At 48.3% G+C, this 71,735-nt stretch overlaps 5 long non-coding RNA genes across 7 annotated transcripts; all 5 read right to left on the reverse strand.

Moving 5' to 3' along the window:
* Positions 1-9,796: 9,796 nt before the first annotated feature.
* On the reverse strand, positions 9,797-13,121 carry LOC311428911. Its single transcript, XR_014687943.1, has 4 exons — positions 13,058-13,121; positions 11,399-11,439; positions 11,075-11,128; positions 9,797-10,974 (listed from the first exon to the last, which is right to left on the reverse strand). It is a non-coding gene; the product is annotated as an uncharacterized lncRNA (long non-coding RNA).
* Positions 13,122-16,450: 3,329 nt separating this feature from the next.
* On the reverse strand, positions 16,451-18,047 carry LOC311428915. Its single transcript, XR_014687949.1, has 2 exons — positions 17,254-18,047; positions 16,451-16,766 (listed from the first exon to the last, which is right to left on the reverse strand). It is a non-coding gene; the product is annotated as an uncharacterized lncRNA (long non-coding RNA).
* Positions 18,048-27,535: 9,488 nt separating this feature from the next.
* LOC311428912 lies at positions 27,536-30,859 on the reverse strand. Its single transcript, XR_014687944.1, has 4 exons — positions 30,796-30,859; positions 29,138-29,178; positions 28,814-28,867; positions 27,536-28,713 (listed from the first exon to the last, which is right to left on the reverse strand). It is a non-coding gene; the product is annotated as an uncharacterized lncRNA (long non-coding RNA).
* Positions 30,860-44,561: 13,702 nt separating this feature from the next.
* On the reverse strand, positions 44,562-47,885 carry LOC311428913. Its single transcript, XR_014687945.1, has 4 exons — positions 47,822-47,885; positions 46,164-46,204; positions 45,840-45,893; positions 44,562-45,739 (listed from the first exon to the last, which is right to left on the reverse strand). It is a non-coding gene; the product is annotated as an uncharacterized lncRNA (long non-coding RNA).
* A 14,320-nt stretch (positions 47,886-62,205) lies between these two features.
* LOC311428914 lies at positions 62,206-65,530 on the reverse strand. 3 transcript variants are annotated; one of them, XR_014687946.1, is made up of 4 exons: positions 65,467-65,530; positions 63,808-63,848; positions 63,484-63,537; positions 62,206-63,383 (listed from the first exon to the last, which is right to left on the reverse strand). It is a non-coding gene; the product is annotated as an uncharacterized lncRNA (long non-coding RNA). The 3 variants fall into 3 exon arrangements; XR_014687947.1 differs by having other exon boundaries at positions 62,206-63,409; positions 65,467-65,529; XR_014687948.1 differs by lacking the exon at positions 65,467-65,530 and adding an exon at positions 63,953-64,259.
* Positions 65,531-71,735: the final 6,205 nt, after the last annotated feature.

The following is a 71,735-nucleotide window of genomic DNA, read 5'->3' on the forward strand; positions in this document are numbered from 1 at the left end:
GTCTTTCTTCCATAACCACCCGTATCTTTCTATTTCACACTTCAGCTCTAGGTAACGACCATTTACTTCAGAAAATACAACGGCAGTTTGACCGCTGAAACTGTAATAATTTAAGTATGTCAAAACAAAACACTTGTTTTGGAAAAGACTGAGATTTGCTATCATGAACAACGTTAGCGTTTAACTCCGAATCATTCGTATCTATACAAACCTTGCTCCTTCCCTTATAGCAAATTCAATGAAATACTTCTGAGTTTCCATCCGTCCTTGTACGTACCTCCTCAAGAAGAGAGAAGATTTTTTTCACGATCTTAAACAAGAGATCCAAACAGATATTAGAAACAGATCTTGTAAATGCATTTTCAGTAAATCTCAACAGCCAAAGGAAAAACAACAAAGCCTAGAGTTTCCCATTTCTGCATACAGTAATGCACGTAAGAAAAAAAAGCCAGCATACCAATAATTTGAAGTGATATCGATTAGCTGATATTCAAATGTAACGCTGAATTTTCTTCTCTTAAAAGAGCAGTATCTAGAAACACCTGCCCTTGGAAAATGCAGACTAGGTTTAATCAGCAGAGAAGCCTTGTATCTCCACGAACACGCTGCCATGATCAGCAGTTAATAGAAACAAAGGGATACCGAGCCATGTTTCAACCTAGAGCTGTCATTTTTGAAAGCAGAGGTTTAAGATAACTACTCTTTACAAGATGACCGATCTATGTGGAGCATGAGCACGATTGTCTCGTATAAAGTTTAACAAAAAAAAAAAAAAAAAGTAGCGCAAAAGAATGAACCGGACACCTTAGATGTGAAACAACAGTATTTTTTCATTGGTTTCTGTGTTTTCTTCTCTGAAGCAACTATGAAAACACGAATGGTGCTGTGACTAAGCCTGCTTAAGAGTACTGCAGTAAGGACGGTGAGGATATAAAGTTGGACTGTGAATACATGTACTTACTTTCTTGTTCTTCCACTACTTGTACACGAGTAATCAAAAATCATTCCAAATCTGAGGTTTTATTTTCAAAATAGATCCTCATTTCAAGAAAAAGTCTTCTGTACCCCTAGCCTATTTTTAATACACTAATAAAGAACTTACTTCTTCCACGTTTGCAAACCTCTTTCACCACTCTGATTTTAATACCAGCATCGCTTCCCTCCAACATTGTAGGTGTTATTTTAAATCAATTTGGCACAGATTCAGAAGTAGACTCCATCACTCGTTTTTGGTCATCTCCAGCCACGCTGTAATTTAGAGGCCCTCGAACAAGTGCATTGGTACCAGGTTTACGATCCAAGCCATCTTTGCATCATTTAAGCAATTGAACTCATCATGTAGAGAGTCTAAGTCACCAGGTGACATTTCATCCTCTCCCTTAACAGCTGGAACCGAAGAAGCCATTTGCACAGACAAGCCATCAATTTGCTCTTCCAGCAACTGACAGTTTTCTGCTTTCTTCTCTCCATTACCATCTTGGACAGTACTGATACCAGTGTCTGAAAATTAAGAAGGAGCTTAGTAGTGCATATAACTGCAGGATCAAAAAACACAGAAGGACATTATTCTGCATCCCTTCTTGTTGAAAGTACTGTGGAGAGAGTTACTCAGCACTGTCAGATCACTTCAGTAGTTTTATTCACCCTTTGACGCAACCACAGGAATACCTCCTTTTGGGCTGCTACCGTCTCATATGACTGTCGTGAAGTTATTTGCTGTATTCCCATTTCAGTGACTAAAGCAAACTAAAGTTTCCCCTCCTTCCCCCAGTTCCAGCAAATTTTTCTTTCGACTCTGCTGCAACAGGTGGGTAAATTACTATTTGTGAGAAATTTAAATTTTTTTTTTTTTTTTTTTTTTTACACACTTTCCTTCCCCACTTCTCCCTTCCCCACTATAGAATACACAAATGAGAATTAAAAGCTGAAATGAAATCCTTGCTACCGCCAAACCATCGTGGTGAAAGGTTTCAGCACTTTTTAGAAACAGTTCCAAATTATTGCTCATTCAGGACTTCGTTACCTATAGCAACAGCCTGTTTGTCTAAGCCGACCAAAGAAATTCAGTCCCAATTAACTCTAAAACTTACGTGTCCTTTTGAATTAACACGGAAAGCACGGAGACCTTTTTTTTTTTTTTCCTGCACACTATGTCCATTTATGACCACACAAGTTCCTGTACTACAACAACTCCAACACACCTTTATTTGTTGGCATGCCTTTGAGGTTCAGATATGGTGACGGAGATCCAGCAGCACAGGGTGGCCCTTTCCCACCAACATGGTTTGTCACAACAGTGACTGTGGCCGTCGCAATAGCGGCGACGTGCTACGCCTTCTCTCTTTAGTGATGCTGGAGTATTGGGCTCTCCAGGACGCTTGATCTTATTCTGAGGCCCAGCAACAAATTTATCTGCTTCATCTATCATCGTACCCTGAAAAGACTTTTTTTTTTTTTTTTTAATATAAGTAAAAAACAATTGCTTCGTCAATTCACTACCAGAGTATTTGCCTCCGTGTTACAATTCAGTTACTTTTCAAATAATGATACAGCAGATAGCAAGACTTCTCCTACCTTCTCATCCTGTTTGAACAGACTGCCAAGTGTATGAAGAAGCCTTTTTGGTTGATCTGGATCAATCTCCCGAAGGGGTGAAGGCATCATTTTCAACTACTCCTGATGATTTCCCCTTTGAGCAACAGGAACGCCGTGAAGGCAGTCTGCAGCAGAACAAGGTATCTAAATTTAGTCTACCTTAAGACTAAGGAAATACAAGCCTCGCATGCTTCCATTTCCAGTGTTAGCATTTAAGATCTAGAAATCACTATTTCCTCCCTCTACAAAACAAAGGAAAAGCAAAAGGCAAATAAAGCCCCTCTTTCCTTTCACCATCACTATAAGAACATCTACTGCATCCTGTTGCACAGGAAAGCTCACCCATGAAACTGAATTTTCAAATTCCAAGCACGCACAACATGTTTTGTGACAGAAGGCAGAAATTTCATTCTTTTCCTTCGGAATCTAGGGAAGGACGACTGACCCAAGAAACGATGCAAAGTCTACTTCCTCTCCCACACCGAGGACAGAAACACTACTTAGGTGAATTAAATAGCTGTACCAGAATATTAATAAATAATTGTGTCCATTTACCTTCATCCTGCCCCACGATATCCCTGTGTGTTTTCAGAAGATTGGTTCTCATTCCGGTTAGCTGATCTAGAAGATTGTGACAAGACATATCATATGCATTTCTGAATGCCCGTGGCTTCAAATCCTAGTTTTATAATAAAACAAGTAACTTTCAGTTAACCCGCGAGTTCTCACGCACAAAGAAATTGCTCTGTGGGCTGTACTACCGTTAACTACTAAAAAAAAAAAACAAAACAAAAAAAAATTCCAAAACAACTTCAGACATTCTGAACGTATTCTGAAACAACTTTCTTTCCATCTCTCCGGAAAGAGCTTTCCTCCTATCTGTGACAAAGGAAAAAAAAAAAAAAAAAAAGTTGTGATCGCGGGAGTCGTTACACAAAGCCACACTCTGTGAATTCACTACTACAGTTAAGATCATTTTTAGTCAAAAATACCTCGGCAGCAATGCTATCACTGCAAACATAGCGTTGCCAAAAAAAAAAAAAAAAAAAAGAAATTCAACTCAAGATATAGGAGAGGGCGAGCTAAAAGCACAAATAACATGACCGATGGAGGCTGCAACAACCACCTGGTAGATGGTTGTCCACAGCCCTCGGATTGCATGGTCGTCTTTCCTGACAAACGAATACTGGAAGAACAGAAAAGATACACCGTGTGTCCGCAAAAGCCTTCGGGGAGACTACTGAAAGGAAAACCAAACCAAAAAACTAGGAACAGCAAGTGGCGTATACGTCAGTTTTGTTAACAGAGCACCACTAATGTACCAGGAATTTCCACATTCTTCGCCCCTCCTCTACCTTGAAAATGTCACCCAATTCTGTCAGTGTCTTCACCATCAGCATTTATTTATTTATTTCGTTTTTCACGTGGACATCCGAGGAAAACATTGAGTACCCTGTCATCGAGGAAGAAGAGAGGGGGGGGGAAAAAAAAAAAAAAAAAAAAAGAGAGATGAGGGGGGAAGAAGCACTGCCATTCCTTTCCTCGGTAATGCGAGCAAAAAGCTCAGGCGCTCAGCAACAATGTGCTTTGAAAGATAAAACACAGAAGAAACTGCACGTTATTTAGTCTCAGCTACAGAGTCACGTGTATTTGTACCTGCTCATTTATTCATCTGCCAGTGTATTTTAGTACAAACGCTACAGAACATAGAAACCGCAAGGTTACTACTACCTTTTGTGACCGACGCGATCTTTGGCAGGAACAGCTATCGAAAAAGAACCAACAAAATCCCCTTCGTCGACAGCCATCCGAACCTTTATCGTCTAACAGCAGTCCTACAAACATCCCCTGGGATGCTCAACTCCTGAAACTTTCTGTTCAACTTGAGGCAGAACAAGCCCTTACCCTGGGCACCTTCACCCAGCTCTCCACTGCTAGCAGAGTAGCACCCTGATACTGTCCAGGACGCGCTGCAGCAGCCTACTCGCTTACGCGTATTTACTGCAGCCTGGTTCGAGACGCGCACAGAGGGACCCACGAAAAATCCACCCTTTCCTTCAGAGAAGTAAATACATACATACATACGGACGACACGGTAAGGAAGAAAAGCTGAACACACAGCATGCGGTCCTTTACCGTGGGGCAGATCCAGCATCAGCACAAGGAGCTTTGGGGCACGTGAGCGATCATCTACACCGGCCATCGCGACAAGCCAAACTCACGCACACGAGCCTCGACCTAAAAACACAGAACACATTAAGTTCCTTTATAGCTTATGGAAGTAACAACCAGCATCTTAGATGCAGTTGGATAGTTGGATTGCATCAGCTTAGGGACTGCCTCCTTCAAAACGCACAGGGGGGTGGGGAAACCAGTCTTGGAAACCTGTTGCCTAACAGGAAGGAGACTGTTGTCTTCTCCTCCATAGGTGACGTTCTTCCAAGCATCGTCCTGCTCCTGGATTTTACCAGCCGCGACGGGATGGTCCTACCGGCGTGAGTCGGGAACGCTTCCCACGGGGTTTCTGTGACACTGAAGTAAGTTTTCCGCAGGTACAAGTAACGCAGCACGAGACGGCAAGGAAGCTAAGGCACCGTCTGCAGCACAGCACGTGTGCGATATTGGGCCTGAGGGGACCAGTCAAAGCCTGCAGTAATCGCTGAACAGGTGGGCAAGCAGGGAGCCCTACGGGAAACAAAGCTCACGTTCTGCAAAGCTCTTTTCCCGTCAAGAAGACGGCCTTTTCTATTCAGCGCATTTACTGAACTTTAGGCTACTTCCCATTCGCTTTGGCAAGTTAGCCTTTGCGTAAGCCAAGAGGTTTTAAACTGCCAAGCACCACTGATGGTTCTTGTTCTCCAACAACAGGGAATTTCAATCAGGGCACTCGTTAACAGGAAAGCCTGGCTCTGTTTCACACAAATCACGTACCTAAACCACGGAGACAGGAGTCTGCAGGAAGAACTCTTTAAAAGGTGAACTTAAAGAGAAGGATACTACTCATTTTTCCACAACTTCTGCAAGGACTGCGGCAAAAAAAGGCTGAACCAGGGACGTCTCTATCATCATCCCCTCTAGAATTCAGCAACTCCATACAGTTATGGGGCAAATACCACAGCTGCAGCGCAAGACAAACAAAGACCTCGAAGGTCACGTTTCTGCCTGCGTACCGAGTTCCGCTGGGAAGACCCCCCACCTCTGGAAAGACCCCCAGCCGCTCAACTCCCAAGCAACGTTGCCACGGCCAGTGCTTACGCAGAGTTTTGCTCTCTCTCGCTGCTCAGTACAGGCCCAAGGCCTCCTTTATTGCACACAGTTCAAGCAAAACTCTTGGGACATAACCAAGAGACAGACAGACAGACAGACAGAAATTGCCTCTCACGTCTGTCCTCACTGACCGCAACCAGCGTCCTGGAAAGCCCCGCAAGCACCGGTCTATTCCTAGGACAACTCCGAAAGCTGAGGCGGGACAAAGTTTAGCCTCTCGTACCAAAGACTGAGCAACAGACAGAGCCTGACAGGCCAGTTCATTCTAGGTCTAAGAGGCTACTACGACTCGGCAGGCACTACGTGCCTTCCTTCCCTTTGCGCTTCCCAGCGCCGAGCAGCTCGCGCTTCCGCAAATTCAATGAAGCCTTTGAGCCGGGGCTGCAGGAAGCTTACGAGCACGCCTTGATTCCACCCCGAGGTCGCTGCGACTTACCTGGGCAGTCGGGACGGACGGGCTGCTCTCTCTCCTGAGAACCCTGCGACCGCAGCACGCCAGCTGCGGCTTTCCTCGCTTTACCCGGTGCGCCACCTTCGCTCGGCAACAAACCCCGCAGGGGTCCTAGCGGCGGGGAGCTGCTTCTGCCCCGGTGAACCGCAGCACAAGGAGAGAGCCGGCTGTCAGGACGCAGGGAGAGGAAAGCCTCCGAGGCGCGGCGCGGCGCAGCCCAACGATCAAGCGCAGCGAGGACCCGCGCCCGGCCTCAACACCCCCCGCCCCTCCCGGCCCGACGCTCCGAGGAGGCACCCCCGGAGGCTCTCGCTCGCCTCACCGCCGGCAACCGCGCTCGCCGCCAGCGGCAACCTGCGCCTCCCGGCGCGCACGGCCCGGCCCCGGCCCGGCCCCGGCCCGGCCGCGCAGCCCGGAGCCCACGTGGCCGCCCGGCAGCGCAGAACTACAGCTCCCAGCATGCCTCGGGACGGAGCACTCCAGCCAATCCAGAGGGGCGTCGGCCACGCGCACGCAACGGCACCTCCTCCTGCTGCCCTCTCTGCCCCCCCCCGCCGCCGCAGCCGCCCCCCTCTCCCCTGTCCCCTCTCCCCCAGCCCCCCGAAGCCGCCCCAGCTCCTCTCGTGCTCCGAGCATCTCCAGCATTTCAGGAACTGGAACCCTGGAACCGCTGACGTCTGGCACGTGTCAGAAACGTGGCAGGAGACGTACTCTGCTGTCGCAAGGCACTTGCAAAGCCGGCCCGACAGCTGAAGCAGACTCACACAGTCCACCGAGCAACTCGGGGCCCCCACTGCTGTCCACTCACCCTCATGCTTCGTTCAAGCTTCCGTGCCTACGCCCTGAGCTACAAGAAACAAAGAGAGAAGGTCACATCCACAATGGATACGCAAACAGTGCGGCACATGCAGAGGACTCAAACACAGAGACCAGAGCCAGACAAATAAAACAAACAAACAAACAAACAAACAAACTGAAGTCCACAAATGCCACAAGGCCATGAATGCATAGCAGCCCCGGCAGGGGTAATGGCAGACATACCCTTTGCAGATGAAAAAGGTGACCCCGCTCAGTCTCTTGGTAATACTGCACCAACACGGTCAAGCCTCTTGTAGCATGTCATCAAGCTGGTTTTAGTCCTCTGGAGAGTTACACAAGTGGGTTGATTCATCTAGAGATTAAAATACAGATCAAACACAGGAGCGTATCCCACCATCCCAAAAAAAAAGTGAGCCAGCAACCTCTGCTACATATCCCTCTATGAAGTGAATTCCAAGCCCTTAGAATTCCAGAAATCCATAGACTCCAGCCTGCCTAGAGAACCCGGCAACTGACTGAAGGAAAAACAAAGCACTTACCCCCAAAGAGCAGCCCAGGCAGAAGGAGCTCTCTGACGGCATACTTGGGGCTCATATACCTTTTGGTCCCACCCAGCACCCAAACCCAATCACCTGGGAAAGGGGAGGGGCAAAGCACATGAAAGTAGAAAGAGGAGGAGCAGCAGCTGTGGTTTATTTACTTATTTATAAGGCTTAGCTCAACAGCATGCAGAGGGCAGACAGGAGAACTGGGGTGTTTCTAGAAGCAACAATCCCCATGCTTTCGCTGCAGCTTTGAATATTGAAAGGACAACACAACCAAGCAAGTAACTGAAGCTTTTTCAGCTCGAATTAGCTCAAACTTTTATTTACGCAGAAAGAAAAATCTAGGAGCAGAACAGATTATACGCCAACAAAATCAATTCCGTTCCACTCGCAGCAAAAATCACTTCCTTCAGCAGGCTATCTGAGAACCAAAAGGCTATGCTGATGGGTCAAAACACACTACAGGACACTGGGGCCGGGCCCTCCGCTGCACCCACTTAAAACCCATCCCTACACTCACCAAGGTGCAACCCCAACCCGAACACAGACGCAGCATTTCAGCCTCAACACAGTTTCCAGAACTGCTGGAAAGCAAGCTTCATCCTCAGCGAGGCGTGCTCAGGCTGCACAGGAGGGGGCTTCGGGCACCTCTTTGCCTACCGAAGAAGACCGCCATCAGCACCTGCTTTGTTCCGATCCTAAAGGCTAACATCACAGCCCACGTCGCCTGGGACACCTGATAAACAGAAGAGAAAGCAGCCATACCGTTTTCAAGCCGTCCCTGCACGTGTCGCTCCTCGATGATCTGCAACCTCCTCTCAAATCCTCAACCGCTTCTGTGGAGAGCCTGCCATGGCACCTGCAAAGCAAGACCCTTCGCAGTCACCTCGTGCTACTTGGCAGTTCTGCTCCAATCCAGCTCACAAACAGCCCGCCCTTCCCGTGCTGCTCTTCAGAGTGCAGCTTGGCCCCTCTGAGCCTGTGCGACACACCTGTGAAACAAAAAGAAAAGCATAGGCTGAAGCAGCATCCAAAGCCACAGCACAGCTGGGACAGTTACTCTCATCTGCTCCCTAACCTCTGCTCCCTCACCTGCCCTCGAGGCAGATGCTTCCATCTGCTCTCTTAGGCCAGCTACAACACCCCTGAAATATCAACAGGATTTTTACTGTACTTTGTGCAGTTAAGTAACTGCAGTGACAACTGCACCCCTAAAGTACCTGCTACATCTGTTCATCGCTCACCTTGCCAAAAGCAGCTCCGGTCAAGTCCCGCGTTGTACACTGTGTTTCAGCTTTAACAAATGAAAACGGTCACAAGATAATCATTCAGCTGCCAGCATTAGCACCCATCCCTCAACAACACAAAGGGACCCCGCTTACAATATTATCATTTCAAAACAGCAGCCCCCATACCTCAGCACACCTCAGAAGTAGACCAAGCCAGTCACCGAGCTGCCTACGGAGCGCTGAACAGTTCCGGAAGGAGCTCTTTCCTGTGACAGGTTCCTCCAAAGGTTTACGCTCTACTGGGGACAGGAGAGAAATAAAAATAAAAGTTTCAAAAACCCCTTATCTGTAAGCTTTCAAGATTCCACAGACCTCCTCCTCAAGCACACCGTTCAAGCACTATGCGAGCAGCTGCTCACAAGCAGCTCAACTCTTCCCCCCCACACGCACATCTGACAAACACCACAGAGATGACTGTGCCTGCTGCCCTTCAGTACGTGCCCAGAGGCAGACCAGATGTCTTCGCCAACACAGTCCGGACAATGTATTAGCACACCCATGCACTGCCACGTTAGCTGTCATCACTAACTGCCAGGCAGGACAGCTCCAGACCAAACACATACACACACAGCCACGCCACAAACACTACAAACAAAACACACAACACAAGGCGCAAGAAAAAGTGACCCCCGGAGGGAAGCCCTATGGCAACAGCAAGTCACAACAGGTGCTCTGCACCAGACCCAAGGAGAGACTCAAATGTCACGACACGCGACTGGAAGACACTGCCAGAACTGGGGTGATGGAGGCCTAAAAAGCCTTCCTTCAAGACAAGAGACCAGAAGGATGGGGACTGAAAAACCCATATGATTCAAAGATCGAAGCCGAAATTCCTTTAAGCGGTATATTCTTTATTGCAGCGCTGGATGCACGGGGGGATCTCTCCACCTATCGTGCATACCCAAAGCAGAAAGCAGTCTTGAATTTATACAATCAATCTATCAATATTCTACCGGCGTCTATACATATTCATTGCCTACCCCCGCCTTCCCTCGCTTCTCATGCTAATTAGCCTTTTGGCACCTTGCGCCTGAGTAGAGCCTCCCAAGAACTGTGGGCAGGGGCCTTTGGGACGTGGGCAGGGGTCTTTGGGAGGAAGACCCCGAGTCTTCCTCACATTGTACTTTTCACCTTTGGTCAGGAATCCGCTGAGTTGGCATGTTTCTTAATCGCAAGAGCTGGCTGTTGCTAATTCTTCCCTTTGTTGTGTCTTTATAATGAATTCCAACGTCCAGTTTTGAGATTTATAGTCCTTACATTTGTTTCTCTGTCCGTCTGCCGCTTCCTTATCGTGAGTTCCGGTGTCTTGTTTCGAGATATACAGTCCTTGTCTGGGGACTGTCCTTGCCTCCCCAATACCTCCTTAATCACATAAGACGACGCTTAGGAAATCAATTCCCAAGCAAGAGCTCCTGATGCGGCCCAGATGACTTCCACAAGAGCGAGGATGGAAACAGATGCGATCTCAAACCGAATATGATGCACGAGACCTGAAACAGAACTGCACTTCAAGCAGCGACTGCAAGACAAGAAGTGCTCGGATCAGAGCCACGATGACAAAACAAGCACTGAGGCCCTTCAGCACCGCTACCAAGTCGCCTGTCTGGTCTGTCCAGTGTAAAAAGCTAGAAGGATATCAAGACCCGAGAAGCACAGAACAGACATTGCAGAAGCAACACTACAGGACAGACGAACAGAAGGAAACTGTCCTGCCTGGCGCACGCACTCACGCTACAAAATAATCCCGCTGCTTCTATTAGCCTGGTGACCCAGCCACAAGCAGCCTGAACGTGACCCAGCCTGAACCACCCTCGCAGCGGCACCAAGTATTTTCAGCCAGCTGGCTCCACGCTGCTCTGGCTCCCAGCTCCCATTAGCCACCCCAGATATGCAAATACCAGGTGCCCCCCAACTTAGCTCTCAGGTTGCTGCATGGTAAATTCCCTCCGCCTCAAGAAATACACAGGCACTGGTCGTCATCTTAGTCAATTGCCAGGCTCATCATCAGCTGCAAAAACAGAGTACCAGCATTCACTAGCATGCCGGTCATGATGCCCACCTTCTCCACAACACTGACTACTGCTGATGCAACATACAACTATGCTCACCTGTTCCTCTCCAAATCCAAGCTCCAACAGTGCAACCAGTATCATCCACACCACCTGGGAAAACAAAGGGATTAAATGATCGTTGCGTTCACAACACATCACCCAATGGTGTGTTTTTTTTGTTGTTGTTGTTTTTGTTATTGTTGGTTTTTGTGTGTGTGTTTCCTGTATTTATTTATTTTTTAGTCTGCTTTAGCTCAACGGCATGCAGAGTGCAGACAAGAAAACTGGGGTGTTTCTAGAAGCAACAATCCCCACGCTTTTGCTGTAGCTTTGAATATTAAAAGGACAATACGACCCAGCAAGTAACTGGAACTTTCTTACCTGGAATTAGCTCAAACTTTTCTTCACATTGAAAGAAAAATCTAGGAGCAGAACAGATTATACACCAACAAAATTGAGTCCATTTCATCCCCAGAAAAAAAATCACATGCTCTCATCCCCTCCTGTACCTCAGCCGCTTGCCTACCCCACGTGGCACACGCTTCCATCTGTTCTCTTTACCCACTTATAGCACCTCTAAAAGGCAAACTGGAATTTTACTCTATTGGCTGTAGGAAAATAACTGCAGTGACAACCGCGCCCCAAACTGAGCCAGCAGCCCCTACTAAACATCCCTCTACTAAGTGAATTCCAAGCACTTAAAATCCAGAAATCCATAGACTCCAGCCTGCCTAAACAACCCTGCAACGGACAGAAGGAAAAACAAAGCACTGTCCCCAAAAGAGCAGCCCAGGCAGAAGGAGCTCTCTGATGGCATGCCTGGGGCTCATATAGCATTTAGCCCCGCCCAGCACCCAAACCCAATCACCTGGGAAAGGGGAGGGGCAAAGCACATGAAAGTAGGAAGAGAGCAAAAGGAGCAGCTGTGTTTTGTTTTGTTTTCCTTTCCTTTCCTTTCCTTTGTTTTTTAAAATCTGTTTTATCTCAAAAACATTCAGAGAGCAGACAAGAGACCTGTGGTGTTTCTAGAAGCAAAAATCCCCTTTTGCTTTTGCTGCAGCTTTTAATGTTGAACTGATAACGGCACCAAGCAAGTAACTGAAACTTCTTCAACTGGAATTAGTTTAAACACGCTCACCGTCATCTGCAAACACAGAGAACCAGCATTCACTAGCCCTAACCCTAACCCCAACCCTCACCCTAAACTCTAACCCTAGCCCCAGCCCTAGTCCCTAAGCCCAACCCTGGTTCCCGAGAACTTCATTTCCAGGCATGCTCTGGGCGCTCAACATGGCCTCCCGGAGGTCCGGAGGCCCAGAACTACATTGCCCGGCATGCTCCGGGCACCCAACATGGCCTCCCGGAAGTTCGGAGTCCCAGAACTACATCTCCCGGCATGCTCCGGGCAGTCAACACGGCCTACCGGAAGCCTGGTGCCGGAAAACTACACCTACCAGAATTCCCTGGACAGCCAGCACGGCCAATCAGAGGCCGAGTTTTCGAGAACTACATTTAACAGCACTCACTGTAACCCTAGCCCTTCCCGCCCTTACACAAAAAAGCCTCAAGCCCTATCCCTAAACATCCTCGAAACCCCTACGGACCTAACCCAAACTATTTACCACACTAAACCCCTGAAGTCCTATGCCTAAAACCCCTAACCCAATAAATTAAGACGCTCAAATCCCAAACCCGCAAAATTGAGATGCTCAAATCCCAAACCCCCTTCCAAAAAAGAAAAAGAAAAATCAAGAAGAAAAAAAAATCAAACAAAACAAAAACAACAAAAGGGGTAGATCTGGTGGCATCTGCCCTGTAACCCTGCAAAAATCACGAGGGACCTAGAACAACAAAGCAAACGCACAAAATAACATTGACATCCTATCCATAAATGTGCTATAACAATTAATCACCTCCAAAGAGCTTCAAGCAATAAATGCACATACTACTAGATCGGTTTCCTCTAAAAGATCGTACCAGACCCTGACCCACCAAAAGAACCCTGCATGTAGCTAACAGAAGCATCAACAAAGCACTGACCCCAAAGAGCAGCCCGGGCAGAAGGAGCTCTCTGATGCCGTGCCTGGGGCTCCTATACCATTTGGCCCCGCCCAGCACCCAAACCCAATCACCTGGGAAAGAGGAGGGGGCAAACCACAAGAAAGAGAGCAGGAGCAGCAGCAGCTGTGTTCTTTTATTTATTTATTTATTTGTTTTTTTTTGTGCCTATCCCTAGTTTACAGCATGCAGAGTGCAGACAAAAGAACTGGGGTGTTTCTAGAAGCAAAATTTACCGTATTTATGCCTCAGCTTTGAACATAGAAAGGACAATACAACCAAGAAAGTAAATGAAATATTTTCCACGGGAATTAGCTCAAACGTTAGTGTTAGGTCAGAGGTTGGACTCAATGATCTTGAGGTCTCTTCCAACCTAGAAGATCTGTGATTCTGTGTGATTTACATATGAAGAAAAATCTAGGAGCGTAGGAAATTACACAGCAAAAAAAACAACGACGTAATAAGCAACGCGCATGCACGGCCCCACGGCCGCCTGCAGTACTCGTTTTCCACCAGCAGGAGGCGGCAGAGGGCGCCCCCGGGCCCCACCGCGCATGCGCCCCCCTCGGCCGCCTGCAGTACTCGTTTTCCACCAGCAGGAGGCGGCAGAGGGCGCCCCCGGGCCTCACCGCGCATGCGCCCCCCTCGGCCGCCTGCAGTACTAGTTCTCCACCAGCAGGTGGCGGCAGAGGGCGCCCGCGGGCGTCACCGCGCATGCGCGCCCCCCGGACGCCTGCAATACCCGATTAAAACCAGCAGGTGGCGGCAGAGGGCGCCCCCGGGGCCCCACCGCGCATGCGCGCCCCCCGGCCGCCTGCAGTACCCGATTAAAACCAGCAGGTGGCGGCAGAGGGCGCCCGCGGGCGTCACCGCGCATGCGCGCCCCTCGGCCGCCTGCAGTACCCGATTAAAACCAGCAGGTGGCGGCAGAGGGCGTCCGCGGGCGTCACCGCGCATGCGCGCCCCCCGGCCGCCTGCAGTACCCGATTAAAACCAGCAGGTGGCGGCAGAGGGCGCCCGCGGGCGTCACCGCGCATGCGCGCCCCCCGGCCGCCTGCAGTACTCGCTTCCCACCAGCAGGTGGCGGTAGAGGGCGCACGCGGGCGTCACCGCGCATGCGCGCCCCCCGGCCGCCTGCAGTACTCGCTTCCCACCAGCAGGTGGCGGCAGAGGGCGCCCGCGGGTGCCAACGCGCATGCGCGTCCCCCGGCCGCCTGCAGTATTCGTTTTGCACCAGCAGGTGGCGGCAGAGGGCGCCACCGGACCCCACGGCGCATGCGCGTCCCCCGGCCGCCTGCAGTACTTGCTTCCCACCAGCAGGTGGCGGCAGAGGGCGCCCGCGGGCGTCACCGCGCGTTGCGCGCCCCCCGGCCGCCTGCAGTACTCGTTTTCCACCAGCAGATGGCGGCAGAGGGTGCCCACGGGCGTCATGCGGCATTCGTGGCGCCCGGCAGCCTGCAGTACTCGCTTCCCACCAGCAGGTGGCGGCAGAGGGCGCCCCCCGGCTGCCTGCAGTACCCCTTCACCACCAGCAGGTGGCGGCAGGGGGCGCCACCGGACCCCCACCGCGCATGCGCGCCCCTCGGCCGCCTGCAGTACCCGAGTAACAGCAGCAGGTGGCGGCAGAGGGCGCCCGCCGGTGCCACCACGCATGCGCGCCCCTCGGCCGCCTGCAGTACTCGTTTTCCACCAGCAGGTGGCGGCAGAGGGCGCCCGCGGGAGGCCTTGTCGGGCGGATCACAGCTCGCCTACTGTGCCATTCGGAGCTTGTGGCTGTATTTTTTCCAACGTATTTGCTACCCACACCCCGCGGGGCAGCTTGTCTTACAAAGAATTCTCTCTGTTAATATTCTCTTTAAGGCGGGCACGAAGCATCCACTGCTCTTCTAAGCAAGCAACCTTCCTTCTGTGCTCCCTTCGGGATGCAGGACTATGTGCACTCAGATTTATTCCACTCATTTTTCTTCCCCTTTTCATTGGCACAGTCTCCAAGGACGCCTGGCTTTCTTCTCACAGACTCGCGTCCGTTTCAGTGTAAGGCATCTTTTCCCTCCGCTGCTCTAATCCAAATTCAAATTATCCAGATAAAACAATAGAGAGGTAAGAGAGAACTGTCTGAGTTAAAGTCACCATCTTTCTGTAACTAATTTAGCAGACAGCTGTACCACATCAGAGGAGGAGGTTTAGATGCTAACCAGGTCAGGCACATCACGGTCAAGTGAGCGCCCCCGGAATCACTAAAGAAACTTAAGGAAGAATCTACTAGAAGAAAGCTGTCTCCTCTTACCACCACCTATTTAAAAGATAGTGTAGTACAGGCAGTTCTACGTGCATAAAACCACATACACACAGTATACCTGACCCAAGTAAATTCCCTCTGAGAAGTCCACCATTAAGCAAAAGAGGTGTATTGTGGTGACATACAGCTGCCGTGTAATGATCCTGAAGGGATGAATCGCCCTATGTATTCCAAGGTACTCCTGTGGTTCGTTTGTTTTTTTTTTCAAGTACGTTCCCGCTAAGAAAAGAGTTCAGAATTGTTTATAACGAGTTCGTTCCAAGTGTCACTTTCTCACTTAACGTAGTAATAAAGATACGCTGCTGCTTTTGGATTTTATTTCCTTCTTGAATCTCACTGGTGTAATTCCAATGGTCAAACAACCTCTTCCAGAAAGACCAGCCCACTGCTTCACAGGAGAAGGAAAAGATGTCTCACACACGCTGGCTAGTACTAAAAAGAGTAATAGGAAGAGAAGTTCAGGCCATCAATGTAAGTATGTTTCCCTGCCTCTTCTGCTGGCTGGTCAAGTGGAATCCTCAGGACAGCCCCAGTACCTTGTGAAGAGCTTCTTAACGCCAGCACAACTTCAACCTGTCTTTTAAAAGAAAGCTGTTAAAGGAGCAGGAGACTGTTTTTAAATGAGAACAACCGAAAATAAAATTATCTGAAGAGCCACTTACTACTGGCATATTACCGTTTAAAAGGAAAATATTAATTACGTGCAGGTGCTCCAGTCTTCGTTGCATTTTCTGTGATTCACAACATTACCTTTGAACAAAAGAGTAAGAGGAACGGAAGGGAGGATATTAACTCGGGTAACCAAGGATTTGGTAAGCTGGAACTTGGTGTCTTTAACACTTTAGCCTTGGAGCAAAAATGTACACCCTGTACAGGCTGAGCTGACTGATGAGGCAGGTGCTCCAGGGTACGTGCTACCGGGAGGTAAGTAACAAACACATTCCGCAGCTATTACCAGAAGTGGGGTTTCAGGATATGCAGACTGGTTTCACAAAAAATATTAGCGGTCTGTTGGTGACAGACAATTTGAGGAATTCAGCGCTGCCCATTACAGACTCCTCAGATCGGCACTTAACGAGAATTAATAAAACGTTTTTTTTTTTTTATATATATATATATATACACACACACACACACACACACACCTATGTTCAAAAAAATGCATACAGTTAAAATATCAAATTAGTGATCCGGTAACAACACTGTTCAAAACCAATCTCTTTTGTATGAACATTAAAATAAATGCACACTTTTAAAAGCATTTCTTTTTAGTGCTTCCAAAGCACAGCGTGTGCCAAGGCAAGGCCACCTGAAGAATCTCCGTCCTCCTCACGGGATGAAAGAGAACTGAAGTCAGGGACCTGGGAAGCCTCAGGTGCGCTTTCATAATGTCTGCAGATAAAAACAGAAGAGAGTCTGAGGTAGATTGTTTAGTAACCACCAAGTGGTAACAGTCACAGGGCTGTCTTTAGCTTTCATTAACACAACAGCAGTTTCTTTACTCTCGATCTATGCTGAATCTCAAGTTTAAAGGCATGGCTAGCAGTTCTCGGGAACAAGGCCCTCGTCTCTGTGCTGGCAACATGCAGTATTACCAGTGCAGGTGTTTCTGGGAGTTTTGGTTGGTTGGTTGGTTTTTTATTGGGGGGGGGGGGGGGGGGGGACGGGGACGACACAACAGATGGGATCTCTCCACAATGCAGACACTGTGTGCATTTGACAGTGCCCCATTTTAGTGCGATCCACTGCCTATTGCACGTAAAACGGCTAATGACAGTATTCAAGTGAGTAAATTCTCACCACCTGCAGGAGGGGCAGCAATGGTTATTTTTTTCAGCCTGTTGAGCAAAGAGCACCCTCCACAGGAAAAAAGCCACACCTTTCGTAGCACGTCCTTAAGGTTACAGCCCAGCTTCTGCCGATAGAGGTTCGTAAAGTTAAAGCTCTGCTGCTTCTTCTCGGACTCTGACAGTAAGATCACTTGACCGCCAGGATGGCGAGGGCAACAGCTACGTCCTCTTCCACTCTTCTGCGGCACAGCAAACTCATTCCCGGTCCGTATTCCTCTGGCTGGTACACTATTATCTACCGTTCACCTGATTAACTCTGTTGGGTAGGCTGTTGAACTCTAGCTCCTCTAGCGTTCTCTCTAAGTGCTGTATTAAGACACGATTTTTAAACCTAGGGAAGTAATTTCATTTCTTCTTCCAAAAACAGCAGTTAAATAACTCAGTATTATTTGGCCACGACAAACAGTATTAGCGGAGGCTCTCTGTTTCCAGCATGGAAGAGCTTCCCTCATTTCTGACATCAGAATGGCAAATTTAATTTGATACAGCCATCTTTCCCCAACCCACGCAAATTCTGGGTCTTTCTTCCATAACCACCCGTATCTTTCTATTTCACACTTCAGCTCTAGGTAACGACCATTTACTTCAGAAAATACAACGGCAGTTTGACCGCTGAAACTGTAATAATTTAAGTATGTCAAAACAAAACACTTGTTTTGGAAAAGACTGAGATTTGCTATCATGAACAACGTTAGCGTTTAACTCCGAATCATTCGTATCTATACAAACCTTGCTCCTTCCCTTATAGCAAATTCAATGAAATACTTCTGAGTTTCCATCCGTCCTTGTACGTACCTCCTCAAGAAGAGAGAAGATTTTTTTCACGATCTTAAACAAGAGATCCAAACAGATATTAGAAACAGATCTTGTAAATGCATTTTCAGTAAATCTCAACAGCCAAAGGAAAAACAACAAAGCCTAGAGTTTCCCATTTCTGCATACAGTAATGCACGTAAGAAAAAAAAGCCAGCATACCAATAATTTGAAGTGATATCGATTAGCTGATATTCAAATGTAACGCTGAATTTTCTTCTCTTAAAAGAGCAGTATCTAGAAACACCTGCCCTTGGAAAATGCAGACTAGGTTTAATCAGCAGAGAAGCCTTGTATCTCCACGAACACGCTGCCATGATCAGCAGTTAATAGAAACAAAGGGATACCGAGCCATGTTTCAACCTAGAGCTGTCATTTTTGAAAGCAGAGGTTTAAGATAACTACTCTTTACAAGATGACCGATCTATGTGGAGCATGAGCACGATTGTCTCGTATAAAGTTTAACAAAAAAAAAAAAAAAAAGTAGCGCAAAAGAATGAACCGGACACCTTAGATGTGAAACAACAGTATTTTTTCATTGGTTTCTGTGTTTTCTTCTCTGAAGCAACTATGAAAACACGAATGGTGCTGTGACTAAGCCTGCTTAAGAGTACTGCAGTAAGGACGGTGAGGATATAAAGTTGGACTGTGAATACATGTACTTACTTTCTTGTTCTTCCACTACTTGTACACGAGTAATCAAAAATCATTCCAAATCTGAGGTTTTATTTTCAAAATAGATCCTCATTTCAAGAAAAAGTCTTCTGTACCCCTAGCCTATTTTTAATACACTAATAAAGAACTTACTTCTTCCACGTTTGCAAACCTCTTTCACCACTCTGATTTTAATACCAGCATCGCTTCCCTCCAACATTGTAGGTGTTATTTTAAATCAATTTGGCACAGATTCAGAAGTAGACTCCATCACTCGTTTTTGGTCATCTCCAGCCACGCTGTAATTTAGAGGCCCTCGAACAAGTGCATTGGTACCAGGTTTACGATCCAAGCCATCTTTGCATCATTTAAGCAATTGAACTCATCATGTAGAGAGTCTAAGTCACCAGGTGACATTTCATCCTCTCCCTTAACAGCTGGAACCGAAGAAGCCATTTGCACAGACAAGCCATCAATTTGCTCTTCCAGCAACTGACAGTTTTCTGCTTTCTTCTCTCCATTACCATCTTGGACAGTACTGATACCAGTGTCTGAAAATTAAGAAGGAGCTTAGTAGTGCATATAACTGCAGGATCAAAAAACACAGAAGGACATTATTCTGCATCCCTTCTTGTTGAAAGTACTGTGGAGAGAGTTACTCAGCACTGTCAGATCACTTCAGTAGTTTTATTCACCCTTTGACGCAACCACAGGAATACCTCCTTTTGGGCTGCTACCGTCTCATATGACTGTCGTGAAGTTATTTGCTGTATTCCCATTTCAGTGACTAAAGCAAACTAAAGTTTCCCCTCCTTCCCCCAGTTCCAGCAAATTTTTCTTTCGACTCTGCTGCAACAGGTGGGTAAATTACTATTTGTGAGAAATTTAAATTTTTTTTTTTTTTTTTTTTTTTACACACTTTCCTTCCCCACTTCTCCCTTCCCCACTATAGAATACACAAATGAGAATTAAAAGCTGAAATGAAATCCTTGCTACCGCCAAACCATCGTGGTGAAAGGTTTCAGCACTTTTTAGAAACAGTTCCAAATTATTGCTCATTCAGGACTTCGTTACCTATAGCAACAGCCTGTTTGTCTAAGCCGACCAAAGAAATTCAGTCCCAATTAACTCTAAAACTTACGTGTCCTTTTGAATTAACACGGAAAGCACGGAGACCTTTTTTTTTTTTTTCCTGCACACTATGTCCATTTATGACCACACAAGTTCCTGTACTACAACAACTCCAACACACCTTTATTTGTTGGCATGCCTTTGAGGTTCAGATATGGTGACGGAGATCCAGCAGCACAGGGTGGCCCTTTCCCACCAACATGGTTTGTCACAACAGTGACTGTGGCCGTCGCAATAGCGGCGACGTGCTACGCCTTCTCTCTTTAGTGATGCTGGAGTATTGGGCTCTCCAGGACGCTTGATCTTATTCTGAGGCCCAGCAACAAATTTATCTGCTTCATCTATCATCGTACCCTGAAAAGACTTTTTTTTTTTTTTTTTAATATAAGTAAAAAACAATTGCTTCGTCAATTCACTACCAGAGTATTTGCCTCCGTGTTACAATTCAGTTACTTTTCAAATAATGATACAGCAGATAGCAAGACTTCTCCTACCTTCTCATCCTGTTTGAACAGACTGCCAAGTGTATGAAGAAGCCTTTTTGGTTGATCTGGATCAATCTCCCGAAGGGGTGAAGGCATCATTTTCAACTACTCCTGATGATTTCCCCTTTGAGCAACAGGAACGCCGTGAAGGCAGTCTGCAGCAGAACAAGGTATCTAAATTTAGTCTACCTTAAGACTAAGGAAATACAAGCCTCGCATGCTTCCATTTCCAGTGTTAGCATTTAAGATCTAGAAATCACTATTTCCTCCCTCTACAAAACAAAGGAAAAGCAAAAGGCAAATAAAGCCCCTCTTTCCTTTCACCATCACTATAAGAACATCTACTGCATCCTGTTGCACAGGAAAGCTCACCCATGAAACTGAATTTTCAAATTCCAAGCACGCACAACATGTTTTGTGACAGAAGGCAGAAATTTCATTCTTTTCCTTCGGAATCTAGGGAAGGACGACTGACCCAAGAAACGATGCAAAGTCTACTTCCTCTCCCACACCGAGGACAGAAACACTACTTAGGTGAATTAAATAGCTGTACCAGAATATTAATAAATAATTGTGTCCATTTACCTTCATCCTGCCCCACGATATCCCTGTGTGTTTTCAGAAGATTGGTTCTCATTCCGGTTAGCTGATCTAGAAGATTGTGACAAGACATATCATATGCATTTCTGAATGCCCGTGGCTTCAAATCCTAGTTTTATAATAAAACAAGTAACTTTCAGTTAACCCGCGAGTTCTCACGCACAAAGAAATTGCTCTGTGGGCTGTACTACCGTTAACTACTAAAAAAAAAAAACAAAACAAAAAAAAATTCCAAAACAACTTCAGACATTCTGAACGTATTCTGAAACAACTTTCTTTCCATCTCTCCGGAAAGAGCTTTCCTCCTATCTGTGACAAAGGAAAAAAAAAAAAAAAAAAAGTTGTGATCGCGGGAGTCGTTACACAAAGCCACACTCTGTGAATTCACTACTACAGTTAAGATCATTTTTAGTCAAAAATACCTCGGCAGCAATGCTATCACTGCAAACATAGCGTTGCCAAAAAAAAAAAAAAAAAAAAGAAATTCAACTCAAGATATAGGAGAGGGCGAGCTAAAAGCACAAATAACATGACCGATGGAGGCTGCAACAACCACCTGGTAGATGGTTGTCCACAGCCCTCGGATTGCATGGTCGTCTTTCCTGACAAACGAATACTGGAAGAACAGAAAAGATACACCGTGTGTCCGCAAAAGCCTTCGGGGAGACTACTGAAAGGAAAACCAAACCAAAAAACTAGGAACAGCAAGTGGCGTATACGTCAGTTTTGTTAACAGAGCACCACTAATGTACCAGGAATTTCCACATTCTTCGCCCCTCCTCTACCTTGAAAATGTCACCCAATTCTGTCAGTGTCTTCACCATCAGCATTTATTTATTTATTTCGTTTTTCACGTGGACATCCGAGGAAAACATTGAGTACCCTGTCATCGAGGAAGAAGAGAGGGGGGGGGAAAAAAAAAAAAAAAAAAAAAAGAGAGATGAGGGGGGAAGAAGCACTGCCATTCCTTTCCTCGGTAATGCGAGCAAAAAGCTCAGGCGCTCAGCAACAATGTGCTTTGAAAGATAAAACACAGAAGAAACTGCACGTTATTTAGTCTCAGCTACAGAGTCACGTGTATTTGTACCTGCTCATTTATTCATCTGCCAGTGTATTTTAGTACAAACGCTACAGAACATAGAAACCGCAAGGTTACTACTACCTTTTGTGACCGACGCGATCTTTGGCAGGAACAGCTATCGAAAAAGAACCAACAAAATCCCCTTCGTCGACAGCCATCCGAACCTTTATCGTCTAACAGCAGTCCTACAAACATCCCCTGGGATGCTCAACTCCTGAAACTTTCTGTTCAACTTGAGGCAGAACAAGCCCTTACCCTGGGCACCTTCACCCAGCTCTCCACTGCTAGCAGAGTAGCACCCTGATACTGTCCAGGACGCGCTGCAGCAGCCTACTCGCTTACGCGTATTTACTGCAGCCTGGTTCGAGACGCGCACAGAGGGACCCACGAAAAATCCACCCTTTCCTTCAGAGAAGTAAATACATACATACATACGGACGACACGGTAAGGAAGAAAAGCTGAACACACAGCATGCGGTCCTTTACCGTGGGGCAGATCCAGCATCAGCACAAGGAGCTTTGGGGCACGTGAGCGATCATCTACACCGGCCATCGCGACAAGCCAAACTCACGCACACGAGCCTCGACCTAAAAACACAGAACACATTAAGTTCCTTTATAGCTTATGGAAGTAACAACCAGCATCTTAGATGCAGTTGGATAGTTGGATTGCATCAGCTTAGGGACTGCCTCCTTCAAAACGCACAGGGGGGTGGGGAAACCAGTCTTGGAAACCTGTTGCCTAACAGGAAGGAGACTGTTGTCTTCTCCTCCATAGGTGACGTTCTTCCAAGCATCGTCCTGCTCCTGGATTTTACCAGCCGCGACGGGATGGTCCTACCGGCGTGAGTCGGGAACGCTTCCCACGGGGTTTCTGTGACACTGAAGTAAGTTTTCCGCAGGTACAAGTAACGCAGCACGAGACGGCAAGGAAGCTAAGGCACCGTCTGCAGCACAGCACGTGTGCGATATTGGGCCTGAGGGGACCAGTCAAAGCCTGCAGTAATCGCTGAACAGGTGGGCAAGCAGGGAGCCCTACGGGAAACAAAGCTCACGTTCTGCAAAGCTCTTTTCCCGTCAAGAAGACGGCCTTTTCTATTCAGCGCATTTACTGAACTTTAGGCTACTTCCCATTCGCTTTGGCAAGTTAGCCTTTGCGTAAGCCAAGAGGTTTTAAACTGCCAAGCACCACTGATGGTTCTTGTTCTCCAACAACAGGGAATTTCAATCAGGGCACTCGTTAACAGGAAAGCCTGGCTCTGTTTCACACAAATCACGTACCTAAACCACGGAGACAGGAGTCTGCAGGAAGAACTCTTTAAAAGGTGAACTTAAAGAGAAGGATACTACTCATTTTTCCACAACTTCTGCAAGGACTGCGGCAAAAAAAGGCTGAACCAGGGACGTCTCTATCATCATCCCCTCTAGAATTCAGCAACTCCATACAGTTATGGGGCAAATACCACAGCTGCAGCGCAAGACAAACAAAGACCTCGAAGGTCACGTTTCTGCCTGCGTACCGAGTTCCGCTGGGAAGACCCCCCACCTCTGGAAAGACCCCCAGCCGCTCAACTCCCAAGCAACGTTGCCACGGCCAGTGCTTACGCAGAGTTTTGCTCTCTCTCGCTGCTCAGTACAGGCCCAAGGCCTCCTTTATTGCACACAGTTCAAGCAAAACTCTTGGGACATAACCAAGAGACAGACAGACAGACAGACAGAAATTGCCTCTCACGTCTGTCCTCACTGACCGCAACCAGCGTCCTGGAAAGCCCCGCAAGCACCGGTCTATTCCTAGGACAACTCCGAAAGCTGAGGCGGGACAAAGTTTAGCCTCTCGTACCAAAGACTGAGCAACAGACAGAGCCTGACAGGCCAGTTCATTCTAGGTCTAAGAGGCTACTACGACTCGGCAGGCACTACGTGCCTTCCTTCCCTTTGCGCTTCCCAGCGCCGAGCAGCTCGCGCTTCCGCAAATTCAATGAAGCCTTTGAGCCGGGGCTGCAGGAAGCTTACGAGCACGCCTTGATTCCACCCCGAGGTCGCTGCGACTTACCTGGGCAGTCGGGACGGACGGGCTGCTCTCTCTCCTGAGAACCCTGCGACCGCAGCACGCCAGCTGCGGCTTTCCTCGCTTTACCCGGTGCGCCACCTTCGCTCGGCAACAAACCCCGCAGGGGTCCTAGCGGCGGGGAGCTGCTTCTGCCCCGGTGAACCGCAGCACAAGGAGAGAGCCGGCTGTCAGGACGCAGGGAGAGGAAAGCCTCCGAGGCGCGGCGCGGCGCAGCCCAACGATCAAGCGCAGCGAGGACCCGCGCCCGGCCTCAACACCCCCCGCCCCTCCCGGCCCGACGCTCCGAGGAGGCACCCCCGGAGGCTCTCGCTCGCCTCACCGCCGGCAACCGCGCTCGCCGCCAGCGGCAACCTGCGCCTCCCGGCGCGCACGGCCCGGCCCCGGCCCGGCCCCGGCCCGGCCGCGCAGCCCGGAGCCCACGTGGCCGCCCGGCAGCGCAGAACTACAGCTCCCAGCATGCCTCGGGACGGAGCACTCCAGCCAATCCAGAGGGGCGTCGGCCACGCGCACGCAACGGCACCTCCTCCTGCTGCCCTCTCTGCCCCCCCCCGCCGCCGCAGCCGCCCCCCTCTCCCCTGTCCCCTCTCCCCCAGCCCCCCGAAGCCGCCCCAGCTCCTCTCGTGCTCCGAGCATCTCCAGCATTTCAGGAACTGGAACCCTGGAACCGCTGACGTCTGGCACGTGTCAGAAACGTGGCAGGAGACGTACTCTGCTGTCGCAAGGCACTTGCAAAGCCGGCCCGACAGCTGAAGCAGACTCACACAGTCCACCGAGCAACTCGGGGCCCCCACTGCTGTCCACTCACCCTCATGCTTCGTTCAAGCTTCCGTGCCTACGCCCTGAGCTACAAGAAACAAAGAGAGAAGGTCACATCCACAATGGATACGCAAACAGTGCGGCACATGCAGAGGACTCAAACACAGAGACCAGAGCCAGACAAATAAAACAAACAAACAAACAAACAAACTGAAGTCCACAAATGCCACAAGGCCATGAATGCATAGCAGCCCCGGCAGGGGTAATGGCAGACATACCCTTTGCAGATGAAAAAGGTGACCCCGCTCAGTCTCTTGGTAATACTGCACCAACACGGTCAAGCCTCTTGTAGCATGTCATCAAGCTGGTTTTAGTCCTCTGGAGAGTTACACAAGTGGGTTGATTCATCTAGAGATTAAAATACAGATCAAACACAGGAGCGTATCCCACCATCCCAAAAAAAAAGTGAGCCAGCAACCTCTGCTACATATCCCTCTATGAAGTGAATTCCAAGCCCTTAGAATTCCAGAAATCCATAGACTCCAGCCTGCCTAGAGAACCCGGAAACTGACTGAAGGAAAAACAAAGCACTTACCCCCAAAGAGCAGCCCAGGCAGAAGGAGCTCTCTGACGGCATACTTGGGGCTCATATACCTTTTGGTCCCACCCAGCACCCAAACCCAATCACCTGGGAAAGGGGAGGGGCAAAGCACATGAAAGTAGAAAGAGGAGGAGCAGCAGCTGTGGTTTATTTACTTATTTATAAGGCTTAGCTCAACAGCATGCAGAGGGCAGACAGGAGAACTGGGGTGTTTCTAGAAGCAACAATCCCCATGCTTTTGCTGCAGCTTTGAATATTGAAAGGACAACACAACCAAGCAAGTAACTGAAGCTTTTTCAGCTCGAATTAGCTCAAACTTTTATTTACGCAGAAAGAAAAATCTAGGAGCAGAACAGATTATACGCCAACAAAATCAATTCCGTTCCACTCGCAGCAAAAATCACTTCCTTCAGCAGGCTATCTGAGAACCAAAAGGCTATGCTGATGGGTCAAAACACACTACAGGACACTGGGGCCGGGCCCTCCGCTGCACCCACTTAAAACCCATCCCTACACTCACCAAGGTGCAACCCCAACCCGAACACAGACGCAGCATTTCAGCCTCAACACAGTTTCCAGAACTGCTGGAAAGCAAGCTTCATCCTCAGCGAGGCGTGCTCAGGCTGCACAGGAGGGGGCTTCGGGCACCTCTTTGCCTACCGAAGAAGACCGCCATCAGCACCTGCTTTGTTCCGATCCTAAAGGCTAACATCACAGCCCACGTCGCCTGGGACACCTGATAAACAGAAGAGAAAGCAGCCATACCGTTTTCAAGCCGTCCCTGCACGTGTCGCTCCTCGATGATCTGCAACCTCCTCTCAAATCCTCAACCGCTTCTGTGGAGAGCCTGCCATGGCACCTGCAAAGCAAGACCCTTCGCAGTCACCTCGTGCTACTTGGCAGTTCTGCTCCAATCCAGCTCACAAACAGCCCGCCCTTCCCGTGCTGCTCTTCAGAGTGCAGCTTGGCCCCTCTGAGCCTGTGCGACACACCTGTGAAACAAAAAGAAAAGCATAGGCTGAAGCAGCATCCAAAGCCACAGCACAGCTGGGACAGTTACTCTCATCTGCTCCCTAACCTCTGCTCCCTCACCTGCCCTCGAGGCAGATGCTTCCATCTGCTCTCTTAGGCCAGCTACAACACCCCTGAAATATCAACAGGATTTTTACTGTACTTTGTGCAGTTAAGTAACTGCAGTGACAACTGCACCCCTAAAGTACCTGCTACATCTGTTCATCGCTCACCTTGCCAAAAGCAGCTCCGGTCAAGTCCCGCGTTGTACACTGTGTTTCAGCTTTAACAAATGAAAACGGTCACAAGATAATCATTCAGCTGCCAGCATTAGCACCCATCCCTCAACAACACAAAGGGACCCCGCTTACAATATTATCATTTCAAAACAGCAGCCCCCATACCTCAGCACACCTCAGAAGTAGACCAAGCCAGTCACCGAGCTGCCTACGGAGCGCTGAACAGTTCCGGAAGGAGCTCTTTCCTGTGACAGGTTCCTCCAAAGGTTTACGCTCTACTGGGGACAGGAGAGAAATAAAAATAAAAGTTTCAAAAACCCCTTATCTGTAAGCTTTCAAGATTCCACAGACCTCCTCCTCAAGCACACCGTTCAAGCACTATGCGAGCAGCTGCTCACAAGCAGCTCAACTCTTCCCCCCCACACGCACATCTGACAAACACCACAGAGATGACTGTGCCTGCTGCCCTTCAGTACGTGCCCAGAGGCAGACCAGATGTCTTCGCCAACACAGTCCGGACAATGTATTAGCACACCCATGCACTGCCACGTTAGCTGTCATCACTAACTGCCAGGCAGGACAGCTCCAGACCAAACACATACACACACAGCCACGCCACAAACACTACAAACAAAACACACAACACAAGGCGCAAGAAAAAGTGACCCCCGGAGGGAAGCCCTATGGCAACAGCAAGTCACAACAGGTGCTCTGCACCAGACCCAAGGAGAGACTCAAATGTCACGACACGCGACTGGAAGACACTGCCAGAACTGGGGTGATGGAGGCCTAAAAAGCCTTCCTTCAAGACAAGAGACCAGAAGGATGGGGACTGAAAAACCCATATGATTCAAAGATCGAAGCCGAAATTCCTTTAAGCGGTATATTCTTTATTGCAGCGCTGGATGCACGGGGGGATCTCTCCACCTATCGTGCATACCCAAAGCAGAAAGCAGTCTTGAATTTATACAATCAATCTATCAATATTCTACCGGCGTCTATACATATTCATTGCCTACCCCCGCCTTCCCTCGCTTCTCATGCTAATTAGCCTTTTGGCACCTTGCGCCTGAGTAGAGCCTCCCAAGAACTGTGGGCAGGGGCCTTTGGGACGTGGGCAGGGGTCTTTGGGAGGAAGACCCCGAGTCTTCCTCACATTGTACTTTTCACCTTTGGTCAGGAATCCGCTGAGTTGGCATGTTTCTTAATCGCAAGAGCTGGCTGTTGCTAATTCTTCCCTTTGTTGTGTCTTTATAATGAATTCCAACGTCCAGTTTTGAGATTTATAGTCCTTACATTTGTTTCTCTGTCCGTCTGCCGCTTCCTTATCGTGAGTTCCGGTGTCTTGTTTCGAGATATACAGTCCTTGTCTGGGGACTGTCCTTGCCTCCCCAATACCTCCTTAATCACATAAGACGACGCTTAGGAAATCAATTCCCAAGCAAGAGCTCCTGATGCGGCCCAGATGACTTCCACAAGAGCGAGGATGGAAACAGATGCGATCTCAAACCGAATATGATGCACGAGACCTGAAACAGAACTGCACTTCAAGCAGCGACTGCAAGACAAGAAGTGCTCGGATCAGAGCCACGATGACAAAACAAGCACTGAGGCCCTTCAGCACCGCTACCAAGTCGCCTGTCTGGTCTGTCCAGTGTAAAAAGCTAGAAGGATATCAAGACCCGAGAAGCACAGAACAGACATTGCAGAAGCAACACTACAGGACAGACGAACAGAAGGAAACTGTCCTGCCTGGCGCACGCACTCACGCTACAAAATAATCCCGCTGCTTCTATTAGCCTGGTGACCCAGCCACAAGCAGCCTGAACGTGACCCAGCCTGAACCACCCTCGCAGCGGCACCAAGTATTTTCAGCCAGCTGGCTCCACGCTGCTCTGGCTCCCAGCTCCCATTAGCCACCCCAGATATGCAAATACCAGGTGCCCCCCAACTTAGCTCTCAGGTTGCTGCATGGTAAATTCCCTCCGCCTCAAGAAATACACAGGCACTGGTCGTCATCTTAGTCAATTGCCAGGCTCATCATCAGCTGCAAAAACAGAGTACCAGCATTCACTAGCATGCCGGTCATGATGCCCACCTTCTCCACAACACTGACTACTGCTGATGCAACATACAACTATGCTCACCTGTTCCTCTCCAAATCCAAGCTCCAACAGTGCAACCAGTATCATCCACACCACCTGGGAAAACAAAGGGATTAAATGATCGTTGCGTTCACAACACATCACCCAATGGTGTGTTTTTTTTGTTGTTGTTGTTTTTGTTATTGTTGGTTTTTGTGTGTGTGTTTCCTGTATTTATTTATTTTTTAGTCTGCTTTAGCTCAACGGCATGCAGAGTGCAGACAAGAAAACTGGGGTGTTTCTAGAAGCAACAATCCCCACGCTTTTGCTGTAGCTTTGAATATTAAAAGGACAATACGACCCAGCAAGTAACTGGAACTTTCTTACCTGGAATTAGCTCAAACTTTTCTTCACATTGAAAGAAAAATCTAGGAGCAGAACAGATTATACACCAACAAAATTGAGTCCATTTCATCCCCAGAAAAAAAATCACATGCTCTCATCCCCTCCTGTACCTCAGCCGCTTGCCTACCCCACGTGGCACACGCTTCCATCTGTTCTCTTTACCCACTTATAGCACCTCTAAAAGGCAAACTGGAATTTTACTCTATTGGCTGTAGGAAAATAACTGCAGTGACAACCGCGCCCCAAACTGAGCCAGCAGCCCCTACTAAACATCCCTCTCCTAAGTGAATTCCAAGCACTTAAAATCCAGAAATCCATAGACTCCAGCCTGCCTAAACAACCCTGCAACGGACAGAAGGAAGAACAAAGCACTGTCCCCAAAAGAGCAGCCCAGGCAGAAGGAGCTCTCTGATGGCATGCCTGGGGCTCATATAGCATTTAGCCCCGCCCAGCACCCAAACCCAATCACCTGGGAAAGGGGAGGGGCAAAGCACATGAAAGTAGGAAGAGAGCAAAAGGAGCAGCTGTGTTTTGTTTTGTTTTCCTTTCCTTTCCTTTCCTTTGTTTTTTAAAATCTGTTTTATCTCAAAAACATTCAGAGAGCAGACAAGAGACCTGTGGTGTTTCTAGAAGCAAAAATCCCCTTTTGCTTTTGCTGCAGCTTTTAATGTTGAACTGATAACGGCACCAAGCAAGTAACTGAAACTTCTTCAACTGGAATTAGTTTAAACACGCTCACCGTCATCTGCAAACACAGAGAACCAGCATTCACTAGCCCTAACCCTAACCCCAACCCTCACCCTAAACTCTAACCCTAGCCCCAGCCCTAGTCCCTAAGCCCAACCCTGGTTCCCGAGAACTTCATTTCCAGGCATGCTCTGGGCGCTCAACATGGCCTCCCGGAGGTCCGGAGGCCCAGAACTACATTGCCCGGCATGCTCCGGGCACCCAACATGGCCTCCCGGAAGTTCGGAGTCCCAGAACTACATCTCCCGGCATGCTCCGGGCAGTCAACACGGCCTACCGGAAGCCTGGTGCCGGAAAACTACACCTACCAGAATTCCCTGGACAGCCAGCACGGCCAATCAGAGGCCGAGTTTTCGAGAACTACATTTAACAGCACTCACTGTAACCCTAGCCCTTCCCGCCCTTACACAAAAAAGCCTCAAGCCCTATCCCTAAACATCCTCGAAACCCCTACGGACCTAACCCAAACTATTTACCACACTAAACCCCTGAAGTCCTATGCCTAAAACCCCTAACCCAATAAATTAAGACGCTCAAATCCCAAACCCGCAAAATTGAGATGCTCAAATCCCAAACCCCCTTCCAAAAAAGAAAAAGAAAAATCAAGAAAAAAAAAAATCAAACAAAACAAAAACAACAAAAGGGGTAGATCTGGTGGCATCTGCCCTGTAACCCTGCAAAAATCACGAGGGACCTAGAACAACAAAGCAAACGCACAAAATAACATTGACATCCTATCCATAAATGTGCTATAACAATTAATCACCTCCAAAGAGCTTCAAGCAATAAATGCACATACTACTAGATCGGTTTCCTCTAAAAGATCGTACCAGACCCTGACCCACCAAAAGAACCCTGCATGTAGCTAACAGAAGCATCAACAAAGCACTGACCCCAAAGAGCAGCCCGGGCAGAAGGAGCTCTCTGATGCCGTGCCTGGGGCTCCTATACCATTTGGCCCCGCCCAGCACCCAAACCCAATCACCTGGGAAAGAGGAGGGGGCAAACCACAAGAAAGAGAGCAGGAGCAGCAGCAGCTGTGTTCTTTTATTTATTTATTTATTTGTTTTTTTTTGTGCCTATCCCTAGTTTACAGCATGCAGAGTGCAGACAAAAGAACTGGGGTGTTTCTAGAAGCAAAATTTACCGTATTTATGCCTCAGCTTTGAACATAGAAAGGACAATACAACCAAGAAAGTAAATGAAATATTTTCCACGGGAATTAGCTCAAACGTTAGTGTTAGGTCAGAGGTTGGACTCAATGATCTTGAGGTCTCTTCCAACCTAGAAGATCTGTGATTCTGTGTGATTTACATATGAAGAAAAATCTAGGAGCGTAGGAAATTACACAGCAAAAAAAACAACGACGTAATAAGCAACGCGCATGCACGGCCCCACGGCCGCCTGCAGTACTCGTTTTCCACCAGCAGGAGGCGGCAGAGGGCGCCCCCGGGCCCCACCGCGCATGCGCCCCCCTCGGCCGCCTGCAGTACTCGTTTTCCACCAGCAGGAGGCGGCAGAGGGCGCCCCCGGGCCTCACCGCGCATGCGCCCCCCTCGGCCGCCTGCAGTACTAGTTCTCCACCAGCAGGTGGCGGCAGAGGGCGCCCGCGGGCGTCACCGCGCATGCGCGCCCCCCGGACGCCTGCAATACCCGATTAAAACCAGCAGGTGGCGGCAGAGGGCGCCCCCGGGGCCCCACCGCGCATGCGCGCCCCCCGGCCGCCTGCAGTACCCGATTAAAACCAGCAGGTGGCGGCAGAGGGCGCCCGCGGGCGTCACCGCGCATGCGCGCCCCTCGGCCGCCTGCAGTACCCGATTAAAACCAGCAGGTGGCGGCAGAGGGCGCCCGCCGGTGCCACCGCGCATGCGCGCCCCTCGGCCGCCTGCAGTACTCGTTTTCCACCAGCAGGTGGCGGCAGAGGGCGCCCGCGGGAGGCCTTGTCGGGCGGATCACAGCTCGCCTACTGTGCCATTCGGAGCTTGTGGCTGTATTTTTTCCAACGTATTTGCTACCCACACCCCGCGGGGCAGCTTGTCTTACAAAGAATTCTCTCTGTTAATATTCTCTTTAAGGCGGGCACGAAGCATCCACTGCTCTTCTAAGCAAGCAACCTTCCTTCTGTGCTCCCTTCGGGATGCAGGACTATGTGCACTCAGATTTATTCCACTCATTTTTCTTCCCCTTTTCATTGGCACAGTCTCCAAGGACGCCTGGCTTTCTTCTCACAGACTCGCGTCCGTTTCAGTGTAAGGCATCTAATCCAAATTCAAATTATCCAGATAAAACAATAGAGAGGTAAGAGAGAACTGTCTGAGTTAAAGTCACCATCTTTCTGTAACTAATTTAGCAGACAGCTGTACCACATCAGAGGAGGAGGTTTAGATGCTAACCAGGTCAGGCACATCACGGTCAAGTGAGCGCCCCCGGAATCACTAAAGAAACTTAAGGAAGAATCTACTAGAAGAAAGCTGTCTCCTCTTACCACCACCTATTTAAAAGATAGTGTAGTACAGGCAGTTCTACGTGCATAAAACCACATACACACAGTATACCTGACCCAAGTAAATTCCCTCTGAGAAGTCCACCATTAAGCAAAAGAGGTGTATTGTGGTGACATACAGCTGCCGTGTAATGATCCTGAAGGGATGAATCGCCCTATGTATTCCAAGGTACTCCTGTGGTTCGTTTGTTTTTTTTTTCAAGTACGTTCCCGCTAAGAAAAGAGTTCAGAATTGTTTATAACGAGTTCGTTCCAAGTGTCACTTTCTCACTTAACGTAGTAATAAAGATACGCTGCTGCTTTTGGATTTTATTTCCTTCTTGAATCTCACTGGTGTAATTCCAATGGTCAAACAACCTCTTCCAGAAAGACCAGCCCACTGCTTCACAGGAGAAGGAAAAGATGTCTCACACACGCTGGCTAGTACTAAAAAGAGTAATAGGAAGAGAAGTTCAGGCCATCAATGTAAGTATGTTTCCCTGCCTCTTCTGCTGGCTGGTCAAGTGGAATCCTCAGGACAGCCCCAGTACCTTGTGAAGAGCTTCTTAACGCCAGCACAACTTCAACCTGTCTTTTAAAAGAAAGCTGTTAAAGGAGCAGGAGACTGTTTTTAAATGAGAACAACCGAAAATAAAATTATCTGAAGAGCCACTTACTACTGGCATATTACCGTTTAAAAGGAAAATATTAATTACGTGCAGGTGCTCCAGTCTTCGTTGCATTTTCTGTGATTCACAACATTACCTTTGAACAAAAGAGTAAGAGGAACGGAAGGGAGGATATTAACTCGGGTAACCAAGGATTTGGTAAGCTGGAACTTGGTGTCTTTAACACTTTAGCCTTGGAGCAAAAATGTACACCCTGTACAGGCTGAGCTGACTGATGAGGCAGGTGCTCCAGGGTACGTGCTACCGGGAGGTAAGTAACAAACACATTCCGCAGCTATTACCAGAAGTGGGGTTTCAGGATATGCAGACTGGTTTCACAAAAAATATTAGCGGTCTGTTGGTGACAGACAATTTGAGGAATTCAGCGCTGCCCATTACAGACTCCTCAGATCGGCACTTAACGAGAATTAATAAAACGTTTTTTTTTTTTTTATATATATATATATACACACACACACACACACACACACCTATGTTCAAAAAAATGCATACAGTTAAAATATCAAATTAGTGATCCGGTAACAACACTGTTCAAAACCAATCTCTTTTGTATGAACATTAAAATAAATGCACACTTTTAAAAGCATTTCTTTTTAGTGCTTCCAAAGCACAGCGTGTGCCAAGGCAAGGCCACCTGAAGAATCCCCGTCCTCCTCACGGGATGAAAGAGAACTGAAGTCAGGGACCTGGGAAGCCTCAGGTGCGCTTTCATAATGTCTGCAGATAAAAACAGAAGAGAGTCTGAGGTAGATTGTTTAGTAACCACCAAGTGGTAACAGTCACAGGGCTGTCTTTAGCTTTCATTAACACAACAGCAGTTTCTTTACTCTCGATCTATGCTGAATCTCAAGTTTAAAGGCATGGCTAGCAGTTCTCGGGAACAAGGCCCTCGTCTCTGTGCTGGCAACATGCAGTATTACCAGTGCAGGTGTTTCTGGGAGTTTTGGTTGGTTGGTTGGTTTTTTATTGGGGGGGGGGGGGGGGGGGGGGGGGGGGACACAACAGATGGGATCTCTCCACAATGCAGACACTGTGTGCATTTGACAGTGCCCCATTTTAGTGCGATCCACTGCCTATTGCACGTAAAACGGCTAATGACAGTATTCAAGTGAGTAAATTCTCACCACCTGCAGGAGGGGCAGCAATGGTTATTTTTTTCAGCCTGTTGAGCAAAGAGCACCCTCCACAGGAAAAAAGCCACACCTTTCGTAGCACGTCCTTAAGGTTACAGCCCAGCTTCTGCCGATAGAGGTTCGTAAAGTTAAAGCTCTGCTGCTTCTTCTCGGACTCTGACAGTAAGATCACTTGACCGCCAGGATGGCGAGGGCAACAGCTACGTCCTCTTCCACTCTTCTGCGGCACAGCAAACTCATTCCCGGTCCGTATTCCTCTGGCTGGTACACTATTATCTACCGTTCACCTGATTAACTCTGTTGGGTAGGCTGTTGAACTCTAGCTCCTCTAGCGTTCTCTCTAAGTGCTGTATTAAGACACGATTTTTAAACCTAGGGAAGTAATTTCATTTCTTCTTCCAAAAACAGCAGTTAAATAACTCAGTATTATTTGGCCACGACAAACAGTATTAGCGGAGGCTCTCTGTTTCCAGCATGGAAGAGCTTCCCTCATTTCTGACATCAGAATGGCAAATTTAATTTGATACAGCCATCTTTCCCCAACCCACGCAAATTCTGGGTCTTTCTTCCATAACCACCCGTATCTTTCTATTTCACACTTCAGCTCTAGGTAACGACCATTTACTTCAGAAAATACAACGGCAGTTTGACCGCTGAAACTGTAATAATTTAAGTATGTCAAAACAAAACACTTGTTTTGGAAAAGACTGAGATTTGCTATCATGAACAACGTTAGCGTTTAACTCCGAATCATTCGTATCTATACAAACCTTGCTCCTTCCCTTATAGCAAATTCAATGAAATACTTCTGAGTTTCCATCCGTCCTTGTACGTACCTCCTCAAGAAGAGAGAAGATTTTTTTCACGATCTTAAACAAGAGATCCAAACAGATATTAGAAACAGATCTTGTAAATGCATTTTCAGTAAATCTCAACAGCCAAAGGAAAAACAACAAAGCCTAGAGTTTCCCATTTCTGCATACAGTAATGCACGTAAGAAAAAAAAGCCAGCATACCAATAATTTGAAGTGATATCGATTAGCTGATATTCAAATGTAACGCTGAATTTTCTTCTCTTAAAAGAGCAGTATCTAGAAACACCTGCCCTTGGAAAATGCAGACTAGGTTTAATCAGCAGAGAAGCCTTGTATCTCCACGAACACGCTGCCATGATCAGCAGTTAATAGAAACAAAGGGATACCGAGCCATGTTTCAACCTAGAGCTGTCATTTTTGAAAGCAGAGGTTTAAGATAACTACTCTTTACAAGATGACCGATCTATGTGGAGCATGAGCACGATTGTCTCGTATAAAGTTTAACAAAAAAAAAAAAAAAAAGTAGCGCAAAAGAATGAACCGGACACCTTAGATGTGAAACAACAGTATTTTTTCATTGGTTTCTGTGTTTTCTTCTCTGAAGCAACTATGAAAACACGAATGGTGCTGTGACTAAGCCTGCTTAAGAGTACTGCAGTAAGGACGGTGAGGATATAAAGTTGGACTGTGAATACATGTACTTACTTTCTTGTTCTTCCACTACTTGTACACGAGTAATCAAAAATCATTCCAAATCTGAGGTTTTATTTTCAAAATAGATCCTCATTTCAAGAAAAAGTCTTCTGTACCCCTAGCCTATTTTTAATACACTAATAAAGAACTTACTTCTTCCACGTTTGCAAACCTCTTTCACCACTCTGATTTTAATACCAGCATCGCTTCCCTCCAACATTGTAGGTGTTATTTTAAATCAATTTGGCACAGATTCAGAAGTAGACTCCATCACTCGTTTTTGGTCATCTCCAGCCACGCTGTAATTTAGAGGCCCTCGAACAAGTGCATTGGTACCAGGTTTACGATCCAAGCCATCTTTGCATCATTTAAGCAATTGAACTCATCATGTAGAGAGTCTAAGTCACCAGGTGACATTTCATCCTCTCCCTTAACAGCTGGAACCGAAGAAGCCATTTGCACAGACAAGCCATCAATTTGCTCTTCCAGCAACTGACAGTTTTCTGCTTTCTTCTCTCCATTACCATCTTGGACAGTACTGATACCAGTGTCTGAAAATTAAGAAGGAGCTTAGTAGTGCATATAACTGCAGGATCAAAAAACACAGAAGGACATTATTCTGCATCCCTTCTTGTTGAAAGTACTGTGGAGAGAGTTACTCAGCACTGTCAGATCACTTCAGTAGTTTTATTCACCCTTTGACGCAACCACAGGAATACCTCCTTTTGGGCTGCTACCGTCTCATATGACTGTCGTGAAGTTATTTGCTGTATTCCCATTTCAGTGACTAAAGCAAACTAAAGTTTCCCCTCCTTCCCCCAGTTCCAGCAAATTTTTCTTTCGACTCTGCTGCAACAGGTGGGTAAATTACTATTTGTGAGAAATTTAAATTTTTTTTTTTTTTTTTTTTTTTACACACTTTCCTTCCCCACTTCTCCCTTCCCCACTATAGAATACACAAATGAGAATTAAAAGCTGAAATGAAATCCTTGCTACCGCCAAACCATCGTGGTGAAAGGTTTCAGCACTTTTTAGAAACAGTTCCAAATTATTGCTCATTCAGGACTTCGTTACCTATAGCAACAGCCTGTTTGTCTAAGCCGACCAAAGAAATTCAGTCCCAATTAACTCTAAAACTTACGTGTCCTTTTGAATTAACACGGAAAGCACGGAGACCTTTTTTTTTTTTTTCCTGCACACTATGTCCATTTATGACCACACAAGTTCCTGTACTACAACAACTCCAACACACCTTTATTTGTTGGCATGCCTTTGAGGTTCAGATATGGTGACGGAGATCCAGCAGCACAGGGTGGCCCTTTCCCACCAACATGGTTTGTCACAACAGTGACTGTGGCCGTCGCAATAGCGGCGACGTGCTACGCCTTCTCTCTTTAGTGATGCTGGAGTATTGGGCTCTCCAGGACGCTTGATCTTATTCTGAGGCCCAGCAACAAATTTATCTGCTTCATCTATCATCGTACCCTGAAAAGACTTTTTTTTTTTTTTTTTAATATAAGTAAAAAACAATTGCTTCGTCAATTCACTACCAGAGTATTTGCCTCCGTGTTACAATTCAGTTACTTTTCAAATAATGATACAGCAGATAGCAAGACTTCTCCTACCTTCTCATCCTGTTTGAACAGACTGCCAAGTGTATGAAGAAGCCTTTTTGGTTGATCTGGATCAATCTCCCGAAGGGGTGAAGGCATCATTTTCAACTACTCCTGATGATTTCCCCTTTGAGCAACAGGAACGCCGTGAAGGCAGTCTGCAGCAGAACAAGGTATCTAAATTTAGTCTACCTTAAGACTAAGGAAATACAAGCCTCGCATGCTTCCATTTCCAGTGTTAGCATTTAAGATCTAGAAATCACTATTTCCTCCCTCTACAAAACAAAGGAAAAGCAAAAGGCAAATAAAGCCCCTCTTTCCTTTCACCATCACTATAAGAACATCTACTGCATCCTGTTGCACAGGAAAGCTCACCCATGAAACTGAATTTTCAAATTCCAAGCACGCACAACATGTTTTGTGACAGAAGGCAGAAATTTCATTCTTTTCCTTCGGAATCTAGGGAAGGACGACTGACCCAAGAAACGATGCAAAGTCTACTTCCTCTCCCACACCGAGGACAGAAACACTACTTAGGTGAATTAAATAGCTGTACCAGAATATTAATAAATAATTGTGTCCATTTACCTTCATCCTGCCCCACGATATCCCTGTGTGTTTTCAGAAGATTGGTTCTCATTCCGGTTAGCTGATCTAGAAGATTGTGACAAGACATATCATATGCATTTCTGAATGCCCGTGGCTTCAAATCCTAGTTTTATAATAAAACAAGTAACTTTCAGTTAACCCGCGAGTTCTCACGCACAAAGAAATTGCTCTGTGGGCTGTACTACCGTTAACTACTAAAAAAAAAAAACAAAACAAAAAAAAATTCCAAAACAACTTCAGACATTCTGAACGTATTCTGAAACAACTTTCTTTCCATCTCTCCGGAAAGAGCTTTCCTCCTATCTGTGACAAAGGAAAAAAAAAAAAAAAAAAAGTTGTGATCGCGGGAGTCGTTACACAAAGCCACACTCTGTGAATTCACTACTACAGTTAAGATCATTTTTAGTCAAAAATACCTCGGCAGCAATGCTATCACTGCAAACATAGCGTTGCCAAAAAAAAAAAAAAAAAAAAGAAATTCAACTCAAGATATAGGAGAGGGCGAGCTAAAAGCACAAATAACATGACCGATGGAGGCTGCAACAACCACCTGGTAGATGGTTGTCCACAGCCCTCGGATTGCATGGTCGTCTTTCCTGACAAACGAATACTGGAAGAACAGAAAAGATACACCGTGTGTCCGCAAAAGCCTTCGGGGAGACTACTGAAAGGAAAACCAAACCAAAAAACTAGGAACAGCAAGTGGCGTATACGTCAGTTTTGTTAACAGAGCACCACTAATGTACCAGGAATTTCCACATTCTTCGCCCCTCCTCTACCTTGAAAATGTCACCCAATTCTGTCAGTGTCTTCACCATCAGCATTTATTTATTTATTTCGTTTTTCACGTGGACATCCGAGGAAAACATTGAGTACCCTGTCATCGAGGAAGAAGAGAGGGGGGGGAAAAAAAAAAAAAAAAAAAAAAGAGAGATGAGGGGGGAAGAAGCACTGCCATTCCTTTCCTCGGTAATGCGAGCAAAAAGCTCAGGCGCTCAGCAACAATGTGCTTTGAAAGATAAAACACAGAAGAAACTGCACGTTATTTAGTCTCAGCTACAGAGTCACGTGTATTTGTACCTGCTCATTTATTCATCTGCCAGTGTATTTTAGTACAAACGCTACAGAACATAGAAACCGCAAGGTTACTACTACCTTTTGTGACCGACGCGATCTTTGGCAGGAACAGCTATCGAAAAAGAACCAACAAAATCCCCTTCGTCGACAGCCATCCGAACCTTTATCGTCTAACAGCAGTCCTACAAACATCCCCTGGGATGCTCAACTCCTGAAACTTTCTGTTCAACTTGAGGCAGAACAAGCCCTTACCCTGGGCACCTTCACCCAGCTCTCCACTGCTAGCAGAGTAGCACCCTGATACTGTCCAGGACGCGCTGCAGCAGCCTACTCGCTTACGCGTATTTACTGCAGCCTGGTTCGAGACGCGCACAGAGGGACCCACGAAAAATCCACCCTTTCCTTCAGAGAAGTAAATACATACATACATACGGACGACACGGTAAGGAAGAAAAGCTGAACACACAGCATGCGGTCCTTTACCGTGGGGCAGATCCAGCATCAGCACAAGGAGCTTTGGGGCACGTGAGCGATCATCTACACCGGCCATCGCGACAAGCCAAACTCACGCACACGAGCCTCGACCTAAAAACACAGAACACATTAAGTTCCTTTATAGCTTATGGAAGTAACAACCAGCATCTTAGATGCAGTTGGATAGTTGGATTGCATCAGCTTAGGGACTGCCTCCTTCAAAACGCACAGGGGGGTGGGGAAACCAGTCTTGGAAACCTGTTGCCTAACAGGAAGGAGACTGTTGTCTTCTCCTCCATAGGTGACGTTCTTCCAAGCATCGTCCTGCTCCTGGATTTTACCAGCCGCGACGGGATGGTCCTACCGGCGTGAGTCGGGAACGCTTCCCACGGGGTTTCTGTGACACTGAAGTAAGTTTTCCGCAGGTACAAGTAACGCAGCACGAGACGGCAAGGAAGCTAAGGCACCGTCTGCAGCACAGCACGTGTGCGATATTGGGCCTGAGGGGACCAGTCAAAGCCTGCAGTAATCGCTGAACAGGTGGGCAAGCAGGGAGCCCTACGGGAAACAAAGCTCACGTTCTGCAAAGCTCTTTTCCCGTCAAGAAGACGGCCTTTTCTATTCAGCGCATTTACTGAACTTTAGGCTACTTCCCATTCGCTTTGGCAAGTTAGCCTTTGCGTAAGCCAAGAGGTTTTAAACTGCCAAGCACCACTGATGGTTCTTGTTCTCCAACAACAGGGAATTTCAATCAGGGCACTCGTTAACAGGAAAGCCTGGCTCTGTTTCACACAAATCACGTACCTAAACCACGGAGACAGGAGTCTGCAGGAAGAACTCTTTAAAAGGTGAACTTAAAGAGAAGGATACTACTCATTTTTCCACAACTTCTGCAAGGACTGCGGCAAAAAAAGGCTGAACCAGGGACGTCTCTATCATCATCCCCTCTAGAATTCAGCAACTCCATACAGTTATGGGGCAAATACCACAGCTGCAGCGCAAGACAAACAAAGACCTCGAAGGTCACGTTTCTGCCTGCGTACCGAGTTCCGCTGGGAAGACCCCCCACCTCTGGAAAGACCCCCAGCCGCTCAACTCCCAAGCAACGTTGCCACGGCCAGTGCTTACGCAGAGTTTTGCTCTCTCTCGCTGCTCAGTACAGGCCCAAGGCCTCCTTTATTGCACACAGTTCAAGCAAAACTCTTGGGACATAACCAAGAGACAGACAGACAGACAGACAGAAATTGCCTCTCACGTCTGTCCTCACTGACCGCAACCAGCGTCCTGGAAAGCCCCGCAAGCACCGGTCTATTCCTAGGACAACTCCGAAAGCTGAGGCGGGACAAAGTTTAGCCTCTCGTACCAAAGACTGAGCAACAGACAGAGCCTGACAGGCCAGTTCATTCTAGGTCTAAGAGGCTACTACGACTCGGCAGGCACTACGTGCCTTCCTTCCCTTTGCGCTTCCCAGCGCCGAGCAGCTCGCGCTTCCGCAAATTCAATGAAGCCTTTGAGCCGGGGCTGCAGGAAGCTTACGAGCACGCCTTGATTCCACCCCGAGGTCGCTGCGACTTACCTGGGCAGTCGGGACGGACGGGCTGCTCTCTCTCCTGAGAACCCTGCGACCGCAGCACGCCAGCTGCGGCTTTCCTCGCTTTACCCGGTGCGCCACCTTCGCTCGGCAACAAACCCCGCAGGGGTCCTAGCGGCGGGGAGCTGCTTCTGCCCCGGTGAACCGCAGCACAAGGAGAGAGCCGGCTGTCAGGACGCAGGGAGAGGAAAGCCTCCGAGGCGCGGCGCGGCGCAGCCCAACGATCAAGCGCAGCGAGGACCCGCGCCCGGCCTCAACACCCCCCGCCCCTCCCGGCCCGACGCTCCGAGGAGGCACCCCCGGAGGCTCTCGCTCGCCTCACCGCCGGCAACCGCGCTCGCCGCCAGCGGCAACCTGCGCCTCCCGGCGCGCACGGCCCGGCCCCGGCCCGGCCCCGGCCCGGCCGCGCAGCCCGGAGCCCACGTGGCCGCCCGGCAGCGCAGAACTACAGCTCCCAGCATGCCTCGGGACGGAGCACTCCAGCCAATCCAGAGGGGCGTCGGCCACGCGCACGCAACGGCACCTCCTCCTGCTGCCCTCTCTGCCCCCCCCCGCCGCCGCAGCCGCCCCCCTCTCCCCTGTCCCCTCTCCCCCAGCCCCCCGAAGCCGCCCCAGCTCCTCTCGTGCTCCGAGCATCTCCAGCATTTCAGGAACTGGAACCCTGGAACCGCTGACGTCTGGCACGTGTCAGAAACGTGGCAGGAGACGTACTCTGCTGTCGCAAGGCACTTGCAAAGCCGGCCCGACAGCTGAAGCAGACTCACACAGTCCACCGAGCAACTCGGGGCCCCCACTGCTGTCCACTCACCCTCATGCTTCGTTCAAGCTTCCGTGCCTACGCCCTGAGCTACAAGAAACAAAGAGAGAAGGTCACATCCACAATGGATACGCAAACAGTGCGGCACATGCAGAGGACTCAAACACAGAGACCAGAGCCAGACAAATAAAACAAACAAACAAACAAACAAACAAACTGAAGTCCACAAATGCCACAAGGCCATGAATGCATAGCAGCCCCGGCAGGGGTAATGGCAGACATACCCTTTGCAGATGAAAAAGGTGACCCCGCTCAGTCTCTTGGTAATACTGCACCAACACGGTCAAGCCTCTTGTAGCATGTCATCAAGCTGGTTTTAGTCCTCTGGAGAGTTACACAAGTGGGTTGATTCATCTAGAGATTAAAATACAGATCAAACACAGGAGCGTATCCCACCATCCCAAAAAAAAAGTGAGCCAGCAACCTCTGCTACATATCCCTCTATGAAGTGAATTCCAAGCCCTTAGAATTCCAGAAATCCATAGACTCCAGCCTGCCTAGAGAACCCGGCAACTGACTGAAGGAAAAACAAAGCACTTACCCCCAAAGAGCAGCCCAGGCAGAAGGAGCTCTCTGACGGCATACTTGGGGCTCATATACCTTTTGGTCCCACCCAGCACCCAAACCCAATCACCTGGGAAAGGGGAGGGGCAAAGCACATGAAAGTAGAAAGAGGAGGAGCAGCAGCTGTGGTTTATTTACTTATTTATAAGGCTTAGCTCAACAGCATGCAGAGGGCAGACAGGAGAACTGGGGTGTTTCTAGAAGCAACAATCCCCATGCTTTTGCTGCAGCTTTGAATATTGAAAGGACAACACAACCAAGCAAGTAACTGAAGCTTTTTCAGCTCGAATTAGCTCAAACTTTTATTTACGCAGAAAGAAAAATCTAGGAGCAGAACAGATTATACGCCAACAAAATCAATTCCGTTCCACTCGCAGCAAAAATCACTTCCTTCAGCAGGCTATCTGAGAACCAAAAGGCTATGCTGATGGGTCAAAACACACTACAGGACACTGGGGCCGGGCCCTCCGCTGCACCCACTTAAAACCCATCCCTACACTCACCAAGGTGCAACCCCAACCCGAACACAGACGCAGCATTTCAGCCTCAACACAGTTTCCAGAACTGCTGGAAAGCAAGCTTCATCCTCAGCGAGGCGTGCTCAGGCTGCACAGGAGGGGGCTTCGGGCACCTCTTTGCCTACCGAAGAAGACCGCCATCAGCACCTGCTTTGTTCCGATCCTAAAGGCTAACATCACAGCCCACGTCGCCTGGGACACCTGATAAACAGAAGAGAAAGCAGCCATACCGTTTTCAAGCCGTCCCTGCACGTGTCGCTCCTCGATGATCTGCAACCTCCTCTCAAATCCTCAACCGCTTCTGTGGAGAGCCTGCCATGGCACCTGCAAAGCAAGACCCTTCGCAGTCACCTCGTGCTACTTGGCAGTTCTGCTCCAATCCAGCTCACAAACAGCCCGCCCTTCCCGTGCTGCTCTTCAGAGTGCAGCTTGGCCCCTCTGAGCCTGTGCGACACACCTGTGAAACAAAAAGAAAAGCATAGGCTGAAGCAGCATCCAAAGCCACAGCACAGCTGGGACAGTTACTCTCATCTGCTCCCTAACCTCTGCTCCCTCACCTGCCCTCGAGGCAGATGCTTCCATCTGCTCTCTTAGGCCAGCTACAACACCCCTGAAATATCAACAGGATTTTTACTGTACTTTGTGCAGTTAAGTAACTGCAGTGACAACTGCACCCCTAAAGTACCTGCTACATCTGTTCATCGCTCACCTTGCCAAAAGCAGCTCCGGTCAAGTCCCGCGTTGTACACTGTGTTTCAGCTTTAACAAATGAAAACGGTCACAAGATAATCATTCAGCTGCCAGCATTAGCACCCATCCCTCAACAACACAAAGGGACCCCGCTTACAATATTATCATTTCAAAACAGCAGCCCCCATACCTCAGCACACCTCAGAAGTAGACCAAGCCAGTCACCGAGCTGCCTACGGAGCGCTGAACAGTTCCGGAAGGAGCTCTTTCCTGTGACAGGTTCCTCCAAAGGTTTACGCTCTACTGGGGACAGGAGAGAAATAAAAATAAAAGTTTCAAAAACCCCTTATCTGTAAGCTTTCAAGATTCCACAGACCTCCTCCTCAAGCACACCGTTCAAGCACTATGCGAGCAGCTGCTCACAAGCAGCTCAACTCTTCCCCCCCACACGCACATCTGACAAACACCACAGAGATGACTGTGCCTGCTGCCCTTCAGTACGTGCCCAGAGGCAGACCAGATGTCTTCGCCAACACAGTCCGGACAATGTATTAGCACACCCATGCACTGCCACGTTAGCTGTCATCACTAACTGCCAGGCAGGACAGCTCCAGACCAAACACATACACACACAGCCACGCCACAAACACTACAAACAAAACACACAACACAAGGCGCAAGAAAAAGTGACCCCCGGAGGGAAGCCCTATGGCAACAGCAAGTCACAACAGGTGCTCTGCACCAGACCCAAGGAGAGACTCAAATGTCACGACACGCGACTGGAAGACACTGCCAGAACTGGGGTGATGGAGGCCTAAAAAGCCTTCCTTCAAGACAAGAGACCAGAAGGATGGGGACTGAAAAACCCATATGATTCAAAGATCGAAGCCGAAATTCCTTTAAGCGGTATATTCTTTATTGCAGCGCTGGATGCACGGGGGGATCTCTCCACCTATCGTGCATACCCAAAGCAGAAAGCAGTCTTGAATTTATACAATCAATCTATCAATATTCTACCGGCGTCTATACATATTCATTGCCTACCCCCGCCTTCCCTCGCTTCTCATGCTAATTAGCCTTTTGGCACCTTGCGCCTGAGTAGAGCCTCCCAAGAACTGTGGGCAGGGGCCTTTGGGACGTGGGCAGGGGTCTTTGGGAGGAAGACCCCGAGTCTTCCTCACATTGTACTTTTCACCTTTGGTCAGGAATCCGCTGAGTTGGCATGTTTCTTAATCGCAAGAGCTGGCTGTTGCTAATTCTTCCCTTTGTTGTGTCTTTATAATGAATTCCAACGTCCAGTTTTGAGATTTATAGTCCTTACATTTGTTTCTCTGTCCGTCTGCCGCTTCCTTATCGTGAGTTCCGGTGTCTTGTTTCGAGATATACAGTCCTTGTCTGGGGACTGTCCTTGCCTCCCCAATACCTCCTTAATCACATAAGACGACGCTTAGGAAATCAATTCCCAAGCAAGAGCTCCTGATGCGGCCCAGATGACTTCCACAAGAGCGAGGATGGAAACAGATGCGATCTCAAACCGAATATGATGCACGAGACCTGAAACAGAACTGCACTTCAAGCAGCGACTGCAAGACAAGAAGTGCTCGGATCAGAGCCACGATGACAAAACAAGCACTGAGGCCCTTCAGCACCGCTACCAAGTCGCCTGTCTGGTCTGTCCAGTGTAAAAAGCTAGAAGGATATCAAGACCCGAGAAGCACAGAACAGACATTGCAGAAGCAACACTACAGGACAGACGAACAGAAGGAAACTGTCCTGCCTGGCGCACGCACTCACGCTACAAAATAATCCCGCTGCTTCTATTAGCCTGGTGACCCAGCCACAAGCAGCCTGAACGTGACCCAGCCTGAACCACCCTCGCAGCGGCACCAAGTATTTTCAGCCAGCTGGCTCCACGCTGCTCTGGCTCCCAGCTCCCATTAGCCACCCCAGATATGCAAATACCAGGTGCCCCCCAACTTAGCTCTCAGGTTGCTGCATGGTAAATTCCCTCCGCCTCAAGAAATACACAGGCACTGGTCGTCATCTTAGTCAATTGCCAGGCTCATCATCAGCTGCAAAAACAGAGTACCAGCATTCACTAGCATGCCGGTCATGATGCCCACCTTCTCCACAACACTGACTACTGCTGATGCAACATACAACTATGCTCACCTGTTCCTCTCCAAATCCAAGCTCCAACAGTGCAACCAGTATCATCCACACCACCTGGGAAAACAAAGGGATTAAATGATCGTTGCGTTCACAACACATCACCCAATGGTGTGTTTTTTTTGTTGTTGTTGTTTTTGTTATTGTTGGTTTTTGTGTGTGTGTTTCCTGTATTTATTTATTTTTTAGTCTGCTTTAGCTCAACGGCATGCAGAGTGCAGACAAGAAAACTGGGGTGTTTCTAGAAGCAACAATCCCCACGCTTTTGCTGTAGCTTTGAATATTAAAAGGACAATACGACCCAGCAAGTAACTGGAACTTTCTTACCTGGAATTAGCTCAAACTTTTCTTCACATTGAAAGAAAAATCTAGGAGCAGAACAGATTATACACCAACAAAATTGAGTCCATTTCATCCCCAGAAAAAAAATCACATGCTCTCATCCCCTCCTGTACCTCAGCCGCTTGCCTACCCCACGTGGCACACGCTTCCATCTGTTCTCTTTACCCACTTATAGCACCTCTAAAAGGCAAACTGGAATTTTACTCTATTGGCTGTAGGAAAATAACTGCAGTGACAACCGCGCCCCAAACTGAGCCAGCAGCCCCTACTAAACATCCCTCTACTAAGTGAATTCCAAGCACTTAAAATCCAGAAATCCATAGACTCCAGCCTGCCTAAACAACCCTGCAACGGACAGAAGGAAAAACAAAGCACTGTCCCCAAAACAGCAGCCCAGGCAGAAGGAGCTCTCTGATGGCATGCCTGGGGCTCATATAGCATTTAGCCCCGCCCAGCACCCAAACCCAATCACCTGGGAAAGGGGAGGGGCAAAGCACATGAAAGTAGGAAGAGAGCAAAAGGAGCAGCTGTGTTTTGTTTTGTTTTCCTTTCCTTTCCTTTCCTTTGTTTTTTAAAATCTGTTTTATCTCAAAAACATTCAGAGAGCAGACAAGAGACCTGTGGTGTTTCTAGAAGCAAAAATCCCCTTTTGCTTTTGCTGCAGCTTTTAATGTTGAACTGATAACGGCACCAAGCAAGTAACTGAAACTTCTTCAACTGGAATTAGTTTAAACACGCTCACCGTCATCTGCAAACACAGAGAACCAGCATTCACTAGCCCTAACCCTAACCCCAACCCTCACCCTAAACTCTAACCCTAGCCCCAGCCCTAGTCCCTAAGCCCAACCCTGGTTCCCGAGAACTTCATTTCCAGGCATGCTCTGGGCGCTCAACATGGCCTCCCGGAGGTCCGGAGGCCCAGAACTACATTGCCCGGCATGCTCCGGGCACCCAACATGGCCTCCCGGAAGTTCGGAGTCCCAGAACTACATCTCCCGGCATGCTCCGGGCAGTCAACACGGCCTACCGGAAGCCTGGTGCCGGAAAACTACACCTACCAGAATTCCCTGGACAGCCAGCACGGCCAATCAGAGGCCGAGTTTTCGAGAACTACATTTAACAGCACTCACTGTAACCCTAGCCCTTCCCGCCCTTACACAAAAAAGCCTCAAGCCCTATCCCTAAACATCCTCGAAACCCCTACGGACCTAACCCAAACTATTTACCACACTAAACCCCTGAAGTCCTATGCCTAAAACCCCTAACCCAATAAATTAAGACGCTCAAATCCCAAACCCGCAAAATTGAGATGCTCAAATCCCAAACCCCCTTCCAAAAAAGAAAAAGAAAAATCAAGAAAAAAAAAAATCAAACAAAACAAAAACAACAAAAGGGGTAGATCTGGTGGCATCTGCCCTGTAACCCTGCAAAAATCACGAGGGACCTAGAACAACAAAGCAAACGCACAAAATAACATTGACATCCTATCCATAAATGTGCTATAACAATTAATCACCTCCAAAGAGCTTCAAGCAATAAATGCACATACTACTAGATCGGTTTCCTCTAAAAGATCGTACCAGACCCTGACCCACCAAAAGAACCCTGCATGTAGCTAACAGAAGCATCAACAAAGCACTGACCCCAAAGAGCAGCCCGGGCAGAAGGAGCTCTCTGATGCCGTGCCTGGGGCTCCTATACCATTTGGCCCCGCCCAGCACCCAAACCCAATCACCTGGGAAAGAGGAGGGGGCAAACCACAAGAAAGAGAGCAGGAGCAGCAGCAGCTGTGTTCTTTTATTTATTTATTTATTTGTTTTTTTTTGTGCCTATCCCTAGTTTACAGCATGCAGAGTGCAGACAAAAGAACTGGGGTGTTTCTAGAAGCAAAATTTACCGTATTTATGCCTCAGCTTTGAACATAGAAAGGACAATACAACCAAGAAAGTAAATGAAATATTTTCCACGGGAATTAGCTCAAACGTTAGTGTTAGGTCAGAGGTTGGACTCAATGATCTTGAGGTCTCTTCCAACCTAGAAGATCTGTGATTCTGTGTGATTTACATATGAAGAAAAATCTAGGAGCGTAGGAAATTACACAGCAAAAAAAACAACGACGTAATAAGCAACGCGCATGCACGGCCCCACGGCCGCCTGCAGTACTCGTTTTCCACCAGCAGGAGGCGGCAGAGGGCGCCCCCGGGCCCCACCGCGCATGCGCCCCCCTCGGCCGCCTGCAGTACTCGTTTTCCACCAGCAGGAGGCGGCAGAGGGCGCCCCCGGGCCTCACCGCGCATGCGCCCCCCTCGGCCGCCTGCAGTACTAGTTCTCCACCAGCAGGTGGCGGCAGAGGGCGCCCGCGGGCGTCACCGCGCATGCGCGCCCCCCGGACGCCTGCAATACCCGATTAAAACCAGCAGGTGGCGGCAGAGGGCGCCCCCGGGGCCCCACCGCGCATGCGCGCCCCCCGGCCGCCTGCAGTACCCGATTAAAACCAGCAGGTGGCGGCAGAGGGCGTCCGCGGGCGTCACCGCGCATGCGCGCCCCCCGGCCGCCTGCAGTACCCGATTAAAACCAGCAGGTGGCGGCAGAGGGCGCCCGCGGGCGTCACCGCGCATGCGCGCCCCCCGGCCGCCTGCAGTACTCGCTTCCCACCAGCAGGTGGCGGTAGAGGGCGCACGCGGGCGTCACCGCGCATGCGCGCCCCCCGGCCGCCTGCAGTACTCGCTTCCCACCAGCAGGTGGCGGCAGAGGGCGCCCGCGGGTGCCAACGCGCATGCGCGTCCCCCGGCCGCCTGCAGTATTCGTTTTGCACCAGCAGGTGGCGGCAGAGGGCGCCACCGGACCCCACGGCGCATGCGCGTCCCCCGGCCGCCTGCAGTACTTGCTTCCCACCAGCAGGTGGCGGCAGAGGGCGCCCGCGGGCGTCACCGCGCGTTGCGCGCCCCCCGGCCGCCTGCAGTACTCGTTTTCCACCAGCAGATGGCGGCAGAGGGTGCCCACGGGCGTCATGCGGCATTCGTGGCGCCCGGCAGCCTGCAGTACTCGCTTCCCACCAGCAGGTGGCGGCAGAGGGCGCCCCCCGGCTGCCTGCAGTACCCCTTCACCACCAGCAGGTGGCGGCAGGGGGCGCCACCGGACCCCCACCGCGCATGCGCGCCCCTCGGCCGCCTGCAGTACCCGAGTAACAGCAGCAGGTGGCGGCAGAGGGCGCCCGCCGGTGCCACCGCGCATGCGCGCCCCTCGGCCGCCTGCAGTACTCGTTTTCCACCAGCAGGTGGCGGCAGAGGGCGCCCGCGGGAGGCCTTGTCGGGCGGATCACAGCTCGCCTACTGTGCCATTCGGAGCTTGTGGCTGTATTTTTTCCAACGTATTTGCTACCCACACCCCGCGGGGCAGCTTGTCTTACAAAGAATTCTCTCTGTTAATATTCTCTTTAAGGCGGGCACGAAGCATCCACTGCTCTTCTAAGCAAGCAACCTTCCTTCTGTGCTCCCTTCGGGATGCAGGACTATGTGCACTCAGATTTATTCCACTCATTTTTCTTCCCCTTTTCATTGGCACAGTCTCCAAGGACGCCTGGCTTTCTTCTCACAGACTCGCGTCCGTTTCAGTGTAAGGCATCTAATCCAAATTCAAATTATCCAGATAAAACAATAGAGAGGTAAGAGAGAACTGTCTGAGTTAAAGTCACCATCTTTCTGTAACTAATTTAGCAGACAGCTGTACCACATCAGAGGAGGAGGTTTAGATGCTAACCAGGTCAGGCACATCACGGTCAAGTGAGCGCCCCCGGAATCACTAAAGAAACTTAAGGAAGAATCTACTAGAAGAAAGCTGTCTCCTCTTACCACCACCTATTTAAAAGATAGTGTAGTACAGGCAGTTCTACGTGCATAAAACCACATACACACAGTATACCTGACCCAAGTAAATTCCCTCTGAGAAGTCCACCATTAAGCAAAAGAGGTGTATTGTGGTGACATACAGCTGCCGTGTAATGATCCTGAAGGGATGAATCGCCCTATGTATTCCAAGGTACTCCTGTGGTTCGTTTGTTTTTTTTTTCAAGTACGTTCCCGCTAAGAAAAGAGTTCAGAATTGTTTATAACGAGTTCGTTCCAAGTGTCACTTTCTCACTTAACGTAGTAATAAAGATACGCTGCTGCTTTTGGATTTTATTTCCTTCTTGAATCTCACTGGTGTAATTCCAATGGTCAAACAACCTCTTCCAGAAAGACCAGCCCACTGCTTCACAGGAGAAGGAAAAGATGTCTCACACACGCTGGCTAGTACTAAAAAGAGTAATAGGAAGAGAAGTTCAGGCCATCAATGTAAGTATGTTTCCCTGCCTCTTCTGCTGGCTGGTCAAGTGGAATCCTCAGGACAGCCCCAGTACCTTGTGAAGAGCTTCTTAACGCCAGCACAACTTCAACCTGTCTTTTAAAAGAAAGCTGTTAAAGGAGCAGGAGACTGTTTTTAAATGAGAACAACCGAAAATAAAATTATCTGAAGAGCCACTTACTACTGGCATATTACCGTTTAAAAGGAAAATATTAATTACGTGCAGGTGCTCCAGTCTTCGTTGCATTTTCTGTGATTCACAACATTACCTTTGAACAAAAGAGTAAGAGGAACGGAAGGGAGGATATTAACTCGGGTAACCAAGGATTTGGTAAGCTGGAACTTGGTGTCTTTAACACTTTAGCCTTGGAGCAAAAATGTACACCCTGTACAGGCTGAGCTGACTGATGAGGCAGGTGCTCCAGGGTACGTGCTACCGGGAGGTAAGTAACAAACACATTCCGCAGCTATTACCAGAAGTGGGGTTTCAGGATATGCAGACTGGTTTCACAAAAAATATTAGCGGTCTGTTGGTGACAGACAATTTGAGGAATTCAGCGCTGCCCATTACAGACTCCTCAGATCGGCACTTAACGAGAATTAATAAAACGTTTTTTTTTTTTTTTTATATATATATATACACACACACACACACACACACACCTATGTTCAAAAAAATGCATACAGTTAAAATATCAAATTAGTGATCCGGTAACAACACTGTTCAAAACCAATCTCTTTTGTATGAACATTAAAATAAATGCACACTTTTAAAAGCATTTCTTTTTAGTGCTTCCAAAGCACAGCGTGTGCCAAGGCAAGGCCACCTGAAGAATCCCCGTCCTCCTCACGGGATGAAAGAGAACTGAAGTCAGGGACCTGGGAAGCCTCAGGTGCGCTTTCATAATGTCTGCAGATAAAAACAGAAGAGAGTCTGAGGTAGATTGTTTAGTAACCACCAAGTGGTAACAGTCACAGGGCTGTCTTTAGCTTTCATTAACACAACAGCAGTTTCTTTACTCTCGATCTATGCTGAATCTCAAGTTTAAAGGCATGGCTAGCAGTTCTCGGGAACAAGGCCCTCGTCTCTGTGCTGGCAACATGCAGTATTACCAGTGCAGGTGTTTCTGGGAGTTTTGGTTGGTTGGTTGGTTTTTTATTGGGGGGGGGGGGGGGGGGGGGGGGGGGGGACACAACAGATGGGATCTCTCCACAATGCAGACACTGTGTGCATTTGACAGTGCCCCATTTTAGTGCGATCCACTGCCTATTGCACGTAAAACGGCTAATGACAGTATTCAAGTGAGTAAATTCTCACCACCTGCAGGAGGGGCAGCAATGGTTATTTTTTTCAGCCTGTTGAGCAAAGAGCACCCTCCACAGGAAAAAAGCCACACCTTTCGTAGCACGTCCTTAAGGTTACAGCCCAGCTTCTGCCGATAGAGGTTCGTAAAGTTAAAGCTCTGCTGCTTCTTCTCGGACTCTGACAGTAAGATCACTTGACCGCCAGGATGGCGAGGGCAACAGCTACGTCCTCTTCCACTCTTCTGCGGCACAGCAAACTCATTCCCGGTCCGTATTCCTCTGGCTGGTACACTATTATCTACCGTTCACCTGATTAACTCTGTTGGGTAGGCTGTTGAACTCTAGCTCCTCTAGCGTTCTCTCTAAGTGCTGTATTAAGACACGATTTTTAAACCTAGGGAAGTAATTTCATTTCTTCTTCCAAAAACAGCAGTTAAATAACTCAGTATTATTTGGCCACGACAAACAGTATTAGCGGAGGCTCTCTGTTTCCAGCATGGAAGAGCTTCCCTCATTTCTGACATCAGAATGGCAAATTTAATTTGATACAGCCATCTTTCCCCAACCCACGCAAATTCTGGGTCTTTCTTCCATAACCACCCGTATCTTTCTATTTCACACTTCAGCTCTAGGTAACGACCATTTACTTCAGAAAATACAACGGCAGTTTGACCGCTGAAACTGTAATAATTTAAGTATGTCAAAACAAAACACTTGTTTTGGAAAAGACTGAGATTTGCTATCATGAACAACGTTAGCGTTTAACTCCGAATCATTCGTATCTATACAAACCTTGCTCCTTCCCTTATAGCAAATTCAATGAAATACTTCTGAGTTTCCATCCGTCCTTGTACGTACCTCCTCAAGAAGAGAGAAGATTTTTTTCACGATCTTAAACAAGAGATCCAAACAGATATTAGAAACAGATCTTGTAAATGCATTTTCAGTAAATCTCAACAGCCAAAGGAAAAACAACAAAGCCTAGAGTTTCCCATTTCTGCATACAGTAATGCACGTAAGAAAAAAAAGCCAGCATACCAATAATTTGAAGTGATATCGATTAGCTGATATTCAAATGTAACGCTGAATTTTCTTCTCTTAAAAGAGCAGTATCTAGAAACACCTGCCCTTGGAAAATGCAGACTAGGTTTAATCAGCAGAGAAGCCTTGTATCTCCACGAACACGCTGCCATGATCAGCAGTTAATAGAAACAAAGGGATACCGAGCCATGTTTCAACCTAGAGCTGTCATTTTTGAAAGCAGAGGTTTAAGATAACTACTCTTTACAAGATGACCGATCTATGTGGAGCATGAGCACGATTGTCTCGTATAAAGTTTAACAAAAAAAAAAAAAAAAAGTAGCGCAAAAGAATGAACCGGACACCTTAGATGTGAAACAACAGTATTTTTTCATTGGTTTCTGTGTTTTCTTCTCTGAAGCAACTATGAAAACACGAATGGTGCTGTGACTAAGCCTGCTTAAGAGTACTGCAGTAAGGACGGTGAGGATATAAAGTTGGACTGTGAATACATGTACTTACTTTCTTGTTCTTCCACTACTTGTACACGAGTAATCAAAAATCATTCCAAATCTGAGGTTTTATTTTCAAAATAGATCCTCATTTCAAGAAAAAGTCTTCTGTACCCCTAGCCTATTTTTAATACACTAATAAAGAACTTACTTCTTCCACGTTTGCAAACCTCTTTCACCACTCTGATTTTAATACCAGCATCGCTTCCCTCCAACATTGTAGGTGTTATTTTAAATCAATTTGGCACAGATTCAGAAGTAGACTCCATCACTCGTTTTTGGTCATCTCCAGCCACGCTGTAATTTAGAGGCCCTCGAACAAGTGCATTGGTACCAGGTTTACGATCCAAGCCATCTTTGCATCATTTAAGCAATTGAACTCATCATGTAGAGAGTCTAAGTCACCAGGTGACATTTCATCCTCTCCCTTAACAGCTGGAACCGAAGAAGCCATTTGCACAGACAAGCCATCAATTTGCTCTTCCAGCAACTGACAGTTTTCTGCTTTCTTCTCTCCATTACCATCTTGGACAGTACTGATACCAGTGTCTGAAAATTAAGAAGGAGCTTAGTAGTGCATATAACTGCAGGATCAAAAAACACAGAAGGACATTATTCTGCATCCCTTCTTGTTGAAAGTACTGTGGAGAGAGTTACTCAGCACTGTCAGATCACTTCAGTAGTTTTATTCACCCTTTGACGCAACCACAGGAATACCTCCTTTTGGGCTGCTACCGTCTCATATGACTGTCGTGAAGTTATTTGCTGTATTCCCATTTCAGTGACTAAAGCAAACTAAAGTTTCCCCTCCTTCCCCCAGTTCCAGCAAATTTTTCTTTCGACTCTGCTGCAACAGGTGGGTAAATTACTATTTGTGAGAAATTTAAATTTTTTTTTTTTTTTTTTTTTTTACACACTTTCCTTCCCCACTTCTCCCTTCCCCACTATAGAATACACAAATGAGAATTAAAAGCTGAAATGAAATCCTTGCTACCGCCAAACCATCGTGGTGAAAGGTTTCAGCACTTTTTAGAAACAGTTCCAAATTATTGCTCATTCAGGACTTCGTTACCTATAGCAACAGCCTGTTTGTCTAAGCCGACCAAAGAAATTCAGTCCCAATTAACTCTAAAACTTACGTGTCCTTTTGAATTAACACGGAAAGCACGGAGACCTTTTTTTTTTTTTTCCTGCACACTATGTCCATTTATGACCACACAAGTTCCTGTACTACAACAACTCCAACACACCTTTATTTGTTGGCATGCCTTTGAGGTTCAGATATGGTGACGGAGATCCAGCAGCACAGGGTGGCCCTTTCCCACCAACATGGTTTGTCACAACAGTGACTGTGGCCGTCGCAATAGCGGCGACGTGCTACGCCTTCTCTCTTTAGTGATGCTGGAGTATTGGGCTCTCCAGGACGCTTGATCTTATTCTGAGGCCCAGCAACAAATTTATCTGCTTCATCTATCATCGTACCCTGAAAAGACTTTTTTTTTTTTTTTTTAATATAAGTAAAAAACAATTGCTTCGTCAATTCACTACCAGAGTATTTGCCTCCGTGTTACAATTCAGTTACTTTTCAAATAATGATACAGCAGATAGCAAGACTTCTCCTACCTTCTCATCCTGTTTGAACAGACTGCCAAGTGTATGAAGAAGCCTTTTTGGTTGATCTGGATCAATCTCCCGAAGGGGTGAAGGCATCATTTTCAACTACTCCTGATGATTTCCCCTTTGAGCAACAGGAACGCCGTGAAGGCAGTCTGCAGCAGAACAAGGTATCTAAATTTAGTCTACCTTAAGACTAAGGAAATACAAGCCTCGCATGCTTCCATTTCCAGTGTTAGCATTTAAGATCTAGAAATCACTATTTCCTCCCTCTACAAAACAAAGGAAAAGCAAAAGGCAAATAAAGCCCCTCTTTCCTTTCACCATCACTATAAGAACATCTACTGCATCCTGTTGCACAGGAAAGCTCACCCATGAAACTGAATTTTCAAATTCCAAGCACGCACAACATGTTTTGTGACAGAAGGCAGAAATTTCATTCTTTTCCTTCGGAATCTAGGGAAGGACGACTGACCCAAGAAACGATGCAAAGTCTACTTCCTCTCCCACACCGAGGACAGAAACACTACTTAGGTGAATTAAATAGCTGTACCAGAATATTAATAAATAATTGTGTCCATTTACCTTCATCCTGCCCCACGATATCCCTGTGTGTTTTCAGAAGATTGGTTCTCATTCCGGTTAGCTGATCTAGAAGATTGTGACAAGACATATCATATGCATTTCTGAATGCCCGTGGCTTCAAATCCTAGTTTTATAATAAAACAAGTAACTTTCAGTTAACCCGCGAGTTCTCACGCACAAAGAAATTGCTCTGTGGGCTGTACTACCGTTAACTACTAAAAAAAAAAAACAAAACAAAAAAAAATTCCAAAACAACTTCAGACATTCTGAACGTATTCTGAAACAACTTTCTTTCCATCTCTCCGGAAAGAGCTTTCCTCCTATCTGTGACAAAGGAAAAAAAAAAAAAAAAAAAGTTGTGATCGCGGGAGTCGTTACACAAAGCCACACTCTGTGAATTCACTACTACAGTTAAGATCATTTTTAGTCAAAAATACCTCGGCAGCAATGCTATCACTGCAAACATAGCGTTGCCAAAAAAAAAAAAAAAAAAAAGAAATTCAACTCAAGATATAGGAGAGGGCGAGCTAAAAGCACAAATAACATGACCGATGGAGGCTGCAACAACCACCTGGTAGATGGTTGTCCACAGCCCTCGGATTGCATGGTCGTCTTTCCTGACAAACGAATACTGGAAGAACAGAAAAGATACACCGTGTGTCCGCAAAAGCCTTCGGGGAGACTACTGAAAGGAAAACCAAACCAAAAAACTAGGAACAGCAAGTGGCGTATACGTCAGTTTTGTTAACAGAGCACCACTAATGTACCAGGAATTTCCACATTCTTCGCCCCTCCTCTACCTTGAAAATGTCACCCAATTCTGTCAGTGTCTTCACCATCAGCATTTATTTATTTATTTCGTTTTTCACGTGGACATCCGAGGAAAACATTGAGTACCCTGTCATCGAGGAAGAAGAGAGGGGGGGGGAAAAAAAAAAAAAAAAAAAAAAGAGAGATGAGGGGGGAAGAAGCACTGCCATTCCTTTCCTCGGTAATGCGAGCAAAAAGCTCAGGCGCTCAGCAACAATGTGCTTTGAAAGATAAAACACAGAAGAAACTGCACGTTATTTAGTCTCAGCTACAGAGTCACGTGTATTTGTACCTGCTCATTTATTCATCTGCCAGTGTATTTTAGTACAAACGCTACAGAACATAGAAACCGCAAGGTTACTACTACCTTTTGTGACCGACGCGATCTTTGGCAGGAACAGCTATCGAAAAAGAACCAACAAAATCCCCTTCGTCGACAGCCATCCGAACCTTTATCGTCTAACAGCAGTCCTACAAACATCCCCTGGGATGCTCAACTCCTGAAACTTTCTGTTCAACTTGAGGCAGAACAAGCCCTTACCCTGGGCACCTTCACCCAGCTCTCCACTGCTAGCAGAGTAGCACCCTGATACTGTCCAGGACGCGCTGCAGCAGCCTACTCGCTTACGCGTATTTACTGCAGCCTGGTTCGAGACGCGCACAGAGGGACCCACGAAAAATCCACCCTTTCCTTCAGAGAAGTAAATACATACATACATACGGACGACACGGTAAGGAAGAAAAGCTGAACACACAGCATGCGGTCCTTTACCGTGGGGCAGATCCAGCATCAGCACAAGGAGCTTTGGGGCACGTGAGCGATCATCTACACCGGCCATCGCGACAAGCCAAACTCACGCACACGAGCCTCGACCTAAAAACACAGAACACATTAAGTTCCTTTATAGCTTATGGAAGTAACAACCAGCATCTTAGATGCAGTTGGATAGTTGGATTGCATCAGCTTAGGGACTGCCTCCTTCAAAACGCACAGGGGGGTGGGGAAACCAGTCTTGGAAACCTGTTGCCTAACAGGAAGGAGACTGTTGTCTTCTCCTCCATAGGTGACGTTCTTCCAAGCATCGTCCTGCTCCTGGATTTTACCAGCCGCGACGGGATGGTCCTACCGGCGTGAGTCGGGAACGCTTCCCACGGGGTTTCTGTGACACTGAAGTAAGTTTTCCGCAGGTACAAGTAACGCAGCACGAGACGGCAAGGAAGCTAAGGCACCGTCTGCAGCACAGCACGTGTGCGATATTGGGCCTGAGGGGACCAGTCAAAGCCTGCAGTAATCGCTGAACAGGTGGGCAAGCAGGGAGCCCTACGGGAAACAAAGCTCACGTTCTGCAAAGCTCTTTTCCCGTCAAGAAGACGGCCTTTTCTATTCAGCGCATTTACTGAACTTTAGGCTACTTCCCATTCGCTTTGGCAAGTTAGCCTTTGCGTAAGCCAAGAGGTTTTAAACTGCCAAGCACCACTGATGGTTCTTGTTCTCCAACAACAGGGAATTTCAATCAGGGCACTCGTTAACAGGAAAGCCTGGCTCTGTTTCACACAAATCACGTACCTAAACCACGGAGACAGGAGTCTGCAGGAAGAACTCTTTAAAAGGTGAACTTAAAGAGAAGGATACTACTCATTTTTCCACAACTTCTGCAAGGACTGCGGCAAAAAAAGGCTGAACCAGGGACGTCTCTATCATCATCCCCTCTAGAATTCAGCAACTCCATACAGTTATGGGGCAAATACCACAGCTGCAGCGCAAGACAAACAAAGACCTCGAAGGTCACGTTTCTGCCTGCGTACCGAGTTCCGCTGGGAAGACCCCCCACCTCTGGAAAGACCCCCAGCCGCTCAACTCCCAAGCAACGTTGCCACGGCCAGTGCTTACGCAGAGTTTTGCTCTCTCTCGCTGCTCAGTACAGGCCCAAGGCCTCCTTTATTGCACACAGTTCAAGCAAAACTCTTGGGACATAACCAAGAGACAGACAGACAGACAGACAGAAATTGCCTCTCACGTCTGTCCTCACTGACCGCAACCAGCGTCCTGGAAAGCCCCGCAAGCACCGGTCTATTCCTAGGACAACTCCGAAAGCTGAGGCGGGACAAAGTTTAGCCTCTCGTACCAAAGACTGAGCAACAGACAGAGCCTGACAGGCCAGTTCATTCTAGGTCTAAGAGGCTACTACGACTCGGCAGGCACTACGTGCCTTCCTTCCCTTTGCGCTTCCCAGCGCCGAGCAGCTCGCGCTTCCGCAAATTCAATGAAGCCTTTGAGCCGGGGCTGCAGGAAGCTTACGAGCACGCCTTGATTCCACCCCGAGGTCGCTGCGACTTACCTGGGCAGTCGGGACGGACGGGCTGCTCTCTCTCCTGAGAACCCTGCGACCGCAGCACGCCAGCTGCGGCTTTCCTCGCTTTACCCGGTGCGCCACCTTCGCTCGGCAACAAACCCCGCAGGGGTCCTAGCGGCGGGGAGCTGCTTCTGCCCCGGTGAACCGCAGCACAAGGAGAGAGCCGGCTGTCAGGACGCAGGGAGAGGAAAGCCTCCGAGGCGCGGCGCGGCGCAGCCCAACGATCAAGCGCAGCGAGGACCCGCGCCCGGCCTCAACACCCCCCGCCCCTCCCGGCCCGACGCTCCGAGGAGGCACCCCCGGAGGCTCTCGCTCGCCTCACCGCCGGCAACCGCGCTCGCCGCCAGCGGCAACCTGCGCCTCCCGGCGCGCACGGCCCGGCCCCGGCCCGGCCCCGGCCCGGCCGCGCAGCCCGGAGCCCACGTGGCCGCCCGGCAGCGCAGAACTACAGCTCCCAGCATGCCTCGGGACGGAGCACTCCAGCCAATCCAGAGGGGCGTCGGCCACGCGCACGCAACGGCACCTCCTCCTGCTGCCCTCTCTGCCCCCCCCCGCCGCCGCAGCCGCCCCCCTCTCCCCTGTCCCCTCTCCCCCAGCCCCCCGAAGCCGCCCCAGCTCCTCTCGTGCTCCGAGCATCTCCAGCATTTCAGGAACTGGAACCCTGGAACCGCTGACGTCTGGCACGTGTCAGAAACGTGGCAGGAGACGTACTCTGCTGTCGCAAGGCACTTGCAAAGCCGGCCCGACAGCTGAAGCAGACTCACACAGTCCACCGAGCAACTCGGGGCCCCCACTGCTGTCCACTCACCCTCATGCTTCGTTCAAGCTTCCGTGCCTACGCCCTGAGCTACAAGAAACAAAGAGAGAAGGTCACATCCACAATGGATACGCAAACAGTGCGGCACATGCAGAGGACTCAAACACAGAGACCAGAGCCAGACAAATAAAACAAACAAACAAACAAACAAACAAACTGAAGTCCACAAATGCCACAAGGCCATGAATGCATAGCAGCCCCGGCAGGGGTAATGGCAGACATACCCTTTGCAGATGAAAAAGGTGACCCCGCTCAGTCTCTTGGTAATACTGCACCAACACGGTCAAGCCTCTTGTAGCATGTCATCAAGCTGGTTTTAGTCCTCTGGAGAGTTACACAAGTGGGTTGATTCATCTAGAGATTAAAATACAGATCAAACACAGGAGCGTATCCCACCATCCCAAAAAAAAAGTGAGCCAGCAACCTCTGCTACATATCCCTCTATGAAGTGAATTCCAAGCCCTTAGAATTCCAGAAATCCATAGACTCCAGCCTGCCTAGAGAACCCGGCAACTGACTGAAGGAAAAACAAAGCACTTACCCCCAAAGAGCAGCCCAGGCAGAAGGAGCTCTCTGACGGCATACTTGGGGCTCATATACCTTTTGGTCCCACCCAGCACCCAAACCCAATCACCTGGGAAAGGGGAGGGGCAAAGCACATGAAAGTAGAAAGAGGAGGAGCAGCAGCTGTGGTTTATTTACTTATTTATAAGGCTTAGCTCAACAGCATGCAGAGGGCAGACAGGAGAACTGGGGTGTTTCTAGAAGCAACAATCCCCATGCTTTCGCTGCAGCTTTGAATATTGAAAGGACAACACAACCAAGCAAGTAACTGAAGCTTTTTCAGCTCGAATTAGCTCAAACTTTTATTTACGCAGAAAGAAAAATCTAGGAGCAGAACAGATTATACGCCAACAAAATCAATTCCGTTCCACTCGCAGCAAAAATCACTTCCTTCAGCAGGCTATCTGAGAACCAAAAGGCTATGCTGATGGGTCAAAACACACTACAGGACACTGGGGCCGGGCCCTCCGCTGCACCCACTTAAAACCCATCCCTACACTCACCAAGGTGCAACCCCAACCCGAACACAGACGCAGCATTTCAGCCTCAACACAGTTTCCAGAACTGCTGGAAAGCAAGCTTCATCCTCAGCGAGGCGTGCTCAGGCTGCACAGGAGGGGGCTTCGGGCACCTCTTTGCCTACCGAAGAAGACCGCCATCAGCACCTGCTTTGTTCCGATCCTAAAGGCTAACATCACAGCCCACGTCGCCTGGGACACCTGATAAACAGAAGAGAAAGCAGCCATACCGTTTTCAAGCCGTCCCTGCACGTGTCGCTCCTCGATGATCTGCAACCTCCTCTCAAATCCTCAACCGCTTCTGTGGAGAGCCTGCCATGGCACCTGCAAAGCAAGACCCTTCGCAGTCACCTCGTGCTACTTGGCAGTTCTGCTCCAATCCAGCTCACAAACAGCCCGCCCTTCCCGTGCTGCTCTTCAGAGTGCAGCTTGGCCCCTCTGAGCCTGTGCGACACACCTGTGAAACAAAAAGAAAAGCATAGGCTGAAGCAGCATCCAAAGCCACAGCACAGCTGGGACAGTTACTCTCATCTGCTCCCTAACCTCTGCTCCCTCACCTGCCCTCGAGGCAGATGCTTCCATCTGCTCTCTTAGGCCAGCTACAACACCCCTGAAATATCAACAGGATTTTTACTGTACTTTGTGCAGTTAAGTAACTGCAGTGACAACTGCACCCCTAAAGTACCTGCTACATCTGTTCATCGCTCACCTTGCCAAAAGCAGCTCCGGTCAAGTCCCGCGTTGTACACTGTGTTTCAGCTTTAACAAATGAAAACGGTCACAAGATAATCATTCAGCTGCCAGCATTAGCACCCATCCCTCAACAACACAAAGGGACCCCGCTTACAATATTATCATTTCAAAACAGCAGCCCCCATACCTCAGCACACCTCAGAAGTAGACCAAGCCAGTCACCGAGCTGCCTACGGAGCGCTGAACAGTTCCGGAAGGAGCTCTTTCCTGTGACAGGTTCCTCCAAAGGTTTACGCTCTACTGGGGACAGGAGAGAAATAAAAATAAAAGTTTCAAAAACCCCTTATCTGTAAGCTTTCAAGATTCCACAGACCTCCTCCTCAAGCACACCGTTCAAGCACTATGCGAGCAGCTGCTCACAAGCAGCTCAACTCTTCCCCCCCACACGCACATCTGACAAACACCACAGAGATGACTGTGCCTGCTGCCCTTCAGTACGTGCCCAGAGGCAGACCAGATGTCTTCGCCAACACAGTCCGGACAATGTATTAGCACACCCATGCACTGCCACGTTAGCTGTCATCACTAACTGCCAGGCAGGACAGCTCCAGACCAAACACATACACACACAGCCACGCCACAAACACTACAAACAAAACACACAACACAAGGCGCAAGAAAAAGTGACCCCCGGAGGGAAGCCCTATGGCAACAGCAAGTCACAACAGGTGCTCTGCACCAGACCCAAGGAGAGACTCAAATGTCACGACACGCGACTGGAAGACACTGCCAGAACTGGGGTGATGGAGGCCTAAAAAGCCTTCCTTCAAGACAAGAGACCAGAAGGATGGGGACTGAAAAACCCATATGATTCAAAGATCGAAGCCGAAATTCCTTTAAGCGGTATATTCTTTATTGCAGCGCTGGATGCACGGGGGGATCTCTCCACCTATCGTGCATACCCAAAGCAGAAAGCAGTCTTGAATTTATACAATCAATCTATCAATATTCTACCGGCGTCTATACATATTCATTGCCTACCCCCGCCTTCCCTCGCTTCTCATGCTAATTAGCCTTTTGGCACCTTGCGCCTGAGTAGAGCCTCCCAAGAACTGTGGGCAGGGGCCTTTGGGACGTGGGCAGGGGTCTTTGGGAGGAAGACCCCGAGTCTTCCTCACATTGTACTTTTCACCTTTGGTCAGGAATCCGCTGAGTTGGCATGTTTCTTAATCGCAAGAGCTGGCTGTTGCTAATTCTTCCCTTTGTTGTGTCTTTATAATGAATTCCAACGTCCAGTTTTGAGATTTATAGTCCTTACATTTGTTTCTCTGTCCGTCTGCCGCTTCCTTATCGTGAGTTCCGGTGTCTTGTTTCGAGATATACAGTCCTTGTCTGGGGACTGTCCTTGCCTCCCCAATACCTCCTTAATCACATAAGACGACGCTTAGGAAATCAATTCCCAAGCAAGAGCTCCTGATGCGGCCCAGATGACTTCCACAAGAGCGAGGATGGAAACAGATGCGATCTCAAACCGAATATGATGCACGAGACCTGAAACAGAACTGCACTTCAAGCAGCGACTGCAAGACAAGAAGTGCTCGGATCAGAGCCACGATGACAAAACAAGCACTGAGGCCCTTCAGCACCGCTACCAAGTCGCCTGTCTGGTCTGTCCAGTGTAAAAAGCTAGAAGGATATCAAGACCCGAGAAGCACAGAACAGACATTGCAGAAGCAACACTACAGGACAGACGAACAGAAGGAAACTGTCCTGCCTGGCGCACGCACTCACGCTACAAAATAATCCCGCTGCTTCTATTAGCCTGGTGACCCAGCCACAAGCAGCCTGAACGTGACCCAGCCTGAACCACCCTCGCAGCGGCACCAAGTATTTTCAGCCAGCTGGCTCCACGCTGCTCTGGCTCCCAGCTCCCATTAGCCACCCCAGATATGCAAATACCAGGTGCCCCCCAACTTAGCTCTCAGGTTGCTGCATGGTAAATTCCCTCCGCCTCAAGAAATACACAGGCACTGGTCGTCATCTTAGTCAATTGCCAGGCTCATCATCAGCTGCAAAAACAGAGTACCAGCATTCACTAGCATGCCGGTCATGATGCCCACCTTCTCCACAACACTGACTACTGCTGATGCAACATACAACTATGCTCACCTGTTCCTCTCCAAATCCAAGCTCCAACAGTGCAACCAGTATCATCCACACCACCTGGGAAAACAAAGGGATTAAATGATCGTTGCGTTCACAACACATCACCCAATGGTGTGTTTTTTTTGTTGTTGTTGTTTTTGTTATTGTTGGTTTTTGTGTGTGTGTTTCCTGTATTTATTTATTTTTTAGTCTGCTTTAGCTCAACGGCATGCAGAGTGCAGACAAGAAAACTGGGGTGTTTCTAGAAGCAACAATCCCCACGCTTTTGCTGTAGCTTTGAATATTAAAAGGACAATACGACCCAGCAAGTAACTGGAACTTTCTTACCTGGAATTAGCTCAAACTTTTCTTCACATTGAAAGAAAAATCTAGGAGCAGAACAGATTATACACCAACAAAATTGAGTCCATTTCATCCCCAGAAAAAAAATCACATGCTCTCATCCCCTCCTGTACCTCAGCCGCTTGCCTACCCCACGTGGCACACGCTTCCATCTGTTCTCTTTACCCACTTATAGCACCTCTAAAAGGCAAACTGGAATTTTACTCTATTGGCTGTAGGAAAATAACTGCAGTGACAACCGCGCCCCAAACTGAGCCAGCAGCCCCTACTAAACATCCCTCTACTAAGTGAATTCCAAGCACTTAAAATCCAGAAATCCATAGACTCCAGCCTGCCTAAACAACCCTGCAACGGACAGAAGGAAAAACAAAGCACTGTCCCCAAAAGAGCAGCCCAGGCAGAAGGAGCTCTCTGATGGCATGCCTGGGGCTCATATAGCATTTAGCCCCGCCCAGCACCCAAACCCAATCACCTGGGAAAGGGGAGGGGCAAAGCACATGAAAGTAGGAAGAGAGCAAAAGGAGCAGCTGTGTTTTGTTTTGTTTTCCTTTCCTTTCCTTTCCTTTGTTTTTTAAAATCTGTTTTATCTCAAAAACATTCAGAGAGCAGACAAGAGACCTGTGGTGTTTCTAGAAGCAAAAATCCCCTTTTGCTTTTGCTGCAGCTTTTAATGTTGAACTGATAACGGCACCAAGCAAGTAACTGAAACTTCTTCAACTGGAATTAGTTTAAACACGCTCACCGTCATCTGCAAACACAGAGAACCAGCATTCACTAGCCCTAACCCTAACCCCAACCCTCACCCTAAACTCTAACCCTAGCCCCAGCCCTAGTCCCTAAGCCCAACCCTGGTTCCCGAGAACTTCATTTCCAGGCATGCTCTGGGCGCTCAACATGGCCTCCCGGAGGTCCGGAGGCCCAGAACTACATTGCCCGGCATGCTCCGGGCACCCAACATGGCCTCCCGGAAGTTCGGAGTCCCAGAACTACATCTCCCGGCATGCTCCGGGCAGTCAACACGGCCTACCGGAAGCCTGGTGCCGGAAAACTACACCTACCAGAATTCCCTGGACAGCCAGCACGGCCAATCAGAGGCCGAGTTTTCGAGAACTACATTTAACAGCACTCACTGTAACCCTAGCCCTTCCCGCCCTTACACAAAAAAGCCTCAAGCCCTATCCCTAAACATCCTCGAAACCCCTACGGACCTAACCCAAACTATTTACCACACTAAACCCCTGAAGTCCTATGCCTAAAACCCCTAACCCAATAAATTAAGACGCTCAAATCCCAAACCCGCAAAATTGAGATGCTCAAATCCCAAACCCCCTTCCAAAAAAGAAAAAGAAAAATCAAGAAGAAAAAAAAATCAAACAAAACAAAAACAACAAAAGGGGTAGATCTGGTGGCATCTGCCCTGTAACCCTGCAAAAATCACGAGGGACCTAGAACAACAAAGCAAACGCACAAAATAACATTGACATCCTATCCATAAATGTGCTATAACAATTAATCACCTCCAAAGAGCTTCAAGCAATAAATGCACATACTACTAGATCGGTTTCCTCTAAAAGATCGTACCAGACCCTGACCCACCAAAAGAACCCTGCATGTAGCTAACAGAAGCATCAACAAAGCACTGACCCCAAAGAGCAGCCCGGGCAGAAGGAGCTCTCTGATGCCGTGCCTGGGGCTCCTATACCATTTGGCCCCGCCCAGCACCCAAACCCAATCACCTGGGAAAGAGGAGGGGGCAAACCACAAGAAAGAGAGCAGGAGCAGCAGCAGCTGTGTTCTTTTATTTATTTATTTATTTGTTTTTTTTTGTGCCTATCCCTAGTTTACAGCATGCAGAGTGCAGACAAAAGAACTGGGGTGTTTCTAGAAGCAAAATTTACCGTATTTATGCCTCAGCTTTGAACATAGAAAGGACAATACAACCAAGAAAGTAAATGAAATATTTTCCACGGGAATTAGCTCAAACGTTAGTGTTAGGTCAGAGGTTGGACTCAATGATCTTGAGGTCTCTTCCAACCTAGAAGATCTGTGATTCTGTGTGATTTACATATGAAGAAAAATCTAGGAGCGTAGGAAATTACACAGCAAAAAAAACAACGACGTAATAAGCAACGCGCATGCACGGCCCCACGGCCGCCTGCAGTACTCGTTTTCCACCAGCAGGAGGCGGCAGAGGGCGCCCCCGGGCCCCACCGCGCATGCGCCCCCCTCGGCCGCCTGCAGTACTCGTTTTCCACCAGCAGGAGGCGGCAGAGGGCGCCCCCGGGCCTCACCGCGCATGCGCCCCCCTCGGCCGCCTGCAGTACTAGTTCTCCACCAGCAGGTGGCGGCAGAGGGCGCCCGCGGGCGTCACCGCGCATGCGCGCCCCCCGGACGCCTGCAATACCCGATTAAAACCAGCAGGTGGCGGCAGAGGGCGCCCCCGGGGCCCCACCGCGCATGCGCGCCCCCCGGCCGCCTGCAGTACCCGATTAAAACCAGCAGGTGGCGGCAGAGGGCGCCCGCGGGCGTCACCGCGCATGCGCGCCCCTCGGCCGCCTGCAGTACCCGATTAAAACCAGCAGGTGGCGGCAGAGGGCGTCCGCGGGCGTCACCGCGCATGCGCGCCCCCCGGCCGCCTGCAGTACCCGATTAAAACCAGCAGGTGGCGGCAGAGGGCGCCCGCGGGCGTCACCGCGCATGCGCGCCCCCCGGCCGCCTGCAGTACTCGCTTCCCACCAGCAGGTGGCGGTAGAGGGCGCACGCGGGCGTCACCGCGCATGCGCGCCCCCCGGCCGCCTGCAGTACTCGCTTCCCACCAGCAGGTGGCGGCAGAGGGCGCCCGCGGGTGCCAACGCGCATGCGCGTCCCCCGGCCGCCTGCAGTATTCGTTTTGCACCAGCAGGTGGCGGCAGAGGGCGCCACCGGACCCCACGGCGCATGCGCGTCCCCCGGCCGCCTGCAGTACTTGCTTCCCACCAGCAGGTGGCGGCAGAGGGCGCCCGCGGGCGTCACCGCGCGTTGCGCGCCCCCCGGCCGCCTGCAGTACTCGTTTTCCACCAGCAGATGGCGGCAGAGGGTGCCCACGGGCGTCATGCGGCATTCGTGGCGCCCGGCAGCCTGCAGTACTCGCTTCCCACCAGCAGGTGGCGGCAGAGGGCGCCCCCCGGCTGCCTGCAGTACCCCTTCACCACCAGCAGGTGGCGGCAGGGGGCGCCACCGGACCCCCACCGCGCATGCGCGCCCCTCGGCCGCCTGCAGTACCCGAGTAACAGCAGCAGGTGGCGGCAGAGGGCGCCCGCCGGTGCCACCGCGCATGCGCGCCCCTCGGCCGCCTGCAGTACTCGTTTTCCACCAGCAGGTGGCGGCAGAGGGCGCCCGCGGGAGGCCTTGTCGGGCGGATCACAGCTCGCCTACTGTGCCATTCGGAGCTTGTGGCTGTATTTTTTCCAACGTATTTGCTACCCACACCCCGCGGGGCAGCTTGTCTTACAAAGAATTCTCTCTGTTAATATTCTCTTTAAGGCGGGCACGAAGCATCCACTGCTCTTCTAAGCAAGCAACCTTCCTTCTGTGCTCCCTTCGGGATGCAGGACTATGTGCACTCAGATTTATTCCACTCATTTTTCTTCCCCTTTTCATTGGCACAGTCTCCAAGGACGCCTGGCTTTCTTCTCACAGACTCGCGTCCGTTTCAGTGTAAGGCATCTCCGCTGCTCTAATCCAAATTCAAATTATCCAGATAAAACAATAGAGAGGTAAGAGAGAACTGTCTGAGTTAAAGTCACCATCTTTCTGTAACTAATTTAGCAGACAGCTGTACCACATCAGAGGAGGAGGTTTAGATGCTAACCAGGTCAGGCACATCACGGTCAAGTGAGCGCCCCCGGAATCACTAAAGAAACTTAAGGAAGAATCTACTAGAAGAAAGCTGTCTCCTCTTACCACCACCTATTTAAAAGATAGTGTAGTACAGGCAGTTCTACGTGCATAAAACCACATACACACAGTATACCTGACCCAAGTAAATTCCCTCTGAGAAGTCCACCATTAAGCAAAAGAGGTGTATTGTGGTGACATACAGCTGCCGTGTAATGATCCTGAAGGGATGAATCGCCCTATGTATTCCAAGGTACTCCTGTGGTTCGTTTGTTTTTTTTTTCAAGTACGTTCCCGCTAAGAAAAGAGTTCAGAATTGTTTATAACGAGTTCGTTCCAAGTGTCACTTTCTCACTTAACGTAGTAATAAAGATACGCTGCTGCTTTTGGATTTTATTTCCTTCTTGAATCTCACTGGTGTAATTCCAATGGTCAAACAACCTCTTCCAGAAAGACCAGCCCACTGCTTCACAGGAGAAGGAAAAGATGTCTCACACACGCTGGCTAGTACTAAAAAGAGTAATAGGAAGAGAAGTTCAGGCCATCAATGTAAGTATGTTTCCCTGCCTCTTCTGCTGGCTGGTCAAGTGGAATCCTCAGGACAGCCCCAGTACCTTGTGAAGAGCTTCTTAACGCCAGCACAACTTCAACCTGTCTTTTAAAAGAAAGCTGTTAAAGGAGCAGGAGACTGTTTTTAAATGAGAACAACCGAAAATAAAATTATCTGAAGAGCCACTTACTACTGGCATATTACCGTTTAAAAGGAAAATATTAATTACGTGCAGGTGCTCCAGTCTTCGTTGCATTTTCTGTGATTCACAACATTACCTTTGAACAAAAGAGTAAGAGGAACGGAAGGGAGGATATTAACTCGGGTAACCAAGGATTTGGTAAGCTGGAACTTGGTGTCTTTAACACTTTAGCCTTGGAGCAAAAATGTACACCCTGTACAGGCTGAGCTGACTGATGAGGCAGGTGCTCCAGGGTACGTGCTACCGGGAGGTAAGTAACAAACACATTCCGCAGCTATTACCAGAAGTGGGGTTTCAGGATATGCAGACTGGTTTCACAAAAAATATTAGCGGTCTGTTGGTGACAGACAATTTGAGGAATTCAGCGCTGCCCATTACAGACTCCTCAGATCGGCACTTAACGAGAATTAATAAAACGTTTTTTTTTTTTTTTATATATATATATATACACACACACACACACACACACACCTATGTTCAAAAAAATGCATACAGTTAAAATATCAAATTAGTGATCCGGTAACAACACTGTTCAAAACCAATCTCTTTTGTATGAACATTAAAATAAATGCACACTTTTAAAAGCATTTCTTTTTAGTGCTTCCAAAGCACAGCGTGTGCCAAGGCAAGGCCACCTGAAGAATCCCCGTCCTCCTCACGGGATGAAAGAGAACTGAAGTCAGGGACCTGGGAAGCCTCAGGTGCGCTTTCATAATGTCTGCAGATAAAAACAGAAGAGAGTCTGAGGTAGATTGTTTAGTAACCACCAAGTGGTAACAGTCACAGGGCTGTCTTTAGCTTTCATTAACACAACAGCAGTTTCTTTACTCTCGATCTATGCTGAATCTCAAGTTTAAAGGCATGGCTAGCAGTTCTCGGGAACAAGGCCCTCGTCTCTGTGCTGGCAACATGCAGTATTACCAGTGCAGGTGTTTCTGGGAGTTTTGGTTGGTTGGTTGGTTTTTTATTGGGGGGGGGGGGGGGGGGGGGGGGGGGGGACACAACAGATGGGATCTCTCCACAATGCAGACACTGTGTGCATTTGACAGTGCCCCATTTTAGTGCGATCCACTGCCTATTGCACGTAAAACGGCTAATGACAGTATTCAAGTGAGTAAATTCTCACCACCTGCAGGAGGGGCAGCAATGGTTATTTTTTTCAGCCTGTTGAGCAAAGAGCACCCTCCACAGGAAAAAAGCCACACCTTTCGTAGCACGTCCTTAAGGTTACAGCCCAGCTTCTGCCGATAGAGGTTCGTAAAGTTAAAGCTCTGCTGCTTCTTCTCGGACTCTGACAGTAAGATCACTTGACCGCCAGGATGGCGAGGGCAACAGCTACGTCCTCTTCCACTCTTCTGCGGCACAGCAAACTCATTCCCGGTCCGTATTCCTCTGGCTGGTACACTATTATCTACCGTTCACCTGATTAACTCTGTTGGGTAGGCTGTTGAACTCTAGCTCCTCTAGCGTTCTCTCTAAGTGCTGTATTAAGACACGATTTTTAAACCTAGGGAAGTATTTCATTTCTTCTTCCAAAAACAGCAGTTAAATAACTCAGTATTATTTGGCCACGACAAACAGTATTAGCGGAGGCTCTCTGTTTCCAGCATGGAAGAGCTTCCCTCATTTCTGACATCAGAATGGCAAATTTAATTTGATACAGCCATCTTTCCCCAACCCACGCAAATTCTGGGTCTTTCTTCCATAACCACCCGTATCTTTCTATTTCACACTTCAGCTCTAGGTAACGACCATTTACTTCAGAAAATACAACGGCAGTTTGACCGCTGAAACTGTAATAATTTAAGTATGTCAAAACAAAACACTTGTTTTGGAAAAGACTGAGATTTGCTATCATGAACAACGTTAGCGTTTAACTCCGAATCATTCGTATCTATACAAACCTTGCTCCTTCCCTTATAGCAAATTCAATGAAATACTTCTGAGTTTCCATCCGTCCTTGTACGTACCTCCTCAAGAAGAGAGAAGATTTTTTTCACGATCTTAAACAAGAGATCCAAACAGATATTAGAAACAGATCTTGTAAATGCATTTTCAGTAAATCTCAACAGCCAAAGGAAAAACAACAAAGCCTAGAGTTTCCCATTTCTGCATACAGTAATGCACGTAAGAAAAAAAAGCCAGCATACCAATAATTTGAAGTGATATCGATTAGCTGATATTCAAATGTAACGCTGAATTTTCTTCTCTTAAAAGAGCAGTATCTAGAAACACCTGCCCTTGGAAAATGCAGACTAGGTTTAATCAGCAGAGAAGCCTTGTATCTCCACGAACACGCTGCCATGATCAGCAGTTAATAGAAACAAAGGGATACCGAGCCATGTTTCAACCTAGAGCTGTCATTTTTGAAAGCAGAGGTTTAAGATAACTACTCTTTACAAGATGACCGATCTATGTGGAGCATGAGCACGATTGTCTCGTATAAAGTTTAACAAAAAAAAAAAAAAAAAGTAGCGCAAAAGAATGAACCGGACACCTTAGATGTGAAACAACAGTATTTTTTCATTGGTTTCTGTGTTTTCTTCTCTGAAGCAACTATGAAAACACGAATGGTGCTGTGACTAAGCCTGCTTAAGAGTACTGCAGTAAGGACGGTGAGGATATAAAGTTGGACTGTGAATACATGTACTTACTTTCTTGTTCTTCCACTACTTGTACACGAGTAATCAAAAATCATTCCAAATCTGAGGTTTTATTTTCAAAATAGATCCTCATTTCAAGAAAAAGTCTTCTGTACCCCTAGCCTATTTTTAATACACTAATAAAGAACTTACTTCTTCCACGTTTGCAAACCTCTTTCACCACTCTGATTTTAATACCAGCATCGCTTCCCTCCAACATTGTAGGTGTTATTTTAAATCAATTTGGCACAGATTCAGAAGTAGACTCCATCACTCGTTTTTGGTCATCTCCAGCCACGCTGTAATTTAGAGGCCCTCGAACAAGTGCATTGGTACCAGGTTTACGATCCAAGCCATCTTTGCATCATTTAAGCAATTGAACTCATCATGTAGAGAGTCTAAGTCACCAGGTGACATTTCATCCTCTCCCTTAACAGCTGGAACCGAAGAAGCCATTTGCACAGACAAGCCATCAATTTGCTCTTCCAGCAACTGACAGTTTTCTGCTTTCTTCTCTCCATTACCATCTTGGACAGTACTGATACCAGTGTCTGAAAATTAAGAAGGAGCTTAGTAGTGCATATAACTGCAGGATCAAAAAACACAGAAGGACATTATTCTGCATCCCTTCTTGTTGAAAGTA

The sequence above is a fragment of the Aythya ferina genome, assembly GCF_964211825.1.
Source record: "Aythya ferina genome assembly, contig: HAP1_SCAFFOLD_188, whole genome shotgun sequence".
NCBI classification, from domain to species: domain Eukaryota; kingdom Metazoa; phylum Chordata; class Aves; order Anseriformes; family Anatidae; genus Aythya; species Aythya ferina.